Here is a 72,089-nt window from a genome sequence, read left to right as displayed (position 1 = left end):
CTCGTCGGGGATCGTTGCCGTCCTCGTCATTTCTCGCATCTGCTCACGGTATCCGAGCCTCTGCAGGAGCGCTCTTCCAGTCGTTGTCTGCAACAGCCTGAGTTTTTGCGACTCAAGCTGCGCCTCTCGTAGCTCCTCAAAGGTGTTATGTAATCCCAGGGCCATTAGTTTTTCGGTTGACGTGTTGCGCGGAAGTCGGAGCGCTGTCTTATACGCTTTGCGTAGCAGGGCATCCGCTTGTTGTATTTCGTTTTTGTTGAGGCACTGGTAGGGTAGGCTGTACGTGATTCTACTAACTACAAGGCTTCTGACTAGTTTGAGTGTGTCCTCTTCACGCATGCCATGTCGCCTGTTGGTGATGCGGGTGATCATGCGTGAGACTTGTAGTGTTGTTGCTTTGAGCATGGCGGCGACGGTGTTCTATGCAGTCACGTTATCTTGACTCTCTAGCGGCGTCAGCGGCATCCAGCGGTATCAGTCGGTCGTTATCAGTCGGTCGCTGCTAGCGCTGGGGGGATGAAAGGGGGGCGGAGCTGGTTACGAGGCCGACGCCGACGACGACGCGAAACCCAGGAACGGACGCCAAAGAGCTGCGCTCTAAAATTAGGAGTCACTTTGGCGACTAAAGTGGTGCAAGGCGAAAGCCTTAGTACAGCATTCTGTCACGAATGTGGTTGTGAATGATGAATCAAGTGCTGCCAGCGAATGACGCGTCCATTGGCTGTCTGCGTGTGTTACTGATGTGTGGTTAACATGTTAAGCTTCGCCTGTAAGAGTGGAACGCGACAGCGTCTTGCAACGCTGCCAGGGAGTCCACAGAACGCCATCGCCAATTCGGCTGTACGCCTTGCTGGACGGTAAATTTATTTTTTGAGGAAAGGAAATGTATCTCTCTCGCATATCTGGGTGGACACCTGCACCTCGCCGTAAGGGAAAGGGGGAAGATGGGAGTGAACGAAGACGCCGTATTAGCTAGACGCGCCTTTGTTCATTCCAAACCATTCAGCTGGCATTACGGAGTGGCTAGCGTGCTCGTATCGCACTCCGGAGACCCTGGTTCGATTCCCCAACTCGACCAATTTCGTTCTCGGTTTTATTGATTTATGCGGTCTAACTAGAAAGGTTAATTAGGCTTTTCATATTTAAATTATTGCATTTCTATCCATCGTGTTCTGTCATTAACCTGTCAATTGTTGGAACTGTCTAGGATGTTCGACACAACGTATATGAAACGAGCAACGTCTTACTGAGTGGGGAAGTGCGTGGTGGTGGAGGGAACGCGGCTTCGTACTTATCTGTTTTTTTTCAGCGGCGTCTCCTTCTGCGGACGCTGCTGCGGCGCGCGTCTTTGTTTTCTTTTCTTCTGACCTCTTCATTCTTCTCTATATTAATTAGGCTAATTGATTAATTAAGTAATTAACTAAACTCAGTCCAACTTAGTTGCAGCATCACTATACGATCCCTTTGATTGGTTGCATGGTTACTAGCCAAAGTACAATTGGCCCCATTTGAAATTCGCGCACTGTGAGGTCACGAGCATTTCGACCAATTGAAAAGCGTGACATTGGGGGCGGAGCTGGTTACGAGGCCGACGACGACGCGAAACCCAGGAACGGACGCCAAAGAGCTGCGCTCTAAAACAAGAGCTTCTTCAGCGAGCAGCAGACACGGTCAACGCATACGCCCGACACTGTGGACTTGCATGCTCCCCTGAAAAATCCGAGGTGCTCAGAGTCTACAGAAAAGGGCATGATCTGCAAAACTCCATAGATATCTACATAGGGGAAACGAAGGCTCCGGAAGTATCGAAAGTTAGGATCCTCGGCATGTGGATCCAATGCAGCCGTCGTATTGATCACACGATCAGAGAGCTAGCAAATACCACAGCACAGATCACCAGGATGACTGCAAGAATTTCCAACAGAAGAAGAGGTATGAAGGAAGAGGAGAGAGAGAGAGAGAGAGAGAGAGAGAGAGAAAAAAAACTTATTTACAGAGGAATTCGGGGCACGCCCCAGGGTCCCCGCACGACCCCACTGCACTCAAGTGTTTATGTTCCTGAGGTCCATAACACTGGCAGCACGGCTGGGTCCTCCGAGCGCAGCAGGGTCTCCCAGTCCTCCCAGGTCTTGAGGTTCTTTAGGTCCCGCGGGGGAGGGTCCGCCGGACAGAGGGAAAGGATGTGGAGGGAAGAAGCGAAGGGTTCTGGGCTTAGGGCACATGCGGGAGTGGGAGGGGATGGATGATAGTGGGCTGGGTTAAGGGGTGAGGGGAGAGAGTGTGTCTGTAGTCTGCGCCAGAGTGTTGCGTGTTTGTTATGTAGGGAGGGGTGGGGCGGGGGGTAGAGCTGGCGTGAGGCTCTGTATGCCTGGGTCAGCTCACTGAATGTGTGCATGCGCTCCTGAATGTGTGCATGCGCACCAGGCCATGAGGCTGTCAAAGGGAACCAATGTGCGGACGCCAACGCCCGAGCATACGCCAACCGGGAGGCGCGCACAGAATGGGAACTGGACGCAGTCACTAGACGGTATGGAGCCATCTTAGAACACCAACGAGCCCTCCGGAGGACATCCCCTCCTCCCCACAAAGACCTTAGTAGAGAGCAGTCGGTTGCCTGGAGACAACTGCAGACTAATACATACCCCAATCTCAGTTAACACAGCAAAATCTATCCTACCCCATATGACAACAAATGCCCGCTATGCGGTGAACACCCAACGCTTTACCACGTTACATGGCCATGTCAGAAAATGCAGGCAGCGCCGATAAACAACACACCAACACCGGAGCAGTGGGAGGCTGCGCTGTCCAGCTCGAAGCCTGAAGAGGTGGTGGTGAAAAACATTTATAGTGCAATAAATTTTTACAGAGAGGTGATTGGGGTAGGCGCCCTATTGGCCCTTTCCCCTAACAATACTAGGTGCAGCCCCTATTCCGGGGCCCCACTGGCAAGCAACGCCGCCCGCGTCCGGTGAACCAACGCCTTTTGGGTCTTTAGGTCCTGACAACCGAGCAGGGCCGCCTCCCAGTCCTCTCTGGTGGCGTTGGGATTGGGGGGGGGGGGGGATAGATGGGTTTGATTGACACGCCCAAACCATGTGGAAGGTGTCAGCCACCTCCCCACAGAACTGGCACGTGCCATCAAAGGATGCGTTGAAATGTTTAAGTACCGCCGGGCACAGTACAGTGTTTGTAAGAATTTTGATGAGGAGGCGCTCGTCAGCGCGAGCAGCTCAAGCTGGTCGACAGGGCTCACAAGACTGCAAAGGCCGCTGGGGCCCTGGACTGTGGCAATATACGCGACTCTCGCAGACGGCATCCGGGCGCCGCCTGCTAGAGCGCTTGCACATCCAACACGAGTGCACTCCAGAGGAGACGTGTCGGATTCCGGAGCTATGGCGTCACAAGCTCTGGGTCCCTCCACTCCCGCGTAACATGGACACACATACACACGAAGGCAGACGAGAGGCGCGCGCTCGGGCCCTCGAACACCAACTCGGATCCAAACAGGGTGTATACTACGTTGACGTGGCAGGGCCGTCGCCCAATGGATTCTACACGGCCGCAGTAGTTCACCAGGATCAATGCGTTAACGGGCTCTCCTTTCGAGCTCAAAATTCAGCACAGGCCGAGGAAGTAGCTATTGCGCTTGCCGCCTCGGACTTGAATTCGAAGGTAATCGTGACAGATTCGCGTCGAGCCTGTCAACACTACCTGGCTGGCGAGATTTCACCTTTAGCCTACAGTGTATTAAAGCGCGCAGTGAGGGAATCGGACCCTTCGCCCAAACGCATAGTTTGGACTCCAGGCCATCAGGGCGTTAGAGGTAATGAGGCTGCGGACGCGGCTGCCCGAGCGCTTACCTACCGGGCACCTCATCCAAGCTCTTCCGGCTCGGAGATTGTGCAACCGCTTCTGCGGTTCAAAGAAATTCTGGACTACTATTGCGAACGCCATCGGCTTTTCCCGGTCCCGGCTAAGGGCCTAAGTAAAGCTGATGAGCGAACTCTGAGGCGCTTGCAGACCAACACTCTGTTGTGTCCTGCAATAGTGAAACATTTCGACCCCAAAATTGATGGGCGCTGCCCTCACTGTGGGGAAGTATCCGATACCTTCCACATGGTTTGGGCCTGTCAAAAGAATCCTTCCCTTCTCCCCAATCCTTCCCCTTCCCGAGAGGCATGGGAGGCAGTCCTGCTGAATTGCTCGGGGCTGGAGTCTCAAAGGGCTCTAGTCCAACGGGCGCGAGTAGTGGCTTTGTCCAGCGGGGTCCCGGACTAAGGACTCCACCTATGTAAAGGGCCATTTTTGGTCGGCAAAGTCTCCTTTTGCTTATTAAAAAGTTTTCGCCACCACCACCAGGGCTCCACCTAGGCTTCGAGAAAGAACCCTTGTAGTACAATAAGGTTTTTCATTCATTCATTCATTCTCGTTTAATCTGGTACGGTGCCCGGATGTTCTCGTTTCAGTGCCCGGATGAGTGGAATTCAGTGCGCGGATGTTGGCTCTGGGTCTCGGCGTGACGTTACCACACTGCAAACAACGGAAGCTAAAAGCATTTGATGCTTAAAATTTGGCAGTGGCTTAGCTCGGTTAAGCCTGGATATCAGAAGCGAAAAGGCAACACCCAATGCATAGTTGTTTCGTCGTCTTCACTCATTTGGCTGCTGGCACTGGCCGTGGACGCGGCCAAAAGCCGCTTTTCGGCTTCTTTTCGACGTCGATCAGCGAAGCGTTCTTCCCGCTTTTGGGGCGTTTCGGCCGCTCTTTTAGCTTTGAGTTTTTCACATCTTCGCTGCTTTTCAGCACACTCTCGAACTCCCAGCTTTTCTGCGTCGTCTAGCAGCAGCCTCACTCTCTTCTCCTTCCATAGTGAATGCGCACGCCTATTGGTTGGTTGCGACTGAGAGAAGGATGAAAAGGAAAAGTGCATGGGCCTGCCGACTGGCTCAAGCCGAGCCACCACCGCTGCCACGTGCAGATAGAAGAGAGTTAAAAGATAAGAGGAAAGAGAAAAAGAGAGTAAAGACACGTGTCGCAACAACCGCGGCCGCCGGAGCGGACGCTAGCTGAAAAAGATGGTTGGTTGGTTTATGGGGTTTAACGTCCCAAAGCGACTAAGGCTATGAGAGACGCCGTAGTGGAGGGCTCCGGAAATTTCGACCACCTGGGGTTCTTTAACGTGCACTGACATCGCACAGTACACGGGTCTCGAATTTCTCCTCCAAAGAAATTCAACCGCCGCGGCCGGTATCGAACCCGCGTCTTTCGGGCCAGCAGCCGAGCACCATAGCCACTGAGCCACCACGGCTTTTTTTTTTTTCTTTATAAACTGAGCCACCACGGCGGCTGAAAAAGATAAACGGCCGTAGCCCCCCGGCATTCTGGCAAGCGCATTATACAGCCGTCCTCGCGCATGCGTAGTAACCGTGGTAAACCAACACCACCTAGACGAAGTTTGTCTAGGTGGTGTTGGGTAAACACGCGGCTGCAAGAATGAACAAAGGCGCGTCTAGTGATACGGTGCTGTCTTGGGTGCTTCAGAGACATGTACTGTGGTGTCCATTTCTTTCGAGTGTACTATACAAGATATGAGAGACAGGCATTTGCTTTTCTTAAAAACAATTTTCATTTCACTTCATTTTCCTTAAGGGGGCCCTTACGGCGCGGTTCGGGTGTCCAGCGATATCTGAGAGAGACAGGCTTCGTTTCCCTTCCTTAAAGCCAATTTTCTTTTCATTTTCCTTCCCTTACGGTGTGGTTCGGGTGTCCACTAAGACATGAGAGATCGTCGTTTCATTAAAATCAATTTTATTTCATTTTTCTTCCCTTACGGCGCGGTTCGGGTGTCCACCGAGATATGAGAGACAGGCGTCGTTTCCTTTCCCTGACGTCACTCGGTCGTGGCATACGGCATACTTGAAGCTCGGCTCCGACCCTCGTAGTGAAGCTTTTCGCTTCAAAAGCTTTCGCCTCTACGCACTTTAGACAGTCAAAGTGCCCCCTGAGATGCCGCCGCCGCTGTGATTACCGTGCCGTTGGTTTCGAAATCCTACTCGGCATGGCCGTTGGTCAAACCACAACCAATTTTTTGGGCATCACTTGTAATTGTGGGGCAGCTGCGAAATGTTGTAGAAGTTACTTTTATTAACATATTGATGGCAATGGTCTACCGTTCCGATGCGTAGCAACATCTTCCTTTTAAAGTTACTCCTTACTCCTGGGCTCGCACGAGCAGTTGCCAAGGGCACCAATGGTGTGCGTTTTTTTTTTCAATAGCAGCGGATCCTCCTGAGGGAGGATCAGCGGTTAAATAGATTATCATGCCTTCTCGTAATGTTCGAAAAAAAACTGGGTTCATAAACAAATACCCTTCGAAAAAAATATGCTGTTGTCTATAAGATATATTGTCACGTTGTAGTGACGGCAGTCCAGCGATAAGGAAGACACCAGAAAGACTTGCAAACGAAGCTCTTTATTTGGGCTGACAAGAACTGAATCACTCGGTGGCGGCGTAGGCAACAAGCGTGCTCGTCAATAGTCGAACTACGAATACCCGCTGCTAGCGGCATCGTTCAATTTAAAGCCGGCAAGGAAACTTCGAGATAACAGGTCGAGATCATCTAGAGTAATCTGGAAACACGTAGATGCAGCTGTACATGGCTGTGAACAATCGAGATTAGACCGGTCGCTTCTCGCGTCACGAACAAAAATGATAACACCCCTTTTCTGCGGCTTTGCGCGAACTAACGGACGCTACAATGATAAGCGGCAATATATATATATATATATATAAAGAGGGGAAGATAGAACGCAGTTGGAACACCGCTGGTGTCCCTAGCGCGTGCTTCACTTTGCAGGCGGCATCGAACTCGTCCCGATGAGCCCGGGCTGAGGTTCTTCGCACCGGCGCAGCTTGATGTGCAGGAGACATCGTCACGTTGTGATGACATAGTGTCGTCTGACACCAAACGGTACCGGTAGATCCCGGGGCTGCTTGTAGGCGACTCCTCGCCGTACGAAAACTGCGAGGGCGTCTGCCCGCCTTCGGAAAGTGGTTCCAGTAAGCCGTTAAACTCAAGCTTAGTACGACGTTCAGTTCCTACGGCACAGTCGGGCGACGGCATTTGTATTAGCGTTTGCGGCTTCGTGTCAGCCCGCGGAAGCGCAGCGCCGCGCTTGCCCTCGTCTAGTCGTCCTGTTGGCGATGGGGTGGCTTCGATGTGCCCAGTCGGGACGGGCACACCACGGAACTTGGGATTGCGTTCACGGCACAGCGCTCCACTTATGGGGCGGCATTCCGGTAGGGAGGCCTGGTGCTGGTACGGGAGGGCGGCACTAGGGAGGACGTGGGAGCCAAGTCGGGATCACGGTGGGTGCTGGAGACATAGCGCTTCATGTCGGAGACATGTTCGGGAAAAATGTGGTGCACACCGCGTGGTCGAAGCTCGGGGAGGTCTTCTAGGCGGTACGTAACGGGGCCGAGCCGTGCAACGACACGGTAAGGGCCGCGGTATCGGGGCAAGAGCTTCGCGGCACGGCCAGTCGCGCGGATGGTGCGGTGAACGAGGACCAAGTCACCGGACCGGAATGAGGGAAGTGGTGGTGCTGCAGCATTGGCCACTTGCGCACGCGCATGGGCCGTGAGAAGGTTGCGCTGAGCGTCGAGGCGGGCGGAACGAAGTCGTTGGGCGTAGCCAGTCGGTGACGCAGTAGGATGGCGAAGGCCCAACTGCGCGTCGAGAGGGATGGAGGGCGTTCTGCCATAGACGACTGAGAACGGTGTGACATGCGTTGTTTCTTGAGCCGCAGTGTTGAGTGCAAAAGCTGCAGTATAAACAAAACGATCCCAGTTTGTGTGGGACGGAGCGACGTAGGAGGCCAGTATATCCGTAAGGGTGCGGTTGACACGCTCCACGAGGCCATTGCACTGGGGATGACTGACGGATGTAGTGGAATGCGCAATGCCGAAGGAGCGGAGGGCACGCTCAAATTCTTGGGACATAAAGCAACTCCCGCGGTCCGTGATGAGGCGTTGTGGCACACCATGCCGAAGAACAAGATGTTGTTCCAGAAACAAGATGGCATGAGCGGACGACGTGTCGGGAACGGGCAGTGCTTCGACCCACTTGGAGAAGTAGTCAACCGCAACCAGAATATACCGGTTGCCGGCGCGCGTCTTCGGGAACGGGCCCAAATGATCCAGTCCAACCAGTTCGAAAGGTGAACTCGGCGGCGAAAACGCCTGCGGGGGTGGCTTGGTTACTCGTGTGGATGACTTCCTGAACTGGCACGTCTGGCAGGACGCCACGTGTTCCTTGACGTCTCTGGACATATTAGGCCACCAAAAGCGCTCCGACACTGGTGCGTAGGTTTTGCTGCGACCAAGGTGGCCAGCCGTGGGAGCGTCGTGTAGACCGCGCAAGATTTGCGACCGCAGTGCTGCCGGCACCACAGGCAACCACACGGGTGGTCGAACACGGAACCACTTCACATGACACAAGAGGTTATCCTTCATTTGATATACCCGGCGCAGTTTGCGGAGGCTCGCGCCGACGGCGGTGCCTAGGGAGTGGATTATGGGAGCAACGTCGGGATCTTGCGCTTGCGCAGTCCTGAGGTCCGTCAAAGCCGTCACGGGACAAGGGTGGCGAGAAAGGAAATCGGCATCCTGATGTGCAGAGCCGCGCCGATGCACTATGGTGAAATCATACTCTTGAAGTTGCAGGGACCAGCGTGCAATCTTGGCATTTAAGTGTTTGGCAGACTGCAGCCACGTGAGAGCACTATTGTCCGTTACGATGGTAAAGTGACGGCCGTACAAGTATGGACGGAACTTCTCGACGGCCCAGACAACGGCGAGGCACTCGAGTTCTGAAGAGTGGCGGCGGCGCTCAACGTCGGAAAGCTGGCGGATGTCATAAGCTAGGACTTTATGGTCACCAGACTCGTCTTCCTGCAGAAGGACAGCGCCGAGCCCATCTTGGCTGGCATCCGTGTGGAGGATGATGGGGGCCGATGCGTTGTAATGGGCCAACGTAGGAGGCTCGAGGAGGGCGTGCTTGACGTCAAGGAACGCGAGCTGTTGGGCCGGTGTCCAACTCCACGCTGCATTCTTCTTCAGTAGGGCGGTCAACGGAGCGCTTCGCTTGGCAAAGTCAGGTATAAAACGACGGAAGTACGAAGCGAATCCGAGGAAACTTTTAAGCTCCTTGGCAGTGGTGGGAGCTTCGTAAGCCGTAAGCGCTTTTAGCTTCTCCGGGTCGGGACGGATGCCATGCCGGCTGACAACGTGACCCAAGTACGTGACCTCTGCGAAACCGAAGAAACATTTCTTTGGTTTTAAGCGAAGCCCAGCAGAGGTGAGGGCTTCGAGGACGAGTTTGAATCGCCTTTGGTGTTCATCAAACGTGGCCGCATAGACAATGACGTCGTCCAGGTAGACCAGCGCCATAGTCCACTTCATATGGCCTAAGACGCGGTCCAGGAGGCGCTGAAAGGTGGCTGGAGCACTTGAGAGACCGAAGGGCATACGGTTGAATTGGTAGAGGCCGTCGGGAGTCACGAATGCTGTCTTTTCCACATCCTCGGGGTGAACGGGCACCTGCCAGTAGCCCGAGAGGAGATCTAAGGTGGAAAAATAACGGGCCCCCTTCAGGCGGTCAAGTGCATCGTCGAGGCGGGCAGCGGGTACACGTCGAGACGAGTGATAGCGTTCAACTTGCGGTAATCAACGCAGAAGCGGAGTGTTCCATCCTTCTTGCGCACAAGGACGACAGGGGAGGACCAAGGGCTACAAGAAGGGGCGATGATTCCCTGGTCAAGCATGTCGCATACGTGCTGCTGGATGACTCTCCGTTCAGCTGGCGCTACACGGCGAGGTTGGTGATGAATAGGCCCACGGTTTTCGGTGTTGATCCGGTGTTGGGCCCAGGAAGTGCACCCGAGTTCACCGGCGCTTAGAGCAAGGCAACTGCGATGCTCGAGCAGCAAGGCCTTCAGAGAGGCGAGCTCCGGGCAGGTCAGGGTGGGCCCAAAGTTAAATGCGTCCTATGATAGGACCGCTGGCGCTGGAGTGTGGTGAGATGGTTTTTCATGCTGCAAAGACGCAACCGGTGATTCCAAGTCCAAGACTGACGCTGCACCCAATAGCGTGCCGGGAGTCAGAACGAGCGGTGCGCGGCTGATATTAAGCATTAACACGTGGGCCTCTCCATTGAGCACAGACAGAAGGCTTCGAGGGGAGGTCATCTCTCGGGCTGGAGCCGAACGCCGGGTAGGTTCGAAAATCACATCCGCTGTGATCGGATTGTCAGACTTGGCATGCACCCAAGTTGCCGCACCTGGTGGCAGAGTCACGGCGGTCGCCACAGTCACGGTAGTGACGTCGACTGGCTTGACTCGACGTGGCCACTTCGTTCCGAGGTAGCGCACAGATCCTCAAGCACGCTTGGTCGCCGACACCAGGGACTGCCACAGGGTGACACCGAGGCTGGAAATTCAGCTAAGCCAACCCGGCCCACACAGAGTTTGGCTCGCACGTGGTTCTGTGGTGGTAAAATTGAGAACGACTCCGGCTTGCTGGCACCACCCGCACCCGAGGACCACTGGCCAAATAGGGCTGTCCGCGACAACAAACTCGGTGGAGATGGTCTTTCCGAGTGCTGTAAGGTTGACGGTAACACGTCCGACTTGCTCCACCGGGGCGCCGTTAAAAGCTACGAGCCGGGTTTTGGCGGCTGGAAGAAGCAGGTGGGGCGCGTTGACAACAAGCGATTTGTCGAGCACATTGACAGCCGCTCCGGTGTCGACCAAGGCCGCTACGTGCCGATCAAGCAGGGCGACGTCAACGAGCACGTAGGGAGCTTCAGTTGTCATCGAAGCCGACGAAAGAAGGGGACGCGGCGAACTAAGGAGTGCGGGGACGGACTTTATCCGGGGGCACCGTTCCACCGAATCATTTTCCGACGTCGGAGGGCCAGCACAGTCCCTCGCGTAGTGTCCCCTCAGGCCGCAGCGGAAGCAGGTCGTGCGGGTGTCATTACGCCTGCGTCGAGTAGAGGCCGCTGTGGGGACTGAGAACCGAGGAGCCTGCACCGGGACGCGTGTTCGCCAAATGCAGCCGGTACAGCCAGCGATGACAGCGCCGCCCACCGGCAGGTAGCAGCCGCATTAAGGCTGGTTATAAATATTCATTCAGAACGACGGCTTGACATCGCTGCTATGGCGCAGTGGATTAGAGGCTCGTGTTGAGTATGGAAGGTCGGCCGTTCGACTCCGCTCTCTGTACTGTAGTTTTATTGCTTTTTTTTAATTTCATTTTTTCCCATTTTTTCCCTTTTAGGTCGCAAATCGTGATGCTTAGTGGCATATAACGCCGTTTAAGAGGATTTATTACACCTTTTAGGTAAGGCGTAGTGACAATCTTCAGTCACCGTGATCAATTCACCGTGGTTTCAAGACTTGTGGCTGTACAGGCTGCAGTTGGCGAATACGCCACCGGGACGCTGTGCTCGGAAGACGGTGGCGACCCCCGCGTAGCCAGCAGTCAATTCCGCCTCGACGGCGAGCGCCATGGTGGCGCGGACGGACTCAGGACGCCCTGTGCGGACCAAGCGCTGCACCTCAGGGAGTCGGATGGCGTCGACGAATGCCTCGGTGCCGACCAGGGCCACGGCGTTCTGAGGCGCCCCCGGCAACGACTCCAGAGCCAGGCGCTCAATGGCGGCGGCGAGGTCCTGGTATGTCTCCCCGAGCTCTTGACGGCGGGTTCGCAGGCGACGGTACTGCCCACGGGGGTGACCTGAGGCACTGTAGTGGTCGGCGAGGGGGCCCGCCAGGACAGTATAAGAGCCCAGCTGGTCGGGCGGCACGTTCTGCAGCAGCTCAGTCGCGCGGCCTCTCAGTTTGGCGACGAGCATCCGTGCCTTCATCTGCTCGTCCCAGCCTCTCGCCGCCGCAATACTGTCCAGCTGGACGCGGTAAGCATCCCACGAAATGGTGCCGTCGAACGTGGGCAACTCCACGACGTCCAATGATGCGCCCGCGCCGAGCACGCTATTGGCGGCTACGACCGCAGGTACAGCGACGGCAGAGCCAGGTACAGCGGTGGCGGGGACGTCCAGAGGCACCGGACCCGTGTTCGGCTCGACTGGCAGAAGGCGACGGAAGTCGTGCCGGATCGCCTCCATCTCCCCAGCCTGGGCAGTCAGACGGGCCTCCCATGCATCCATCCGCTGAGTAACAATATCGAGGAGGCGCTCAATACCGGCGTCCAGCCGCTGCGGGGAACCGTGCCCCTCCGAGCGCCCAGGTCTAGCGGTGCCGGCCGCTGCGTCGTCGGCGCCGTCGGCTGGTGGCGGAGTCCTGTCGACTGGCACGTCGGGTACTTGATTCTGGGAGCGGGAGAGCGGCATGATCCCACCGCTGCACCGGCGCTACCCGGCCCCTTGTAAGGGTCTGGATCGCGCTGACGAGCGCCTCCTAATCAAAATTCTTACTAACACTGTACTGTGCCCGGCTGTGCTTAAACATTTCAATACATCCTTTGATGGCGCGTGCCAGTTCTGTGGGAGGTGGCTGACACCTTCCACATGGTTTGGGCGTGTCAGTCAAACCCATCTATCCCCCCCAACCCTAACCCCACCAGAGAGGACTGGGAGGCGGCCCTGCTCGGCTGTCAGGACCTAAAGACCCAAAAGGCCTTGGTTCACCGGACGCGGGCGGCGTTGCTTGCCAATGGGACCCCGGAATAGGGGCTCCACCTAGTATTGTTAGGGGAAAGGGCCAATAGGGCCTACCCCAATCACCTCTCTGTAAATATTTATTGCATTATAAATGTTTTTCACCACCACCACCACCAAATGTTACGGGACGGCGGTCCCGCGCAGGGAAAGGCACAGAGAGACGCAGGAGACCCAGACACAACCGGCCGCGGCGGTTCTCTTTCGTTCTCTACCTCTCGCGCTAGCGCCGCGCCTCTTCTTTATTTGTATAGCGCAGTGCGCTCTTGGTTAGCGTAGGTCGTATGCCGTTACAATATATATATCTGTGTGTGGGGGGGGAGATTCTATTCACAAACCTATTGGCATAGGCAGGTCAACCCCAGTCTGGCGCGTCACCGGCAGGATACTGAACTTCCTCCTCTTTTTCTGCGTGCGCCCTTCGTTGTTCCTTCAGGGCCCATGCATAGCGCGTGAGACTTCCCCGTTCGCAGACGAAGCCCTCTGGGCCAGTCAGTCAATCTGGGTCTCGAGAGTGGAAGAGGTTAAGCCGTACTACATGCACGACTTGGGTTTTCCTTGAGCGGCGTCCTTGCGTAGATTGAGGATATACCACATAGTTCAGGTGATTGAGGCGAGCTAGAACGATGAACGGGCCTGTGTAGTGGGACCGCAACTTTTGGGATAAACCGTGCTTGTGGAGAGGCGTCCATAACCATACAACGTCACCGGGCAGGTAGCAGACACGCTTGCTCCGGCGGTCGTAACGCTGCTTAGAGCGGTCCTGTGATGCCAAGGTGCGTATTTGGGCAAGCCTACGAGCTTCTTCAGCGCGGCATAGAGTGCTTGCAATAGAAGGCGTCTCGGTGTCGAGAGAAGAAGGCAATATGCTGTCGAGGGAGCTTCGAGGTGGACGGGCGTAAAGAACGAAGAACGGGCTATAAGCAGTTGTTTCATTCCTCGACGTATTGTAGGCGTATGTAATGAAGGGAAGAACGTCGTCCCAGTTCTTATGGCGGGAGTCGACAGGCATGGCAAGCATGTTCGTAAGTGTGGGATTGGTACGTTCAACGAGTTCATTCGTTGAACGGTCACTGATAACGACTCGAGGAGGTCCAAGCGGGAGGATGACAGCATGAAGAAGAAAGAGAGAGACTTCAGCAGCGATGGCGGAGGTAGAGCGGCGGTTTCACAAACGGGTGAAGTGATCAACGCACACGATGACCCAGCGGTTACCGTTGGACGAGCGGGGAAACGGGCCGAGCAGATCGAGACCCACTTCTTCATATGCTGTACTTAGAGGTGCCACAGGATGCAGGCGTCCCAGCGGAGAAGTCGTGGGAAGCTTGAACCGCTGACACTGCACGCACGTGGCCAAGTAGTGCTGAACCTTGCGACGCATTTTTGGCCAGTAAAACGTTCTTTGGTACCCCAAGTGCCCAGCCATGACGCCATCGTGCAATGCCTGTAGAATAGAGGAATACAGAGTAGCCGGAACGACGAGGATAAAGCGCACACGTCCAGAGAGTAATTCGTTCTATAGAGTAAACCGTCGCGAATTCAGAAAGGGCTTGAGGACGTCCGGTCACGGGATTCGGCAAAAAGCGGCGCCAAGTGCTGATCCTTGTGTTGTTCGGTCTGGAAAGTTCCAAGATCCGGAAACTCTGGGGAAACGGCAGTGAGATAGTTGTCAAAGTTGTCATCATCGGAAGTAGCAGCCGTAAGCGGCAGCCGCGAGAGGCCGTATGCGTCGGCGTGTTGGCAGCAACTTTTGTAAGACACTTTGAAGTTGAACTCTTGCAGGCGTAATGCACAGCGGGCCAACCGACCGCAGGGGTCACGCAGATTCATAAGCCAGCACAGGGAATGATGGTCCGTGACGCTTGTAAAAACAAGCACGTCCATAAAGGTACGAACGAAATCGTTGTACGCCGAAAACAACGGCGAGACACTCTTGCTCTGTTACAGTGCAATTGCGTTCCAACTTTCTGAGGGTGCGACTTGCATAAGCGACAGCGTGCTGATTGCCCTGATGGCATTGGCTGAGCACAGCACCCACGCCGATGCCGCTGGCGTCACTGTGGAGTTCAGTGGGTGCTTTCGGGCGAGAATGGCGCAGTATTGGCCGCGAGGTAAGGAGAAACTTGAGCTGGCGAAACGCGGAGTCGCATTCGGGAGTCCGGTGGAAAGGAGTATCTTTCTGCAAGAGACTTATAAGCGGACAGGCTACGCGAGAAAACTTGCGAACGAAAGGACGAAAATAGAGCAATATCTTATGAAACTCCTGAGCTATTTCATTGATTTGGACTCTGACAGTGCTTGCTGCTTCAACCTTCTGCGGGTCGGGCCTGACGCCATCCTTGTCAACCAGATGACCAAGCACAGTAATTTGGCGTTCACCGAAGCGACACTTCTTGGAGTTCAGCACGAGGCCCGCTCTTTCTATGCAGTATAGGAGAACAGCTAAGCCGCTGTTATGTTCGGCGAAGGTCCTTCCAAACATGACAACATAGTCCAGATAACACATGTAAACTTGCCACTTCAGGCCACGTAAAAGCGCATCCATAAATTGTTCAAAAGTGGCAGGAGTCTTGCAAAGGCCGAATGGCATAACATTAAATTCATAAAACCCGTCAGGGGTCACGAACGTCGTTTTCTCTTTTTGTCTTTAGGGTGCATCTGGATTTGCCAGTATCCGGACCGTAAATCCACGGAGGAAAAGTAGGAGGCTGAGTGGAGACAGTCGATGGCATCATCAACCCGTGGGAGCGGGTGAACATCCTTCTTTGTGATAGCGTTAAGCCGGTGCTAGTCGACATAAAGTCACGATATGTAATCTTTCATTTTGAAGAGGATCACTGGAGCGGCCCGCGGGCTTAGATTCCTCAGTAATGCCACGGTGCAATGTGTCACAGTCTTGTTCATCGATTATATGACGTTCGGAACGAGGGACGTGGTATGGCTTCTATCGAATCGGTTGCGCAGATCCAGTATTGATCATGTGATGGGTACGGGAAGCTGGAATCGGCGGTTGTTGGTCGCGACCGAAGCCAAACACGTTCGCATGCCTCATAAGAACGGCCACTAGTACCCGGCTGTTGCTGGTGGGTAGTAATTTGTTGACCATGGCTAGGAACTGAGAGTCGGTCAGGTCGAGGCGTTTAGTTGGGTGGGAAACGTTGTCAGTGAGCACGGCAACTGGTACAGAAAGACGATCTTCAAAGCCTGCAAGTTTTAAAGCACATGACAATACGGCTGGCTCGTTGGAATAATTCACAGACCAAAGAGTGGCATGCCCCTTGGTCAGACGGGCGAGGCTACGGTGTACCAGCACACTTTTTTTTGCGTAGTTAAGGGAACCAGGTGCGACCACAGCACCGAAGGCATCAGAAACAGCACTCGAGGACACAACGGGAACGAATATGGCAGACATCGCAGGAACGACGGTATCTGCGGTGGCAGAAAACACTTGTGCACCCACTGGCGAGTCTTCTAAGAGAGCTGACCGAAGGCCAGGACTTAATGATATGCCGCCATTGCGGAAGTGGAGAGTAGCGCGCACTGCTGTAAAAAGTCATTACCTAGGATGATGTGACGCGTGGAACCAGGGAGCACCGTGAATTCAGTTCGGAACACGTGGGCAGTGATCACTACATTTACAAAGCAAATACCAATCGGAACCAATGATTCGCCTCCTACACCACGGAATATGACAGCTGTCACAGAATTCGGCGAAGTTTTAAAACAAAGCAACAAAAACAGCGCCGCGCGGACGCATCTCGCCAGCGCGCGTCGTAAACCGGGGGAGAAGGAAACCCCGGAGCTGCTACTAGCCTTGTGTGTGTGGCTGCCCCCTCCACCACCGCTCGCAGGAGGGAATCAGTCAGCCATGACGTCGATCTTTCTAGAATGTCGGAGATGCTTCTACTCCTAACCGGCGGAGAGGGCGTATCCTTGCGTGTGCTAAGACATGTCCCCCTCCTCTTCACTCGCACGTCGGCGGCGGCGCCGCGCCAGAAATTTGGAGATGCTCCTCGAAGTGACTCTCGGCTTTAGATCAGTGAGGACACGCGGCCGGCGCGAGAAGGAAAGGGAGACTGCATGGCCGATACTGTGTGTATGTACGTGCCTACATTGGTGCGTAGAACAAATAGAAGTGGATCAAGCCTATATAGGAAGGGCTTTGGCCGCTACGGAAGGGAAGCATGCATGGTGGTTCGAATCCCATCGTGCACAAAGATTTTTTTTTTCTGGTCTGACTAGAAAAGCGAGACACCTCTGCTGACAACCTTCCGTCGACAAGTCGACAGCGGTGAGGCGTTAAAGGTTTTCGCCTTAATAACGTTCGGTCAGAATCTCCATAGAATTTATTTCATACAGATGGGCACTTCGATTCCTCACAGGTCGGCACTTGGGACCTGTGAAGCATGGAAATTAAATAAGGAGCTGCAAAGTAGTGACATTTGGGAGGCTACAGTCAGTGGACCAGAAAATTGGCATCGCACTCACGTGAACAGACCTAATTGGATTTCCAGCACCTCTGAGCCGCCGGAGCCACTTTAATCTCGCCCAATGATTGCGGCGCCAGATCGCACGGATCGACAGGAGGATCCCGAGAGCGTACGTGAGGGCAAAGGTGGTTCGTTAAGCATTTCAAGCTCTCGTTTCCAGACTCCAAGTGGGAACTAGAGGCTGGTATCGGTCTTTCATCCCGAATTCTGAGTTAGCGTACGTGAGAGCGCTTAGAGTTTCCGCGCAAGTTATGCGTCCACTGTCCGATGTCTGCGCAAGTTGAGGGAGTGCAGACGTCTGGGACGCCGCAATGACAGAAGCATTTTTTTTTTGTTTCCTACCTGTGAATAGGCTTATAACAGGAGTGCAGACGTCTGGGACGCCGCAATGACAGAAGCATTTTTTTTTTGTTTCCTACCTGTGAATAGGCTTATACCACGCTTGGAAGCCATTTCTCAGTGATGTAAGACAGGGTTTCCAAAGCCCAAACAAGTTTCCGTGCTTCGTATGAGTGGTAGTTACAAGTTCTTTTCTGCCAGTTCGTGAAAGCAAATTATCAATTCCCAACCGCCTTTATTAACGAGATTTACGCGATCACTGCGCTCTTTAACAGTTTTGTTCACAGGGACTTCATAGGTCAAGGTTAATGGTTGAAGACACTTCCAAAAATTTTATTTGATTTCTGTACTACGGCCTCTCCTTTTGTGCTGTTCATGTCTGTTGAGCCTACGAGCCAAGGGGAAACACACTTTTGCAACCAAAGGCTTCCTTCTTCACTTCCGTGACAATTAGAATGACATCCACGGGTGCCGGGAAGTGAGCTCTGCAGAAAGCTCACCTCTCACACCGGACGCCTGCGCATTTAGAGATTTTCATGGCCTACGAACGGCGCTTTCATTGGTCCAATTTGACGGTGCTTCGAAAGAATGCTGCAGGATTAAGTCTAGCTAGAATGGCACTTTAACAGTTAGAACTCGAATTAACGAAGTGAAGAGCCGCATCAAAATATTTCGCTAAGTCGGGAAATTCGTAAAATCGAGAAAGGCATTTTTGCCCCTTCTAAATCTAAAGCCATTAACGAAGCGGCGCCCAAAAGCTACCGCAGAGTCATGTTTGCCGCTAGTTCTCGCGTGCGCATACGAAAAGACCGCGAAGGCGGCCCGAATCACTTGTGCTTCAAGCGCCATCCGGTGTATTGGATTCGAATCGAAGATGGGAAGTGCCGCCAACTGCCGAGTCCATTCGAATCATTCAGGCAACAAAAGTAAATAAGCTGCACCGCGCACCCGCATCCCTTTTGCTTTAGGCCTAGTACAAGGCACTGCCGCAGCGTGGCGTCGATGTCGTTAAAATCGTCACTATGGTTAGTGTTACCAATTGACCTTCCACAAAATACGACTCAAAATTAATCACTGACAGCTTTTGTTCAAACAGAATATTTTCGCACCTCCAGCTACCCTCGCTTCAAGAACATCGCAGGAATTCTGCCTTGAAGTTTAGGTGTCGTGGTAATAGCGGCTATCATGGTACCAAATCGAATCCCGTGACCTACAAAAATTGTTGTTGCCAGACTTGTACGCTCTGTATGTGGTCCCCAGAGTAACGGCTGGCTACCGGGAGGATTTACCATAATAACTACCACTATGATTAGCAAGAAAGTGGAGAGGTTGTGCAGGACAGTGTGGCAACCCCTCTATGTCTAGACTCCTCTTAAACATCGCTATCATTTTTAGGCATTATTTGCAAATGCACGTCTTGCGTAACCACTGTATAAATTAAAGTTTTCCGAAGAAAACTTAGTTAAATTTAGAGTGTCACAACGATAAGAACCAGGTCCAAAATTTGCATGCTGATATTGACCAAATTACTTCCATAAATGTTCACTACTTGGTCGCATAAATTGCTCTACAACGTATACATACAACGTAGATCATAAAACAACTTTAATGGCGCGACATTTGATGGGCTTAATAAATTCAAGCTCTTACTTTCTAATTGCATTTCACGCATCACGAAAGAAAAAGAAGTCCTAAATATATTTTATTGCGCTTCAAAGTGGGTCAGTGCAAGTGCGCACGCTTGCGGTATTCAGTACAGACAGAGGCCGTAGAACAAATGACGCTGGTATAGATCCACAACAGTTTATTTTGAGAAAGGGCATTCACTCGATCCATCCTAAGCAGAGACCTTCCGGGTAAGCTTTATGGACGCTCATTCATTACAGAATTACCTGGTTCCTTTCCCGCCTGCTCTTTCTGTTAACGCGGGTTCCGCCCAGGAAACTCATTCTGCTAACTGAAATATTAACGCCGCGAGGCTTTTCATAGCCTATCTTATTGCTACTTTCTTCCCCTTCCCAATTTTTACCAAGCTACTTCGTTACACGTGGCTTAAAGATGCATTTTCTCCAAGAGCCAACCGAGATTAAGAGATTAGTTCGCACCGGAACTTGGAAAGTCTCCCATACAACTTTAAAAAAAAAGTAAAATAACCTAAATGAGCTTTTCTACCTCTTAAAATATGCGGGATAAATATATAGCGCACACGAACTCATCATACTGCACAAACCGAAGTTAACTGCGTGGGCGATAAGTTTTGCATCTTTTTGCTGCATTTAGTAAATGTGTCCTTCTTTTCCACATAAGCTGCATATAATACACTTGGGAACTTCAATAATCAAAACTAACTAGATAAAGATAGCAAATTTATGAGAAGTAAATGCTGGCCTGCCATCTTTTGACATATCCTGGGAAGTTCGACTGGGCATCATTTACCCATAAATTATTGCTTGCTTCATAAAATTTCATGCCATTTGTATTGGGGGCCGTCTTTGTGTCTCCCCTTATTAGATTGTGCACAAGTTCAAGTTGCCGCGCGCAGAATGTAATGCCGCTTTTTGTTTATTGAAAACCTTTTTGCAGGACGTCTGGTTCGTGGGGAAAATCACGTAGAAATGTGCTGCCGTTCCCATAACCTCCGTGCTTTTTACAAAGGATGGCTACACTGGCGGACGATATCTTTATCAATAACACGAGGTTAGACTATTTGTATTTTTTTATATCCCAACACTGCTTTCAGAACGGAAGCCTCTTTGATCTGTCAACCCGTATTTACTTCGCATGAGAATCTATAGAACGCAAAATAATTTTTGCTACAGCTGATGAAAGAGAAAATAGCTTGCTAGTACAAGATAGAGTATTTCACCCCAGATAACAGAAACCGCAACGACGGAGCGATGATGAGGACGAACGTTGATGGAAAATTAAACATAAACAGAGAAACAATTAGGAAAACTTCGCTAGTAAGTTGCATCGCGAAAGAAATAGGGCAGGTGGTACTAACCGGGTTAATCACCCGCCCCCCCCCCCCCCTCCATTTTTGGAATAACTTCTTGATAACTCACAGCTTGCCGACACCAGAAACAAAAATCCACAGAAACTGAAAGTACAGTCGGAGACTAAATATTGTAAGCACGTGAATTCGGGCGCGGGGGGGGGGGGGGGGGGGGGATGAAAACTTTTCAATAGCCGTGCCGAAGCGCCTGATTATACTACTTCTATAAACGTATGCGCTTTCAGTGTCTCATAGACTACCACGTTTTCATGTCACCGGAGATATTTTCGTTAAAAACGGAAATTTCATAAGCCACTGAAAGGTGACAAACTGACATCAACTTACGCCACCACACACCGCCTTCCCGGAATGAAATGCTGTGACGTCCGTGCGTATTTGGGTGCTTATTTTAGCCTACACACCCCGCTAACATTCTCTTTCTAACACAGGCAACGCAGTTAATTCACGATGCTGAGTCTAATGGCGAGAAAAAGCGACGCATCTTATAAATCTGCTTTTATCGGCAATAAATACGTGTTCTGCTGCTGAACAAAGATCACCAGAGTCTCATAAAGCCGCACAACCAACTTTTACTAAGAACAACAGATGGAGCCAGTCGTCCTTGGAGTTCCTTGATTAACCTGCAACATGTCTCCTCTTTCACAGTTAGGCGCAGGATGCAAGCCTTGTGGTCACCTATTCCAGGAGCACTTTCAAAATCACTTCCTCGGCGAACAATTACTGTCGAGGAGCAAGTGTTCCTGATGGCCGTTTCCTCCACAGCTCACTGCCAGATACCAGGCGGCATGGACGTAATAAGCACGTCCTCGCTTCTGTCCACGTCACCTCTTATACACTCCTTGAGGCCTTACCAATTCCTCAGAATACCATTAGTTCATGCACTGCTGTGAGGCAGGCAGCAAGTGGACAAGCGTCAAGAACAGGCGTGCCATTCCCACTTCTTCTCTCTTCTTGTTGTGTTTATGCACTCTGAGGACTTCTTTAGGGCATAGATGGAAATAGCTATATCATATCGAGCATGTTTCCCCCAGCAGAACACCTAGTCCTGTCATCCCCAGATTGCCCGGGGTGTCTGGAATACAGAGGGTTTGGCTACTTATTGCCGCGATTCGGGAAGTGTGTTTACTCTAGACGAAGAAACGAATTGCAGGAAGGGAATGAATGCCGCAGGCTAGGGAATGGCGCGCTGGTATCGAATTCTTTCTTTTATCTCAACAGCTACCACTTTTGTGCGGACGAACGCTGGTTCGTTGCGCTTTTTTTTGCGCACTCAATTTTACTCAGTCCCGTGCTTAAATGCGTAAGTTCTGGAACATGGAAGCGTGAGCGGTTATACACGCGTTTGTGACAGAATGTGTGCGCATCTTTTCCTTGTTTAGCAACGTGCACGTGACAGCTTCCCGTATGCTGAAGATTTGTCTTGCTTCCCATTAAAATTATTAAACTTATTTAACTATTTTTTTAATATTTAAAAGACTACAGTGGCTTAAAGTGCGGCTTTTATGACAATCTAAAAGAAATATCCGTTGAAGTAAACAGTTACGCAAGACTTAAAGTTGCCTTCAGAAGCAAGTTTTCTCGGCAAAAATAAGGTGACTGAGTTAATCAGAAGGTCGCAAAAAATGGTTCTATGATTTTCCGTCCAGGAGGTCCCGTCCACAGTCTCTGATTTGGGACCTCATTCTGCATTCCAGTGTCTTTTTATTCTTGTGCGATAAATGTGCTATAAACGAACCTTGAACCTTAAACCATCCACTTAATACTCCTGGTTAACGTATTTGGGTTTGAGAGTTTTTAGATGCCTAACCACCCACCTAAAAGTAGAAAAAAAACTGTAACGGAACCGTTTTACTTTCTTACCTTCTGCTTAGGTGTCCCTTTATCACACTATTTATTAACCGATGGCGGCACTATTCTGTTTTAAGGAATCCCATTTTACGGTTTGCGATGCCATAAAACTCTCTTCCCGAGACAAGGTGCCATGGCCGTTCGAAGGAAAGCGTGAACGGTCGTTGTGAACCTGTATTTGGGTTGCGCTCCTGAAGGTGCCCTGCTTGGCTGTTTCACGCAGCCTGACTGAGTCGTATCCTTGTATTTGAAAATCATTCGACGCGCTGTTTTGCTATTTCACCGGCACTTCCATCCAAACAGTGCTTTAAAGCGTATACAGTTCGATGGGCTGTTCTCAGTCATAATGAAAAGTGTGACGCGCAATCAGGCAAGGCACGAAAGAAGAAACGATGACCACACAAAAAAGAAAGAGTGTTGTCTGCTGTCTTCCTTTATTCCACCATGCGTCGCCTGTTTGCAGTTTACACGCCTCAGTAAATAGTTACAATGTACTATGTGGGGTTCAACGCGCACTCTCAAAATTACTCTTGCACGGGAAACCAATAGGCCATCCGCTTTCGTTAAGACACGTAATTTTCTGACTTCTTCAGGGTGGCTTTGCGCTAATAAATGGCTAATCTCTCAAACATGCTGGACATTAGTGCACCTTTGGGACAAAGCCTTCTGGCAGGAAAACTAACACAGAGAGGCCTGAAGGACTCTTAGAATAATGTACTATTTTTTTGCCCTTGTGGACATTGCGGATATTTTCTTTTTGTTCACATTTTCCTGCTTGTCGCACTCGCTTCTGTTCTAATAACAAGCTCGCAGAGACATGACACAGGCGCTAGCGTTCCGTGCCTGTCTCCTTATCTGACGCTGATTTTGGTTCTTGAAGTCAAGCTCCAGCAAAACCTGAAGCTCAGACTTCAGGCAATCTCGCTTTTGTGTACATCGGTGCTCCGCGCCTCTCTTAGAAAAAGAAAGGCATTTCCACCGGCCTAAATTATCCGGTAAGCTCCTTAGCAATGGCGGCATGTTCTATCCAAAAACAGCGGTTGTTTTTGGTGTCCATCTGTTCTTTATGTTTGTGGTCTTTACCTTACAGAATAAAGGTTCTTGTTTATAACGCCCTCTTTTTTTCTATGCTATATTATTGTCTGTTCTTTTGGGGGGCCACATCACGTACGAATCTATAGAAGGTACATATATTGCAGAAAAAAATTGTTCCGGAACTATTTCACTTGCCTTACGATGCACACACATCAGACTTATTTATGAAGACAAATATCATACTCGTGTTTAACCTTTATAATTGCAAGTTGAGTCAAGTTTTCAAGCGGGAGGTACAAGAAAAGTTAGTTTTTTCATGAATTATCTAATCTTACCACGGATACGCATTCTTACGCCACAAAATACACGGAACAGTGGAAGGTGGTCTCGCTGCGAGTCTATTATGCATAAAAAATATCATGCACACTACCATAACTTTTAAATACTTTTCGAAAATCAGGTCTTCATTTTTACGGATCTCATGTACGAGGATTACATGAACTTTTTGTCAGTCATTCTTTCTTGAATAATTAAAGAACATTTTTTATGTAACTGACATTTTCTCTTTATTTTTGTTCATGTTTCAAATGAGGTCATTTGCTATGTATGTCTATTTCCTGCCGAATTGTTGATTGCCTTGTAAAGAAGGCTGCGGGCTCTAGTCAGGTATCTTACCTTTAAACCTATTTTTACCCGCAGTCTCTTCCATCACTGATGGAAATAAAGAAATTATTATACTTATTACCATAAAACAGAACACATAAAACCGAAGTGCCAAGCACAGTTCTTGAACAAACACTGGCAAACCAAACAAGGAACCGACCATCGATAAGAAAGTTGTGTTAGTTGAGTTACGTTTTTTTTTTCCTTTTGTACAAGTCAAGGCGTTCTAGCAGATTGCCTAATCCATGTTTCCTCCTCCTTTTAGGCGAATTGGTTTTCTTTCCATCCATGCAACACTGAAGCGAATAGCCCGTACACATTCGTGATTTTGGGCCAAATCTCTGAAGGCGATCAATATCGGCAGCTTAAGCATGTCAGAAGGATCATGACCTCTACGCTAGCAGACCTATGCAGGGGCTACAAAGAAAAACAAATCGTCCAGTTCTGAAAGGTATCATAACGCTCACACTCGCCTCCACAGGTGAGATCGCAGCCAAGTTTGCCTGTTTGGTGAGACCTATTCTGTGAGATAACACATCAAACTGGCGCCCTCAAGCAGCCGGAAAATTCCTGGCTCCCCTTTGCGATCTACTGTACGTAATTGCTTGCAGACTTGTGTTTTAGAGCGAGAGCGTAGGTACCAAGAGAGGATAAAACGTAATCAATGAAGTACCGTGAGTATGTAGAGTTACAAAGTTTGGAAGTCCGATGAAATGGCTTCCTGCTCTGTGCCAGTGGCTGCAGACAATGGCAAAGAACAGGAAGCCATCTTATACCATTGAGAGAAGGCTTTGTGTGGCAGGCTACATGACAAGAATAACAATGACGATGATGACAATGGTGGTTAGTGGTGTATGTAATGCAATATACTGTTATTTACTCATTACCGCCTCCTTCGTGCAATGTTCGCATGCGCGTTCATTGAGGTAATAAGAGTAAAAATGAAGCCTTCATGCAGCGCAAGCCAATTGATATGAGGACAGGCGTGCAATGTTCTCCCTGAGGTCCACAGACTTCAAACCTCGCGAAGGAATTTCCTCTCCTTCAAGTTCAGGCAGCAGGTAAGAACACAGTGGATGTGTTTGAACACTCTATCGCGAAATGCATAGCTCTGGAAGGAAAACTTACGCTTGAGGCGACTTTTCGTTCTTATGCGCCATGATCAAGCTCAATTATTGGAGAGAGACAGAGGAAGGGTAGGAAAAACGGCAGGGAGGTTCCGGTTGGCTAGCCCAGTTCGGGCACCCAACCAACCAAGATTTCCAATAACTACGTGCTCTCACTTTGTTAATACTCTCAAATAATTCTTGATTGCTCAAGAAGAACAGCTCGAAAAGACAAGGACTACAGGAAGATACACAAAGACAAGCGCTGACTTTCAACTAAAGATTTATTACTCGGAACGTGGAAATAAATACATCAGGCTCCAAGCAAAAAAAAAAAGAACACATAGGGGTGATGCACAGTTGTCCATGCACACAAAAAATGCCAAACAGATACAGCAGCATTACTTCCTTGCAGATAGAAATTCTAATTCTTTCGTTGACAAAGATAAGGAGGGACTACTGATACATGCGTCATTTAGCCGGGCGATTTCAGCGGTTTCAATGATTTCTCGGGTCAGCGTATTGGGGTGTCTACTCAACACTTTTGTTTGTTGGAAGAATGGTTGGCACGTTTTGCTTTCGCAATCTCGGCAGTGGATGCCGAGGTGCCCTTTAACAGTATTATAAACAGTATTGGTTGCGCCATGCGCAAGAATACGTGTGTTTGGTCAGCCGTATGCGTCTTAACCACCCAAAATTACCCGTCCGCACAGCCTTATCCTCGTCTGCAACGAAGGGCTTCCCACATGCGACTAGCTTGTGCTTGAGCCGCTGGTCTCCAGCATAGCGCTCGTTATCCAACAGACGCTTCTCGTGAGGCCGTCTTCTCTTGTACGTTCCGTACAACAGCGAGCTAAAACAGCCTCCTCTGCTTGCAACCCTAGCTGCAGTCCGTAATCCCAATAACCCGAGTGAGGTAGGCTACAGGCAACCCTGTAGCTATGCCCCCTGATGAGCGCATTCATCCTCGCGTCCCAACTCGTTTGTCACGACGAACGCACTCGAAAGGGAGCGGGCGTCCGTATAAGGGTCATTACGGCGCCAACCGCGATATTGCGGTGCCACTTTAAAAGCGAAGAACTTCCTTCTGAGAAAGTAGAGAAAGAGGAATCAGTACTGCCGTCTTCGTGGGCAACACAAGATACGGCCTTAGCATGAGTGCAATAGCGAGAAAGCAAAGATGCGGTAGTCGGCAGGAAGGTAACAAACGCAAGCTCGTAGGACTCTCCTGGGATTCTCTAAGCGGTGTTACTCGAAATAAGCCCGAGCGGTGCGGATGCGCCAGGCTTGGAAATGGCACGCCTTACGTGCCTCCATGTCACGAGGTGCCGCTTGCGGTTGGCATGAGTTGTGGTGCCCGCGGTCACCGCGAACAGGCTACTTTCTAAAAGTTCTTTGATGTAAAATTGTACTTTTGAGCGGCTGCTTGACGCTTACAAAAGCTTTTATGAGCCGCAGTTCTTCATAGAGCCTTACAAAGGGATTAAAAAAATAGGACTTACGTTTGGTTGTTTATTTTCTTTTTGTGGCGTAAATAGTATCTGCGCCTAAAGGATCTGCAATACTGCTTCTTGCTGTAAATTGCAGGTCTAATGTTTCTTAAACAAATGACAGCAACACATGATAAATGAGCAGAGCCTTACAGACAAAGCAAGGACAGAGCATGCTTCGCTCTCTGGGAACTTGCTATAGATTTGTATGCAATCTAACTGCGCTAACAAATGGAGGCGCGGCACGAAACGGAATCAGGATTCGTGCCTCATGAATTCAAGCGGCAGCCATTGGCCGACATGTATCGGAGTTCATTTAAGAAGCTCGGTGCATTTCCAGTCACGTCTGAAGGGCCGAGAACTATTCGCTTCAGGGATGAAACACGGGGCGAATGCAAATAAGGGCATCCCTTTAAAATTCTTCAGAGAGTTGCTGCAATGTGGCCTCAGCGAGTATATGGTACTTGATTACTGCAGTCAAAAATTTTAGTCCGGTTGGGATGAGACGTACCTGCTGATGGGCCTTGCAGAATTTCTTGGTAGCAATTCAAAAGAGTGATAATATCAGTTTCACTTCATAGAAGTACCAAAAGTGATAAATAAACTGAATATATTTATTTAAAATACATCTTACATCTTGATCCTGCAAGGGATCCTCCAGAGCAATAGTGCAAGGCCTCGCACTCAAAATAAACTTTTTAAACTTGACTAACGCGTGAAGAAATTCAGCAGGGTATTTGGTATTCTGTACAACTAAACTCACAACTGCATCACTTCCAAAGCTATCCTCTATTTTCAGGGCACTTTTTCAAAGTGCAGTCATATGGAGAATGATCTAATGCTCGCATCGGAAGAGCTACCTTTCTGTTTCGCCTATATTATTGCGCGTGTCATGGATAGGACAGCAAGTCTCGTTTCACACCTTATATAATTGTACAAGGACGCCACCTCAGTATATGGATTATACGATACTAAATACATTGAATTTTAGCAAGTAACACAACTGCTTGGGAACGCGTTTGGTAAACATCAATGCTCCTCTCAGTGATCCAGCTTAAATCGTCGCATGCGGCCCTGGTACTCTGCATCGAGAGATCTTCCCCAAGGCCAAATCAGAAAGGTTTTGTAAGGCTGGCTTTTTTTTCCATCGTGAAAAGTGGACAAACATATAGAGGTAGCGGCAGAGAAGGAATTTCTTGTACGTATGCCATTACGTGAAAAGATATATACAGCGACGTCTGGATTATCATTGCCGCTCTTCGCACTCTTCCTTCTCTGCAGCACAGCGCAGATCTGTGAAATATGAACGGCGCTTTAGAGCATCGAAGAAACTTACGATATGCCTCGAGGGTTCGGCAGAGTGCCAGGGCAAGAGAAAAAAATGCGAACGATATTAGGGCCAGTGTGCCCATCTCTGTACTAGGTGGAGAGAAACTTCGCTTCTCTTCCTTCGGGAGAAGAGAACTGAAGAAAGCAAAAAGAGAACTCCGAACTTGTGTCTACTGCCATCAACCGAGGCTATTCTTTCTTGAAATTTTATTTTTAAGGGTTTATTTTATTCGCTCAAACTTCAATTTCAGCTCGTACGCCAGGAGAGCTCGAGATTGGTTCGGATGGAAGAGCGCAAAAACTTCTAGTCAGAAATGTGAGAAATCTGATTTTAATTTCGACGTGAAAGTCGCAGTTCTCAAACAAACCAAAAATAAAAATAAAGTTAGCGTGACGATGCCCAGGTCACGCTAATGATGAACGGGATTTGTAAATGTACCAAGTAGGAAATGCGCGATAATGACGTGAAGCTGCCTTCGGATAGCGATAAGAAGTTAATAACTAATGGCTGTTATATCTGCTGTTGTGCAGAGATAGCCCTTAAAGGACCTTGCTGTGTTGTGGCGAATGAAAATATCGCCCAATTTTCCGAGGTACTTTATCAGGAATCATAACAGAGCAAAAGAATAATTTCTTTATCTAGTGCACGTACAATCACTCTAGCCTGCCGTAAGATGGTTGAGGCAAGGTCCTATTATTAATGGCGTTTACGCGTCAGGACCTTTGTTAAGCCGGCTCCGCGACCATCGGAACATTACCTGTTTTCCACGCAAAGGACGTACTAATAGTTCGCCCAAAAAAAGTTTCCGGGTTGAAGAAAATATATATTGTATAAAGAAATAGATGTCTGAGAAAATATATCCCATGTCCTGCATCAGTTTCTCTTAGCATGCAAGAAACACCAAATTAACAAATGTGTTCCTAAAACAAGGCTGCTTGAAATCGAAAATACATTTTCATGTGCTTATGCTCAAATAAGGGTTCATATGGAGTGTTTAAAAAAAATATCACAATGTCAAGTGTTGCAAAATTGGCACAGGGAACAGCAGAACCCCTAGAACGCCTCTTTCCCTGCCGGAGATTGAGAACTTTTCCGCGCAGTTCTTTCAACGACCCATCTGTGATCTTATCGCATCTTCGGAGGCGCTGGAAAATTTTTTTACCGCATTCAGCACATCAGCTATATGCCCCTTAAGTGATACAAAATGTAGCATTGGGCGGAGAAGCATTATAACCGAGGCGGAGACGACTCAAAAGAAAGAACGACCTCTTTAAGCAGAAGAAAGTTTTAGGCGCACCTGTCTACAAGGCGTTGTTCGACGACAGTGCACGTTAAAGAACCCCAGGTGGTCGAAATTTCCGGAGCCCTTCACTACGGCGTCTCTCATAGCCTCAGTCGCTTTGGGACGTTAAACCCCAATAAAGCAATAAACCAACCAATAAATTCATTTTGTCGGTGTGCCGCCGCGGTGGCTCAGCGGTTATGGTGCTCGGTTGCTGGCCCGAAAGACGCGGGTTCGATCCCGGCCGCGGCGGCTAGAATTTCTTTGGAGGAGAAATTCTAGAGGCCCGTGTACTGTGCGATGTCAGAGCACGTTAAAGAACCCCAGGTGGTCGAAATTTCCGGAGCCCTTCACTACGGCGTCTCTCATAGCCTTAGTCGCTTTGGGACGTTAAACCCCATAAACCAAACCAAACCATTTTGTCGCTGTGTCACAGTATAAAACAGTGCGCGCCGGGTCTCCGTACTTTTTCCTTTGCGCTAAGTTGAACAAAAAAAAAATGAGAAAGCGAAGAGAACAGAAAGGGAAAAAGAAACAGGCTCTTTAGATGTGCGCAGTTTGTTAAACCCGTAAGAAAAAAAAAAGACAGCCGTGAGAATAAGGCAGTTATATTTTTGTATGTACTGAATGCCCTAGTTTCGAAGGGAAAAGGGGTTTGCAGATAAAATTACCAAAGGAACGGTTCGTGCATGTGAGCAGAAATTTCAGCAAGCGGGGCCTTGTACTCTTCATAAAAAAAAAACAGCTGCCCTGCCCTGCCCTGCCCGGTCCTGCCCTGTTTGTAACTTCGTTATTGTGTTCACTTGTTGAGTTGTAAACGTAAACTGTGCCCGATGTCTTCCTAACCTTTGCGTAGTTTGCTCCGCACCTCGTTTGTGGGCTGTTTAGGATAAATTAACTTACGTGCAAGAAAAAGAAATAATAAAGGACTACTAATGTAAACCTTCACCTTGCCATCTCAAACGCAGAAGTTTTGTACGTAGTTTGAACCAGGATTTTGGGTAGAGCTAGTTGGTTCTACGCGACAGATCAAGGACACGAGAGCACGCACAACATAGGACGGGCGCTGTTCTATGTTGTGTTTTCTCCCATCCTTGTTCCGTACCGCTGGATTAATCTTTTTTTAAAAAGCTTAACCAAGTAGTCCACAGTGCGGACGCTCAGTAAAGAGGAACAAAAGAAATTTCAGTATAAAAAAAAGAGCCGCTGCCATAATTAGCTATAAGGCGAGAAATCATTGTCGAGTATGCCAAGTCTCATGATAGAACAAGACCGATCTGCGACGTGTGTATGATGTGGTGGTACTGCTGTAGGCGACTGAAGGTAAAATCTGAGGTTACGCCCTTAGAAGGGCTTGTAAACAAAATATTTCAAACCAGTGCACCTCTTCTTGCAGTCTCTTCATGAAGAAAGGCCCCGACAATCCAAGAACAGATTGTTAAAGTTCAAAGGCGAAGCATTTTTGAAATACCGCGACATATGCGATTTGTACTCGCTCCACATTGAGTGCAGGGCAGGAGCCGGATCCATGCGAATGCACGAAAATAAAATGGACAACTCGAAAATTTCGGATTTTTCGCGTTATGCTTCCGGAGGCAGCTCTTCGTTCACCGTTTGCGAGAGCTTTGAAGAAAAGCTGTCAAAGTATGCTGCGTCATTTCGACGCTGTCTTGTTAAAACCTCACAACAAATTGCTGTTGTTGAAGACTGGTTTAAAAACTTTATGAAAACATTATTTTTATAACAGCGTTTTTCCCAGTGTGCAATATTTTCTTTGCCGTTTCATATGCACACCTCTCTACTTGCTTGCCTTTCAATTGCAATGTTTTGAGTATTATTTACGCTGGACTATATTTTTGTGATGAAAAATAATATGCAATGTCTATTACACTCGTTTCTATTTTGATGAGCTGTGTATACAGGGTGTCCCAGCTAAAAGTAACCAAGCTTTTAAAAAAGACGAAGTGTCCTAGCCCCGTGAGACCAACTGAGGGTTGTTGCCTGTCGCGTGTCCTAGTCTGCGGTATTTTTTTTATTGTGCAAACGTAATTAATTAGCAGAGACTGATTAGCTAACTTTTTAATTATTGCCTTTAGGAAGAAAGTGTCAATGCAGGAATTGTAGATCCCATAGAAAAATAACCGGTTGCGGTGTTTCCAACCAAGTACCACTGATACAGCTTCTTTTATTTGCCTTAAAAGAAAGCCCGCGAAATACAAAAAGAACCACGTGATAAGGAAGCAGTTTCAGCGCTCCCAAACGACCGGTCAAGCAACGACATCTGCTTATGTTTGCAACGCTGCCCCAAACAGGGTTCAGCGTTTTGAGGTGGTGGCGAGATATGCGTCATGAAAAGTAAGCGGGCGCTACTTTTCAATTAAGTGAAGCGCGGCTCGCATGGAGCGCTTTTTCACGCGACACCTCGCCTCGAGTGATAGGCATGTGGCCGTGCCGCCGAACTTGCACCGTCACGCGCTGAAGGAGCGGTCGCCCTAGCGCCCATGCGAGAGTTGCTGGCGTATATCTCGCAACCATCGCAAAACGCCGAACCACGTTCGGGACAGCGTTGCAAAGATAAGCGAATGTCGTTGTTTGATCGGTCGTCTGGGAGCGCTGAAACTGCTTCCCTATCACGTGGTTCTTTTTGTATTTCGCGGGCTTTCTTTTAAGGCAAATAAAAGAAGGTCTATCAGTGGTACTCGGTTGGAAACTCCGCAACCGGTTATTTTTCTGTGGGATCTACAATTCCTGCATTGACACTTTCTTCCTAAAGGCAATAATTAAAAAGTTAGCTAATCAGTCTCTGCTAATTAATTACGTTTGTACAATAAAAAAAAATACCGCAGACTAGGACACGCGACTGGCAACAACCCTCAGTTGGTCTCCCGGGGCTAGGACACTTCGTCTTTTTTAAAAGCTTGGTTACTTTTAGCTGGGACACCCTGTATATACCCCGCAATGTTTTCTCCAAATTGTGAATTCTGAAGGTGCTTTGTAGGAAGCTAAACAGCTCAGTGTTATCTGCGCCGCCGATGCCGTTCTGGAGAAGGGAGCAGTGAGGAGCTGCTATATTGCGTATTATTTCCCTTCTCATCAGCAGTGTGATGCACATTCATGAAATAAACTTGGCTTAACTGACTTGACTTGAGTTCTAAGCCGGACATACCCACTAGAGCCGCTCTGTCAGTAAGCTGTTTCTCTGAATAGAACAAGCTTTTCGTGGAGTTCGACATGTTGCCGCGTGTGCTACATTGGCAAATATGGTCGTTCAAACTAGGCAGTCTAGACGGCTCACATCGAAGACACTTCTAAAACGCCATGACAACCGAACAGCGCACCGTAGCAGACGAAGGTGCCGATGATACTTTCAGCCAGCACTGATGTCCGCAAGCGCCCCTATGCTTGTGGTAAAGACGGTGGTGGTCTATACCGAAAAGTCAACCTAGGAAATATCAAGAGATATGTCGAGAATAACAAACACCGAAATGACGTGGATTGACGGTTAAATTCAACTGGTATGTCTGCTAACTGGGTCTCGTTTTGTGAGAGAAGAAGCTTTTGATATTTCGCCGTGATGGGTCAATGTAAATTAGCGCTTTACTTGACTTTCTATGGAGTCTTAATAGGTTATAGAGGTTAAAGATCACAGAAGTTACGAGGGGCGAAACAAGGCATATTGAATTATTCTTTTCCGACTTAGATATTGGAGAGGCATAGCTCCCAGAACGAAACGTTCTTACGCCTTTGCGGCTCAGAAGAGTCACCTTTTCGCAACGCTAACTTATTATGCAGAAAAAGATGTCTACCTTGTTTGTGACTAATTCAAGTGAAATAATAATGTGGAGTGCGAGTGCAATTTAAAAAAAATTCTTGATCAGGATCGCCGGCACGCAGGTATCGTTAACATCGTCCCTTGCGCCGCAAAAAGCTCGAAGGAAACTCGTCGTGTTGTGCCATTTCAACTGGAATGAATTTTGCATTGCGCTCAGAGAAAGACAAGAAATTTCGTAAATTGCATAGCCCTTCGACACTCACTCTTTCACAAGATATTTTATCGCCCTTCCCTTCACGACGAACTGATCTCCCCTCCAAAATACATTTCAAGGCTAGACCACAATAACAAATTCGGAAGTCCATTCTGTAAAACCAATTCCATGCTTCGTCGTTCCTTCCGCCCACAGCTGTTGTGTGGAATCGTCTTGCCGCATCAACCGCTCCGATTGTTGACAACCAATATTTTAAGACCGCATTACATATCATTATATAAGTAGGAGCAGCTATTTCTTTCTTTTTTTGTGCTGTCAATTTTTTCACTCTACTACTGCACTGCATGTACTGCATTATATTCTATTCACCAGCACATCAAGAACCTCTTAGATAATATTGCATTACTAGGAGCCATCATTTCTGTACTGCCCATTACTTTGCTACCCTGTACGTTAATTTTTAAAATTCATGTAATCACTCCTCTCTATAATGCCTCTCGCATTGAGGGTACACGAAATAAATATAATAAATAAATGAAAATCTTTCTATTAACTACATCCACCATCCACAATGGCTGCTCACTTCCTTCTGCCTGCTGCCAATCTAACCTCGGCCTTCATTCGCAGGGAAACCCCCAGTAGTGCCCACAATGCACCGGCTGTAAACTAAGCGAGCTACTGAGATGTATTGACCTCTTGGTCAGTTTTTTCTGAACGAACAACAAAAGTTTACTTTTTCGGGTGACAGTTTGCCCTATGAGAGATTGTGGGACAAGATTTTGCGCTGTTTTCTAGACTTACTGTGAGAGCCATTTTAAAGAACCCTCCCTGAACTGAGCATCAGCGTAATCCGTCGACACAGTTGGCGCAACGCCGTAGCCATCGAGTGGCATAAGATAGAACTTGAAGAAGATAGTGCGAGTCAGAGCCATCGCACAGCCTGAGTTGTAGCTACTAAGAGCTGGTGTTTACAACACGTGCAGCATCATTTTTGCAGCATCGGCTGGAAAACGGCGCCAAGCGCGGGCTAGCACTAATTGGTGGGCTATGGCCACAAAAGAAGCTCTCGGTACTCTCGCCTGCCGCCACCCTCAACACGTGAAAGTCGTCGCCGCAGGTACAGAGGACTATGCAGTGCGCGATGCCGAGAGCGCCGGAACAATACTTAGCATCGGCATCATGAACACCGCCTAAAGGTGCACAGGACCACGCGCAATAAAATGGACCGTGACGAAAAGTTTTTCTGGACATTTATTGAATGCAGAAGTCAATCAATAAACCATAAAAAAAAGCTTAACAAGAAGGTTAAAGTTCATATAATAGGCGAGATAGATATCAAGTCTAGATGTACACATATGAAATCTGTGTTGCCAAATATCGTATTCCAGAGACGAGACACCACGTAGGACTAGTTGGCACTGACGGATCGGGATTAACTCTAAAGCGTGCGCGTATCTGTGATCAAAATCCTTCCAAAATCATCGGGGATTGTGCCTCCTTCAGCAGAAAGGCGTTGCAATGCACAAGGCTCATACGAAGTGGCTTTAACGTGCACAAGAATTTCATCCACGACATAATCGTTGTCCCGTTTCGTTTCTTTTTCAATTGTCACCTGGATTGCACTGACTGCTTGCTTCAGCGACAAACGAAAGTACTCGACTCCGGTTTCATTATCTGAAAACATGGGGCCACTTCTCAATTTTCTTAATAAATTTAGTCTCTTGAGAGATGCATTTACCTGAGAAAAAAAAACATTTCCCTATTTACCACAATACTTAAAAAGGAACGTTAGTGTAACAGTACGTTTCATGGAGCGGGCAAATGGAAGTCGTTGATGACAACTCCCGTGCGCACCTTTTCCGATGAAGTCGGTCCCCATTGTGTAAACGTTACTTAGCGCCCGTCTCCCTTAACCTCGATAAGAATCCTCGTTCATCGCGCTCCGATCACAACACGTGGGTGACCCAGAAACGTCCGAATCGTCTCTGCGGAAGCAGATGCACTACATGACCCTAATGGCTCCATCTTGCCCTCGATTACCTGGAGCCGTTGCGTTTCTCCCAAAAGAGGGCGTTTAGTGAAGAAGTGGCCTGGAACAGTTAAGCCACTACGCAGCGCAAGCAGCGAGCTGCGGCGCGTCGGAGACGATGGGAGCAGCGCCATGCTCGCCTTTTATCGTAATGAAGATACAAAGGGCCCTCAACCGCGGCATCCCTTTTAAGCACACGCCGTGTTGAGCATTGGGAAACCATCAGAATCGTTTTTCGTGCCTTCTGATTTTTCCTTTCTTTTACGTAGATGCAATTTAGGAAGCCGATTGTTCAGCACTTCTCGCTCTCTCTCTCTTTCTTCTGTTCTCTTTCGTTTCACTCACAAAACGTCCTAGACGACGCATTATTTGAGAGCAGCCTGGAAGTTTTCCCACTACTTTGTGGAAGGCTTGGCAACGCTCACACGCGTATGCATACACTGCCCTTCGGTCAACTGTATTGCCACTTCCTGTTTTCCCTTTCCTCACATACTTCCTCCTTTCGCGCCAGAGAGCAGCTAGGCAAAGCGCACTGTCTCAGGACCTGCTTTCCCATTATCCTTTTGCGGCGATTGCTACACACTGTTTCTACGGAGCAAAACCCATGTAGTAAAGGAAGACTGAGGTGTTTTCGTGCTGGAAAATGAGCGTTATTCGGGTGTACCCATGAGGGGCAAGCTCTTTGGAATAAGGCATTCGTAATTTATATAATGATTTATAACTCAACACAAAGAAAATATTTATATTCATGCGAACGTGAATTTTATGACTCTAATAGTGAAGATTTTAAGCATTATAAAGAAGTAACTAAACGATTATTGACCCCAGCGGCACCTTCCACCACCCCTTACATCAATTCATTCATACTTTGAGGGAGTGTGGGGCATTAGGCTTAGCCACATGTGCCATAATTTTACCGCTCTTATTAAGTGGACACACGTTGCTGGCCGAAAGTTAGCTATTCTTTGAAAAAGAATAAGTCGAAAAAAACTCTTGGAGTTAATTCTGTTCGCTTTCTCTCCTTTCTAAAGTTTTTTTATTCAGTTTAAGCATCAGATCACCGCTATGTTGCCCTCAATCTACGGCGTGACCAACTCTTGAATGTTTTTCGGCTTAATCAGCCATTTCAAAATATTATGTCGCACCAATGAGCCCATCACACAGTTCTATTCAAGTTATTTTTTTTCCGGCCTTACGCTTTACTTAGAAGCTTCGAAGTTTTTGCCTTCAGATAAACATAGCTGGCTGACAGACGTATAATGTGTCCATCGTGTTCAGATTCTTTTGGTTGTCTAAACAAACCAAAGCTGTTACTTTATTGACCTTGCTCTGAACGTTGTTGTTAACACATTGCTTTGAATCTATGGCATTGGGCATGGCACGAGTGTGAGTAAAGTCCAACTTGCTTCTCCGAAATTGTGCAACATCTGCTTCCCCGGTAATAATTGGACCGAGCGGCAAAGCCTTCAAAAACGCAAAAATTTAGTGGTTAAGATGAGAGAAATGAACATAGTGGTGCAGACTAGCATTGCAAGAAAAATTGTAAGCGGCCTCGATTTCTTGCTTTTCTCTTAGTAATAAAATGTAAGTTTGTTTGCAAGCCCATGAGAATTGTTTTCCGTAAGGATTTTTATCTTTTTTAAAAATCGGTCATCGCTACCCACTAGAGCACTTGCGGTTTAAAATTTCTCCATCGATACTTAAAACATCATTAAATAGTTTCAGACAATCCACCATAACGTTAATTTAATCAGTCGAAAGAAGATGTCAATCGAAGCAGAAAACATTGAAACTCCGACTGCACGGAACGAGCGGAAAATTTAAATCATTTACTTTCAACAGAAAAGGTATTTAATGCTCAGACAATCACGGCCAAGTGTGGGCCCAATAGCGAAAATGAACAAAGTAAAGACTTGTTCGAACTTTCCGTCAATCTTTCTTAACATTTCCAAATGTCTGCCCCCTTTCAACTTTTCCTTCGTTAAGTGCGATCGATTCCAATGCATACAAATGAAGCCATGATTCCATACCAATTGGCCCAATTAGCCGTTCTAGCACGTTTCTAAAGACTTTTTCGCAACCCCAAACCATTTTTTTTCGAAAAATTATAGTTTTTCTTTTTTATTTTGATCTCGTTCTGGGCTCATTCGCGCACAAACATCATCATCTTTATGACTTAAGTCCATTTGTCTTTTTCATTCAGAAAAGAGAAAAGCCAAATATTTCCTGAAAACTTTTCATTATGTGATTCCGTCTTAATAAGTGTTACTCTTTGATTCGTTATTCTTCGTAACATTAAAAAAGACAGAAATAATAAAAGTAATATCTTCTTACTGACGGCTTTCTTCCATAGAAAATTTCTTGAAGGTTACCAATTTAGATAAAACTTTCTTTGCTGAAGATTATAGGATTGGCAAGCATAAAATATGTGATAATGACAATTTTCGCCAGAAGTTACAATACAATTTCAAAGCCCGCTTATGCAGCGGAAATAACTGAAACACAAGTAAACGGTTCGTGCGGAGACAGATGGTAGCCACAGCAAGAAACAGCGAAGGCTCATCCATAGTGGCCGAGGATCTCTGGGAGAATTTGAAATACCGAAAACGGAGGCAGTAAAGCAAGAGGAATGAACGATGAGGAAAGAAATGAATCAGGAATCACATGAAGATTTGTTTCTTCCAAAAGAAAAGAAGAGGACGCAGAGGATTATGCTTGTTAATGTTTCGTGCGCGCCCATCGACGAGTAAGCTTAGTTGAACGCAGTATCTGACCGGTGACTGATGCAACCATGTTCTGTATTAGATGCTTTAGAGACTTAGAAGCCTTCTAAACTACATTCTTAAAGAAGAAAATGTGACAGTGTTTAGGGCGCCTGCTATGGCGCCTGCTATGGCGTCTACAGTTAGCGTCTGTCTTCATTCAATTTTCCTGCCAAAACTGAACCAGTTATTTGCCCTTATATGGCATATTACATTAGTCATCACCTTCTCAAATGTTTGAGTACATTTCATTGGATTATCATATGGGTCCTTTGGAGTTTTAGGGCCCGAGTCAACCTCTGAATTTTTATTGTCCTTAAATCTTCAAATGTGGCGGTGCCTTATGATTGGTCCACTGGTGGTCACGTCTTGTTGATGACGTCACGACCTTCACAATCGCATTCATAGATCGTCCGGAGTCCTGATACCTTGCCCACTGGTGTAGAGGTTAATCGGTACGCCACTCAGCGGCAGGTGGCTATATCATACACAGCCACCGGTGGAGCATGTGCGACCCAGGTTGCTCTTTGCGGGCTCCCGTGAGGCTTATGCGCCGAGTCACAGTGGATGGGTAGCACCTGCATTGAATTTGGCCACACTGGGCCTGGTTTACTCAGTTTCGTGTGGCAGCTTTCCACTTGTAATGATGGGCCGGTTGTAATGCCATCGCAAAGTCACGTGACCTCATTCGAGCTATGAGGGAATTTCGTGGAAGAGAATTACGCCGGAAATTTTTTGTAAGACGACAACTTAAATGCTCTCGCATTGAAGAAAAAAAAGCCTGAAGGGGTCAATTTTTCCTCTTCGCTCTCCCTTGGTGCACTCTAAGGCGCGGCTGTCCAGAAGAGACCACGCATTTTGAAGGACGTGTCTGCAAGAATGCGCCTGGCTCAATAGTGTAAGCACTATTGTTGATGGCAAGCGGCACTCATCGAAAAGGTGTATCTTCTCGCTTTATCCGTCTCATTCTGCACGACACGGCACTTCTGTTTCTCCTTATCCTTCCTCACAAGCCGCGCCGCAAAAGAACCTGGAAGGCTGATACTCTCAAAAAGCACCACCGGAAAGTGCCACTCAACGTGTTTTCGGGCTTACGCAATAAAGCTGTAAGACTTTCTTTCGCGGCGCCACCTACTTGAAAGACTTGCTCCGGGCTAACCGGCATCGATGTTAGCATTGCTGTTGTTGTTGTTGTTGTTGTTTTGTTTTTGTTGTTGTTGTTGTTGTTATCTTCGTGCAATGGTATCGGCACTCTTTATGCAGCAGAAAATCTCATCTTCCTTGCCGTTCCCTGCATAGCTAGAAAGAAGTGCCACGCGTGGCACCAAATGTGTAGCGGGAACAGTGGCAGCGACACAATAACTTATATATTCATAACTCTCCAAATGAGCTACAAAGTCGCTTACACGAATGATTTTCTCAGTTTCCAGCATTTTTCAATCATTTTAAGAGACACCCACTCAATATGAGCGTCATCATCATGATTATTTATTAGCTCTTAAAGAACCCTGCGAGGGGTATTCCATAAGAGGAGGGGGGGGAGGACATTGGCGGCTTTTGAGGCTTTTGCAACATATTTAGGGCTTTTGAATGATCCATAGTGTATAGTACGAAGAAATTCGGTCCGTCAGCATCTGAAGTTGTTACGCTGGAAGTGTTGGTCTTCGAAATGAATCACAGAAGGTTATGGTCGTTGCTGCGATATTTCAGTTCTCTTTCACTTTCCTGCTATTTGTGCCCTGGGAAATATTTGAACACGTTCTCGAAGGCCTTAAACATGACGATCGCCACGTATTTTAAAAACTTGCCGACAATAAGAACCGAAAGACAGGAAGCACACCATATTCATTCCCATTCTGTTCTGTAAGGCAGTAAGGGAGCCCGAGAGAAGCTAAAGGATGTAAAAAAGGAATGCTTCCTTAAAGCCGTTGTGCAATTTTTTCTTTTGCAGAATCGCGCTAAGAACTGTACATCAATGAATGAGAAAAATTTATGAGCAGCAAAAAAAACGACAAAATATGTTTTTGCCGAGTTTATCGCTTCTTCTTTGGACACTATGACTCTTTTGATTTTGAGACGCCACGAGAGCCCTCCACTCCCCCCCCCCCCCCCCTTTAGGCAAACATTTTTTAAACCTTTGCCTCGTTCTTCTATCACTGCGGCTTATCCTGCTCTGCATGCACATTCTGACGGATTAGAAATGCGCATATTTCATATATGCGCTAGCCTGAGTGGGTGCAAGTTTGACGAAAGCACGTGGATTCTTTTAAGTCCACCGGTGCAGATTTTCTTTCCTCCTTCACATTTCTCCTGTCTGGAACCACACTCGCCCCCCCCCCCACCCCAAACCCCTCCTCCTTCATCTCTCGAACACACACATCGTTTATTCGCTATTCGAAAATTATTATTTTCTAAAACTGTCTCATGTTTTTTTTTTTTTTGTTTGCTGTCTAGCTGCGTCACTTCAGTGAGAGCTGGTCTTCGGCGCTGCTTGGAGTTTACTTGGCTTTGCCGCTGTGATCGGGAATGCCGCATCGTATCAGCGATTTCTTATCTTGCTCAGATTCGCTTCTTGAACATCGAATGCTCTTCATGTGCTCGTCCTGCATCATGGCCTTGTATTCGTTATGCCTTTTTTTCTTTCTTTCCTTCGCGTGTGGGCCTTTGCGTGCTCATTTTGCTGACGTTCCCTTCGTTGTTTGACTGCCCTCATTCTTCTAGAGTCTGCGTGCGTTCTGTAAGACCATTTACAAAGCTGTCACCTCTTTTCTAGAGCAGGCGCTGCGTACACGTTTATTTTCACCATTTTTTATGCCTGCTAGGCGATGGCGAAGAAAGCGGAAAAAGTCGCCGTCTTCTTGAATATAAATTATCCAGAACTGAGCGAAAAGAATTATGGAAGGACGCGCCGACCTCAGGAACGATGGAGATTTCCCGCCCACGCTGCTCCACCAGTACCTGATTTGGGTGCCCGCACTTAAAGGGGCCCAGAAACACAATCTTAGTTAACTGTTTTGCCTGTTGATTGCATACAGTGAGTTATAATGGTGCTATTAGCGTCGGTAACACCGCGTATATTCCGTTTTTTAATATTTTAATGTCCCCCCAAAAACAACTTCATGGCTCTGATGGTGTCGCCACACAGTGGCGGGTTTTTAGCAGCGGATATGACATCACCTTGCGCGAGCTTGATTACCGGACAAACAGTAAATATACTGCAAATTGTGTGAATTAATAGAGAAACATTTTGTCACCTGTCTGCGTTTTATATTATATCAACAAAGACAATTTGTTTGTCTTAGATAAAAGCCCTGCAAGGCAAGTAAAATAAAAAATACACCACCAGGGGCGCTCTGGCATGGAAACAACGCTGCCAGTCTCACAGGGAGCAGGCAACCATGGAGTACAAACTTCCGCGACGTGCTCTGGCTGGCTGTTTTGATTGGTTGCGCCACGTGCCGTCATTGGGAGAGCGAAATAGGAGTGGGAAGCCCCGCCAAAATCGAGTTGAGGGCAGCGTTTTGTTTGCTTGTATTTTGAAATTTCTTCACTGAATAACTCCCGTTCCTGTGCATCGATTCCTGTAATTCTTTTTAAGTCAGCATCTGTGTGACATAAAGAACCCACCTGAAGTATAGCCGGTATTCCCCCAGGCAGTGTTTCGCAGCCCCTTTAATACCGATCTGCTTTTACTTTACTCTTGAGGCTCCTTGCAAATCAACAGACCTTTCGCATTGACTCATTTACATGATTACAATGAGTTTTTAATGACTCAAGGGCATCTGTCGCCAAACAGTGCCATGGCACAAGGTTTTTGTTTTGCTCAAAGTGGTGTCAAAGACCCATTTCTTAATCATTTCACACTAAATAAGCCCAGCACTCAGTGCACCACTGGTGAGTACCCGATGGCACTGGGGTTCCAACCCCACACCTCCTGCATGAGAGGTGGATGCTCAAACGAATAAGCCACCGCTGCGGTCGTGACTCATTTACAGGAGGCCTAAGAGCTTTAGAGGATTTTGCGCCTCAACGATGCTCATGAAATGCCTAATCGCTTCTTAGCTGCTCTACCTTTAAGCGCCCTGTTGGCCTCTTTTAGACAATAACCGCATGTATGTGCACCGCATTGCCTTCAGTATCTCAACATCGATGGTCAACATGTAGAAAAAAAAAATGGAAACCAAGGGGCTGTTTCTGAGCAAACACCAAAGAAAGATTTAAGAAAACTAGCTTATACAGCTTAATTGCGCATGAATGAGAAGTCTAGAGAACTGCGAGGAAGGCGAAATAAAATAGACAGTGCAATCTTCATTGAGGTATAAACTAACCGTCAGAGATGTCAGTCATAAAATAGATGCATGAATTGGGAAGTACGTGAGCGGAGACAAGTCTTCGATGTCTCCAGAAGCTATAAAACCATATTATCTATCTCCCTCATGTTCTCTGTGTTCCTTACAACTGGTTTTTGCTTTTATTGACAAAACTAGAGAATCAAATAAGAATTCTTCCTGGTGTTCGCCGTGTTCCTTGAGTCGTTCATTTTGCAGTAGTCTTTCAAGCTTTATATTGTTGCAGCCATTCGCATACATTCTAATGTATGCGATTCACGTAGTGAAAATCGTCATGTCAGCTTACTAAAGTGTCTTCGCAGGAGCGCCAACCCATTATTCGCTGACCTCAAACAAGGCAGAGGTTGTTTTTCTTCTCTCTTGTACGTTTTTACAAGGTGCGTTTCTCTTTACTCTGTCCACTGAATCTTTTGTCTATAATCGCCTCGTTCCATGTAATGGTGCCGGTACGCTATGAAACCCTATGCCGCTGCGACGCTAAGGTATCGACACGGCATTGCGAACACAGGGCGCAACTCCTGACCTTTATTATGTTCCCATTCCGTTTGTGAAATTTTTTCGCTTACTTTATTGACAGCAGCGGTAGGCTTATTTACAGTCGGTGAAGATGCATCATGATTCCTTTACCGTAATCTCTAACAGACACGAAGGCTTAGTGAACGATTGTTCAAAGGGGTTCATTTCAACTCATACTTTAGCCCATATTTTAACACTTAATATAATGCGGAAAATAGAGCAATTTCTTTGGCAACGATTCAGATATCACTGACAAAGCTACCATTAATTATTAAACAATTAACGTTTATTCGATTTATTTCTAACCGTTTACAAACAGACTAGTCACGAACAGCGCGGACCCAGGAAATCTTTTGAGAACCTGAGGCGAAAGCACCGACGCTCTGTATGCTATTGCCAAACGTGAAAGGTTTGACTTCCATTCAAGCAGTTCTTCTGCGAATGCTGCTTCCTCACGTATGCCGACTCTACACGGTGCTCTTTAAAGCAGTAGTGCTGATTGCCTATTTGTCATGCTAAATCTCCTCGTGATGCAGCAGCGCTCACTGTAAGCCCATTTCAATATTCCAGATTACCCTAGGCGTTGAGGCTCGACAAAATTTGTCTTTGTCGGCTAGTTACATGCACTGGAGGGATTGCTTTGCCTGCATACTTTCGCAAGCGCTTGTAACATCGCACGATGCAGCCAAATTTTGTCGTGCCAGACCGGCGACGATAAGCACGTTTTCTAAATTCTAAAGACTATTAAGGCTATTGCTGACAACGGGTTAAAAATCTCTAAAATTGCAACTAGGTGCCTAACTCTACTACTTCGTAAATCAATTATTAAAAATCAGTTAACCAGCTTACTACTTAAGACGATTCACCGGTTTTCTGTTGTTCACCAACACTGTCAACATTAAGAGCCGCAAGATCCATATTTTCACCTCTGAAAAGGTATTTTGAAAATTTTTTAGAGTGTTCGATGAAACACCCAGCTTATTCACCTCGTCACGAGTCGATGGCCTGATCCAGGGGATTTTAGTCTATTAACTTCACGTGTAATTCATTTTGTTTGCTTTTTTTATACCTCCTTCACCTTGGTGAGGAGGCATTATAGAGCCACATTTCCACACGGAACTCGAACACGTGTACAAAGAGCTCGGTCGCATCAATGGCTCGCGTTGGTAAACAGCTCTTTTTGTGGAACCAATGTGTATATTTAAAAACTGGCGGCTGCGTCGCTGTCTTTGACCAACTGAGCCCGGTAATTTTAATTATCGCTCATCATCATCAGCCTGACTAGGCCCACTGCAGAGCAAAGGTCTCTCCCTTGTATCTCCAATTAACCCTGTACTTTGTCAGTTGCGGCCACCGTATCCCCGTAAACTTCTTAATCTCATCCGCCCAGCTAACTTTCTGCCACCCTCTGCTACACTTGCTTTCTCTTGGAATCCAATCCTTTACCCTTAAGGACCATCGGTTATCTTGCCTTCGCATTACAAGCGCTGCCCAAACCCATTTCTTCCTCTTGATTTCTTCTTGGATGTCGTTAACTCGCGTTTGTTTCCTCACCCACTCTGCCCGCTTCCGGACTGTCATAATTTTTTTCCCATGGCTCGCAGTGTCGCCCTTAACTTAAGCTGGACCCCTTTCGTTAACCTCCACGTTTCTGCCCCATAGGTGAGTACAGGTAATTATTGCTGAACCAGAGTGCACAACTCACCGAATGGCGACGAGAGTGAGAAAGAGGGGAAGGGAATAGAAGGAAGGGAATTTTTGCCGGAGGAAAGAGGCTTGCTACCTAGCACTACGGCAAAGGATAATGGGGATACAAACAGGAGACAATGAAGGTAAGTCAGCTGACATTTTTCGCCACTGGAGAACGAGATGTGAAATGGTGATTGCATACTCAGTAGTCCAGACTGAAGGAGGCGTTGACTTTAGCGCCCTCTCACTAGCCTCAAAAGTTTGCCTGCCATCTTTCAACTTTTTGCTTATATTACCTGAGGCGTACCTTCGACAAGTTCACAGATCGAAACGATCGACATAGGAGCAGATTACAGTGATGGACCAGAGTAAATAAATTCACCGTTAGCAGACAGTGAGCTTACATTCAGATCAAGGTCCTGACTAGTTTCAACGATGGGAAAGTAGAGGTGTCTATCAAAGCGAACAGCTCAGCATAAGAAATTAATCGCCTTTGTTGCGCGCTTTATTTCATAATTTTTACTGTCCTCTTCTATTCGCAGAACTTGGTATTAGAAGAAAGCGTGCCTAAGAGCGCACTTGGGTGTAACTATGAAGAAATGTTCAAAGGCACCCGCAGTCTGCAGAAGTCGCTGTTAAAACAAAAAAAAAAAAAAGGAAAGGTGAGAACAACTAAGGAAGCTGGAGGCCACGCTGTCAGAAAAACGCGAGTTGTCATTCTGTTAATGAAACGGTCCCGCTAATGCGGCTTTCTGTAGAGCTTCCGCTTCAGCACGGAAACTGCCTCGGACAGTAGCGGTAGCCACACGAGGGACTGAACCGAAATTAACGTCAAAGGAGGTTCCTTCTGCCCCTTCTCATTTTCGTGGTAATAACGAACACGGACCGGCACCTATCGTCCGGTCAACATGGTTCCCTTCCTGTCACGTATGCACGCTGTAAGAATCGTTATACCGAGCTTTCGCCACGTAAAAAATGAAGGTAGGAACAACAGAAAGGCGATTCCGACGTCCGAACTTATTTGTACAGTGATGGGCTTGTGTTCTCAGGGCTCCTGATTCCTTCTCTTTCCTCCTTCCTCCTTTCCTTCTCTTTTTTCTTTGTTCTCTCACCATGTGCGGGAACACTCCTCTTGAGAGGCAATTTTCTTCGCCCCGAAGTACGTTACCGCGGCTGTCTGCGCTTTTGCCCAACAACGTTGCACGTCACGATTTAGAGCGCAAAATGCGGTTTCCGCTTGATTTCCTCCAGGAACGTGATTGGTAGGCAGTCAATGCCTTCTTTAGAAAAGCAGGTTGTCATATTCTACGCATTTTTTTCCCGTTTTCTTTTCGCTTCCTTTTCCTCAACAAGCATGCTCTCCTGCTGTGAAATTTTAGCTTCGTTGCTGTTTCTAGCCCTCGAAGAGCTAAGTGCGTTTCGCGCATATTTCCTTTCCCTTTCTCTATGTAAAAAAAATCAAATTTTTTCAGAATGTCTGCTGGTGCATACTATAATGACATTGTAATAAAAACGATGTACCTTAGGAAAAAAAAATTGTTTTCGAAGCGCGTGTCAGCTGCCAGCATGAGTCATCTATTAGGGTATTTATTGCTCTACAGGGCTTAGCAAAACCAGCACTACATGGTGAAGCTGGAAGATTCAAAATCAATTGATGTGAAGGATGGACGCCGCCATCGTGGAGTTGGCCTGAAGCGCCAAGTGAACATGGGCTTCAAGGAGGCGAAAAAAGTGTTAAGGCACTTCTTCATCTCACATTGCTGCGGAAATTAACATAAAACCAACGGCTGGCTTTAGACTGAGCTATAAATTTAAATTCTTAATAAACACCTATATAACAACCAATTTTAACTACTAAATATGAAGCGATTTCTTAGTTTCATGGTCAAGGGTGGGCAAAAGTGTTAAAATCTTTTTTGGTGAACAGTGTTTCCAACCAAGAACCTTGTGTGAAGCCATGTAGCAACTCGGGTAAGCTACAGGGTTAATTCGGAGGAGCGTCACGCAAACTAAAACCAATGGCAGAAAGCTCGTGCAAGTGCGGAGGAGCGTCGCCAAACAGAGGGCAACATTGAGAGTGACCTTGGCACACTCAATGTCCGTTGCTTTCTCACCTTTCAAGCGAGGGGTGCTTTCGCACGACTATTCGCTGACACGATGTCTGCGCGATTGAAGAATGTCGTGTGCCGTCCACCCCTTTCCTGCCGTTTAATGCGACGAGTCCAATCATGAAGGAATGACGCGATGCTGTTCCACCCAGGCTTCTAACTTGAGCCGCGGCGAACAAGGGAGCGATGCTATTTGCGACGTCGTCTCTCCGGTCAGAACTTGTGACACTGTTTGCCTCCGGGGAACCCTTCTTGCTGTATAATAAATCGGCGCTGAAGCAGCAGCGCGCAATAGGACTGCCCTGGAAGATTAACTGGCTTCTTGAGTAACAGCTTCGCCTTATCAGGCCTGCGAGGCATTCGCCGTTCTGTCTCCGACGCTCTTTGTTATGTCGGGGTTGCCAGGATAATAAGGCGCTAGAGCCAATCGTACCATGCGGACAGTGCTGCAAATGCTTCCAGTCCGCCAGATATGGTCGCGTCCTGGCTCTTGATAGAAGGAGCTTTAACGAGAGTTCAAGTGAGCTGCCCCATGTCTGCGTAGGAGGAAAATGAGATATCCGAACACAAATTTCACAGTGATGGCTTTATGAACTACTTTGCTCGAGATAGACGGCGCCAATGTTGGTAGTTTGAATCACCAAAAAATACCGCTGTCTGGAATTTTATTCCATCTAGTTATCAAGTTATTTTATCCTGTTATCTTGGAATGTACTCCAGACTGCTTCTTCGGCCACCCAAAATTCGTATGCAGGTAGGCCTGGGCGAAAAAGAAAATTAGCGCGCTCAGTGTAGTGTGTCGTTAATGGTTATGTAATACAGTGCGGCACAGCGTTACGGAGGGGATCGCCGACGGGAAGAAGGCCAGGGCAGGGTTCAGCGTTCGCATCTACTGCTTCTTTGTTGTTAAGGGAGTTGTGGAGAACGTTTTGGCTTTATGTTCACACTAGCTTTGAACGTTTTCAAGGAAATGTCTACGATTTCAATGCGACAGCATCAGGAAGGCCATGATGGTGAAAACCTTCCGCCGTCGGCGTCTGTGTGAAGCCTCCGCATGCCAACCGTAGCAGGCGGCTGGTGGTTTTTAAGCGAATTTCACTCTCCCCATATGGGAGAGAGGAGAGAGACCGGACTAAGAATGACTCGGCAGGAACCATACTAAGAATGACTCAGCAAGAAATAATCAAAGAAGCGATTATGAATAAAAATGGAATAAGAGCTAAATCTCAAATGGAATGGAACAGATTTGAATAGAATTGTAATTAGTATGAAAAGAGATGGAATAGATTGTTGAGTGAAAGACAATGCAATCATAATTGGAAAATAATCAGAATTCGAATAGAATAATAACTGAAATAGATTGCCGTATGTAGAATAAATGCTGTAGCATTTCCTTTGTGTCAATTCAATTCGTTGTCCCTGAGTTATAAATGATGAGTAGCATTTTACGCTATCGTATTACATTAAATGTCAGCGCAGGAGTTTACCTTTTTTCAGGCTTCCTTACTTGACTAAGTATTTATCGGAGGCAACCAGTAGGCAGCGACGCGGTATGAGCACTGAAAGAGAGGCAAGCGCCGAAGAATTCCACCTAAGCTAGTTGTCAACCTTTGTAATGTATTTATGAACCCGGATATTTCCACTGGAAGCACCAGCGACCTCAACAGGCTCACTGGGCACCTATCAACTGCCAGTTTGCGCGGCCTCTCTCACTAAAGGCCTGAAAATTGTCCGGTCCATCACGCAGATGTTTGGCACGGAAGTGAAAGAATAGCATCCGTCACCAGAGGTTAAGCCACGCCATGTGATTCATAACTTTTCAGCCCGAACAGTTTCCACGTTAAACCGCAGTCACAGAGTAAGCCAAGGACCGCATGACCGACTACAGCGAAATCACGAAGGCCTACCGCCTGGCTCGCAGGACTCTCCCACCCCCGCACCCGAGGCTGAGTCGAGCGGAGGCGGTACTACTGAGACAGCTCCAGACCGGATCGCTACCGAGCCCGAGACTGATGCATCGCATGTACCCCGAGACCTACCCGACCGATACGTGTAGAGTCTGCCGGAGGGAGCCGGCAGATCACACGCACATCCTGTGGGACTGCATCAAAAATCCAAAGGAAGCAAGATCAGGAACAATCCCGCCGCGGCTGGAGGCAGCCGCGAAGAGCAACGACCATGACCAACAGCTATGGGCCGTCCAGCAGGTCCTCGGGGCGCTCGAAAGGCAGGGATCCAGCGAGCCGGCAACGGCGAGCGGAGACCCGCGCCGAGTAACGGCAGCCTCGTAGACGACGTAGGCCCTCGTCGGGGCGCGCGAGCGTCCAACTGCAGGCACAAATAAAGTTTACTCCAATCCAATCCAATCTCAAAGGAACATAACTTGCCCCCCAACAAATCTGTCCCAAAGTCCAATTAGACGGAGGCTCAGAATTCAGAGGGTATGCAAGAACTTTCAAGCCTGCAAGGAAACCGGGATCTTGAATAAACCAAGCTACGCAGCTTGGTCGAAAGCGGTACACGCTTCCTGAGTATTTCACGCAGCGTGCCTTCATTTCGTTCTAAATGCATCCGGGACAGGACAGTGCGAGGGAGGAAAGTTGGAGGCCGAGGCTACGGAAAGTGAATTAAATATGAACGAAGTAGCGGATGAGGAGAAGACTTGAGAAGTCTCTTAGGCATCTGGAGAATCAAGCACGTGCGGGGCGCGCTGGGAGACGCGGTCCTAAGCACGTCGCGAGTTTGACGCTGCAGCCGCTGGCACGCTACAGTCCGTGCTACCGGGGCAGCAGCTTAGATACTCGCGTGGACGCTGTGAGGTCGTGCGCGGTTCCAGGCAAGGAGAACCTTGCCTGACGCACACGCCTCTCTCACACCCTCCTCCTATTGTTATACAGGGTCTGCACGACGCTAACGAGACCCGAGAAATTTGCGTGGCCTAGTTTATGCTCCGTCATTCGCCCCGAACGCTCCGTCCTTGCACGCCTGTTTTTTATTAACCTATCTACCCCATACCTGCCTGTGAGGCTTCCATGCAGGTGCCTTGGAATAATTGATTCACATGGTTGAAACTCCCGCGCAGTTGTCGGCGTTTTTCTCCTCATTTGGTGTTTCGTTATTCCGCCCTTCATGTCCATTCTGGCTCCCACACTGTTTTCTGCTTTGGCGGAAACTGTGGCCCATAGAACCTAGCCAGAACACGCGATAAAAGAATAGCGCCTGTGCGGGAACAAGCAGATCTGTATCCCGTCGTTCTTCATTAGATGTCAGCGCAGCCGCACCTGAGCTCAACTTTGGCAGGCAAAGTTCATTATACAGGGCAGCGATGGTTGGCTTTTCCCGGCTCTCGCCTCACTACTGACACGCCGTCGTCCGGGCTGCTCTTAGAGAAATCAATAACAATAAACGCTGCTGTATTGTGCCGTCTGTCTCTCTCTTTTTTTCACGGTAACAAATAAATTCCTGGTAAATTTGATTTAGAACATTTACTCCACAAAAGTATAAATCTATCGAACATAATTGGTGCATAACACTCTGTGTCGATGCCAAACGAACCACCCCTCCCCAGCAACAGTAAAGAGAGAAAAAAAAAGGAAGCCGTAGCTGAAACGACCGCGAGTAAATCGTGATCGACGATGAGGAACGCAGAGCCATTGAGACGGGGGATAACGGAAAAAGAGATATCTTCTTTCTTCGTGTGCAGTCACGATACGTATTCAGGTCTCCATTGCCGAGCTCTCTTCATGAAAGACAGCGCGCACAAGGGGGCGGTTATGTGTTCCCCACTGCTCCGTGGGGATCCCTTTACATTCTTCTTGTTTTTCCTCACAGCGTCTTTGTAAATGGCCGCGTACGGCTATGCGCAGAAAGAAGAGCGCTGCAGAGTAGCACAATGCGAGAGAGCATGCGATAGATCGATGTGCCAGCATTGTTCTTTATACCTTTTTTTACAGTGCTTCCTCTTGTTTTCCAGAGAAAAGAAGTTATGTCGAATACATTGATGCTCCCTAAAAGCGCGAAGCATTTAAAAGATACCTTTTTATTTCTAAAGGCTGTCGCATCGGCTGGCAGATACTTTCCCCCAGAAGAACCAAAACAGTAGTAAGGGCACAGCGTAGCTTTAGCCACAGGCGAACGGAGAAAAGAATAAAAATAAAATGGAATTGAAATAGAATCTTTTCATTATACCACCCTCAATTTCAGCAGCCAGGGCTATCAGCGCGTAGCAACAGGCAGCGATTGCCTTCTGTTGACATGCACCTCAGCCTTCATAGTTTTATACTCATAATAGAAACAATCGAATTAGTCCACTCGCAGTGCGTGCCGCCAAAAGGAGTGGGGCTGGTTTGTTAGATGATTAATACTCCGTATCTGTGCATATAATTTAAATGGCAGCCGTATTGTGTTTTCCGTTTATGGATGTCTTGTAGCCTCCATATTGTTGCATGCATTTTGTGAGAAATGGTGCCGGTTCCGCTGGTTTTTCATCTTATATTGGTCTTTTTTTGTTCTTTGAGGGCAAGATTATATACGAATGAGTGAGAGTCTGTGCGGCAGCGATCGAGGGAGAGTGCAAGTCGTGCATAAGTGAGCCAATCAGTGACTACTGAGTGATAGAGCGTGCGGAGGAGTGAGCGAGAGAGTGGTTACCAAAGAAAGATGGACAAGATGGTAGAGCTCTGTGGTAGACCCACGGTTTACACACATAGACACGAAGGGAAAAATAAGACATCGCGATTGCTGACAGAAATAATAGCAAGCACTCGGTGGCTACCACGTTTTCAATGAGCGCTTGCGAGATGTTGAGTGAGTGGGTGAATTTTGAGGACTTGCTGTGTTCGTGACATAATAATCACTCCGCACGAAGCAAATAGTCTGGCACTTTGATCAAGTGCCTCTGTATGCACCCTCGTTTCACTGTACCCTTAGACAGAGACTTTATTCGCCGGAGTTTTAGGCCACAGGCACCTCGGTTCTTAATCATTGTCCAACGAAGCGCTGTTAAGAGCATAAGCATTGCTATTTTCGCAACTATATCTTCAGAATATTTGCATATTACCAGAATGTCTCAGCTTGCGTAGAGCGTCACGCTCACTCCAGCCTGCTGTTTTGCACTTACTTGTGTACAGAACGAACAGCGCTTGTTATACTGAGCTTATTAACTGCACTTAGAAAGCAAGGTTCCAGTACAGGTACACTGCAAATATACTTAGTCAAATAATCTGTGATCTAACCAAAACGTTGTTTCAATCCGGATATCATGTCCGCTTGTTGCGAAAGCTGGTCAGATTAGCGCCGGGTCGAGCGCAACGGGACGTCCGCCTTCCCTGGCTCGATGAAGCCAAATGTATCCAGAGAGCGTTACACAGAAGGCTCAGGTATGCAAATGCACCTTTCTTGAACGAGCATCAGGAGAAGAGTGCCCAGGGGAAAAAGCCAAGCAATCGTTACAAAAGAGCTTCCTCCAAGTCACTTTTTCTTGACCTGGACATCTTTCTCCCCTTTGTTTATTTACACAACTCTTTCGGCGAACGCTTCCTCGACCGCTAACGCTCCCGAAATTATTAACGCTTGCAGAGGATGAACAGGCGACGGGCCTGGGTCGCGAGCAGCGCCTAAATGGGCGAGAGCTTTTTTTCTGTTTCTGGCCTGACTGCGTCGTCTCCTAACATAGCACCTCGCACAGACGCATGCCAAGGCCTATGTTCGCTGCACACCACACCAGGAAAGTAGGCGAACTATTCGCCGACTAATTAACGCCCTGTCACCAATTTAGCTCTCAATCTCGGGATCCCTGCGTTCGATATGCACCGAAGTCACGCTCACTAGACGAGCGTGTGGTGGAGAGATAGGAGCAGCTCAATAAGTGAGCATTCATTAACCCGCGCACGCGAGGTTTGGTTTCTTGCGGCTTGCCGAGAAGGAGATACGGAGCTGCTCAGGAGCGCTGATAACGTTTCCATCAGGTGAAACGGTTGTGGGAGTCCTGTAAGAGTGACGCTAGGGGTCCTGAGCAGAGCGTGTCGTTGACCTGGGGTTTGTGCCTGCGTTCGATATCTCTGCCGGCCTGCAGCCACCGAGTGCTACTTTTCTCGAGCTTGAAAGTGAACCTGAACGTTACCAAAGTTTAGTGGAAAAATCTGGAAGAGTAAAGGACCTATATTCCAGCGGTTATCGCGGGGCAGGATACCCTTTTTGTGGTAGGCCTGAACATTCCGTGAGCAGTTCCGCTTAATATTGTCATAGTTCGCCTTTACGCGTGTCACAAAATTCGGCGCATTTTAGAAACAAACAAAGAAAAACCGCCGCGCGCACGGCGTCTAGCCGGCGCGAGCCCAACGGGAGAGAGAGAAAGCCCCGCCGAGCCGCCGAGCGCGTGCCTCTCTCTCCACCGCCATGGCGTGCGCCGAAGGAATGAGTCATCCACGCCGAATTCTCTGGAACAGACGAGTCGGTTCTACGGCTGACGGGGGGAAAGGGCGTAGCCTTGCGTGCACTAAGACACGTCCCCCCTCGCCCGTCGGCGTCGGCGCCACTCAAGAATACGCTCGAAACTTCGAGATGCGACCGCCGTACTCTGACCAATGGGGACGCGCGGCCAGTGAGAAGAGAGAAGGGAGACAGCACTGCAAATGCTGCGTGTATGTGCGCGCCTACTCTGGCGCGTTGAACAAACAGACGTGGAAGCGAGCCTATAAAAGAAGGCGTTGACAGCTATCAGTCAGTCCGGACCGCCGTTTAAGCTTCGGAGAAGCGCGCCCGTTCGACTCCCGGGGAAAACACCACTCGGCCAGCCACGGACCAACGAGGCAACGTTCGCCAGTCTGCGGGACGGCATCGTCGTGGAACTCTGGTCGTCGGACTGCCGCAGTGCCCGGTGAACAAATTGTGTTTTGTTTATCTCTCTCGCTTGTTTTAGTGCACTTTAGGTGTAATATTTCCGTTGAATTGTATTCTCTCTCGAGTTTAACTTTGCACGTGTTGCATTGTTCAATTAATCACTGTGTATGTGTCTGTACTAGTGATTGTGTAATCATCTGTATCGTCTCGTTGCTATATAAACTTTGTTTTGTTTTGTGAACCTTTGGCTCCGACCCATTCTCTGGCTTGCGACCAGCGAAAGCTGGGCACCGAACGCCCAAAAACCTCTTGTCACTTGGTAGCTGGTCTCCGCTGAGCTTGCCACGCTGAGTCGAGGGCAGCTCCTTCGAGTCCGAGACCGCTACCCCCACACGCTCTAAGGGTGTCTGGGAGCTTCCCACGTAAAAGTGCGCCAAGTCTGGGTGACAACGCGGCGGTTAGGCCTGCACCTAGCGTTAGGCCCGTAGGAAATATACTACATAATTCGAAGTGAAGCCAACTGTGTTGATGCTGCTGTTGATTAATTAAAAGTTCCACCTACAAACATCACTGCAAATATACGTAAGAAAATATAAATATAAGAAAAGATTTTTGTGTCCGTGAATGTCCTGGTGATTAAAAAAATTCCTGAAGTCACTCCAAAGCCGCCGCGGTGGCTCAGTGGTTATGGTGCTCGGCTGCTGACCCGAAAGACGCGGGTTGGATCCCGGCCGCGGCGGTTGAATTTCTTTGGAGGAGAAATTCTAGAGGCCCGTGTACTGTGCGATGTCAGTGGATGTTAAAGAACCCCAGGTGGTTGAAATTTCCGGAGCCCTCCACTACGGCGTCTCTCATAGCCTTAGTTGCTTTGGGACGTTAACCCCATAAACCAACCAACCAACCAAATCACTCCAGCGCGTCAGCATGAGGACAAACTGATAATTATAACCGTAGAATCTTAGAGATACTACGACGTTTCATGAAAGGCGTCTGATACAGTACAGCACGATATACTGCTCAACTAACTATAGATAGGCGGAATACGACGAGTGGCAGGAAGGTTGATTACAATGTACATTTTTAACCATCTCTATGCGTATCTATCAGCCACATACTACCTAGCAGAATGACAGTGCCACATCATGTCTCCCAACGCTTTATCTTACGAGCGAGCACTTCCATTTTTGTTGCGCATTTATAATATCAAGAATATACCTTTTTCTCCTGAATCAGTAATATACGCAGACTAAAATAATGCTTTCTTTACAGAAAGCATTATTCTGGCTTTAAAGCGATGACTTTAAAGCCAAGACAAATGTTTCTGGAAAAAGCACTCCAAGTCTTTCTTTTGGGCCTGTCCCAATGGTTGCGAATTAATGGTTAAGGACTGAACACTTGCAAACTGAATACATAATTTCAAGCCAGCCAAAGAAATTAAATTCTCGGGAATTCTCAACATTAGTTGTGTGCGGCAACTGAAAAGCTTTACCAAGTGACGAAGCCACGCGTGAAAGAAACACAGAGAACAAGAAATGCAAACAGATAACATAACCATATTTTAACCGTTTTTGATAACTGCGTCCTCCCTTGCTTCTACCAAAAGTTTTATCGACTGGTACGCAGCCGTCCTGACGCTGTCCTTGTTTCCTGATGGATGCCCTGAGCTCTCGTTGTGCGTATATTTCTTTGACCTGCTGCGGAAACAACACACCAACAGATTTCTTTGCGTCATCATCTATATAATCCTCGCTACGGTCCTCAGATTTCAACTGCGCTTTTAAGTGTGTGTGGGGTACTTTAGAAAACAACTTGAGAACTTCTCCTGAGTCATTCAAAAACGCCTCTCATTCAAAAACGCGCTCTACTCCTCTCCAGCATCAACCTAAACGCTACCTGGAACCGCTACAGCGATCCCTTCTTTCGTGATCGGGGCCTAGACTGCTCTCCATCACCTGCTGAATTGTAAAGTAGGCTTGTCCTTGGAAGAAAAAAAATAACACAAGTACGAGATATCTCTTCTAAACCGGTCAAGAGGGAAGTTCACGATGATAGCATCGGAAAAGATGCAATACAATACATCTTTATTTTCCAGAAGACAACTGGATGGTCTCTTGGGCTAAAAGCTACACAAAAGCTTGACGAGGCCCAAGAGACCAATACAAGGCAGCAGCGTAAGGAATAGAAACATAATAGATGAATAGTACATAGGAAGACAGTAATAGGGTAATAATAAAACAGTTACTGTGACAAGTAATAATGATGTCAATCACATAAAGCAACCAGTAATGAACTGAAACCAAAATAAAACAACTGAAAAGCACATACGCGGAAACAACAAACAAAAATTAATGGATCACAACTGCACAAAATAGGAATGTAATTGTTTTTTGTTCAAGCCCACTGTGTGTCTGTATTTGTTTAGTATTGTAGGGAGGTTATGGGTAAGTGACTGATATTTATAAAAGTACGAAAATGAGGAACTGCCCACGCATCAACATTTCTTGTTTGCACGCTAATATTTCGTCGCTCTAAGGACGCCAAGGACGTTAGAAGGTTAGTAACTTCAGGGGAGGAAAAGTAGATTGAATGTAATAGGCGAAATTCATACTTGTCTACACTTATGATATTGAATGATTCAAATGCACTCTTTGTAGTTTCCATGGGCTCAATATTTGCTATGTAACGGATGATTTTTTTCTGTAAAACCAGGAGTTTATTTCAATTGGTTTTGGTGGTTGTGCACCAAACTAGACTGCAGTATCTTAAATGAGAGTTAAACAAAGCATGATATACTTGAAGTTTTATCTTGGGTGGAAGTACTGTACGACAGCGCGATATAACTCCTGTAATCGAGGAAAGTTTTTTACGAAGGTGATCAATGTGAGCATCCCAGGTTAGATGCGAGGAAAAATGTACACCTAATATTTTATGGTTGTCAACGATTTCAATTTCTATTCACTGTTCTTTCCTGAAAGCGCTTCTGTATCTGGGAAGTCTCTACACTCGAAAACGAGGCGCTCACCCCCTTTTATAACCTTCATGCGCTGAATTTTCGTTTTATCCCGGTGAAAGATGACAGCTGACATAGCTGACTGCCGGCGATCCTCAAATCAGAGACAATCGTCGACGGCTTCGCGGTCGGCAGTGCGCAAGGTAGGATTTTGCCTGCGGCGACAATCTTTCCACACTGTTGATCCCGGCGATGGTTGAGAGCTTCTTCATGCTGTTCTGAATCGTCCATAGCATTGCTGCTGTAGCAGTGCAGCATGCTGCGCGCTCTGTGGTCGCTCCGCGCTTGGGTCTGACTTCATGTCACGTACTGCGCGCTTGGGACCTGCTGCTCCTCGGTACCGATATAATACGCGCTTGGCTCATGTTGCATCACGTTGGTATTCACCGCACTCTGTCTACTACGCAACCCCAAGAGTTGTTACCGCATTGGTACATACTATCTGAGGCGATGCCTTGCGGGTGGTAATCATGGTAACCACTCTCGTTGCTGGTCCACGCTGAAGTACCGTTCGGGGAGAGTTTTTATGACACAGCTGCCACTCTAACACAAACTCCTATTGCCTACACGCATTTAGATTGGTTCGTGAATGCTCTAGAGGAAATGTGCATTGCGGTTAGTCCCACGGAACCTTGGTTTTGCCGTGACTCATTTTTCGCTTCCCCATTTTCCGGTTACGCATTCCTCTATTCTGGCTAATGTCTCCTCCGCCGCAGTAACCACCGTCTGGATGGTGTCCTCTGGGTGGTTCATATGGCAACCAACCCCCGATCGCACATTCCTCTGCTCTCACATTACCCCCCTCCACTCACGGTAGCCCTCCCCCGATTAGCAACCACCCTCCGGTTACAAACTGTGACTGTTACAACTACAACGACGTTAAAACCAGGGAACGGGCCTTTAACAGTTGTCGCTGTAAAACCTTCCTTTACAGCAAAGCCGATTCAAGCTCCTGACGTCCTTACCGATGAAGGCGGGTTGTCACCGGTTTGAAGCGAGTCGAGGTGTAGCATGGCCTTTGGGTGCCGCCTCCAAAAATTGGCGTCGACTCATGTATTTTGCTAGTGAAATGACCGGCTGATGACGACACTTTTAGTTCGTTATTTTTTTTTATTGCGAAAGCCATACTACTTGCATTTTCCACGGTGACCACCATCGTGCCGCGACGGTGACCACCATTTACCTTCATTTGACCTTGATTGCATTACTTGGATTAGATTGGATTACATTTGATTTGATTGGACTGGACTGGATTGGATTAGATTAGATTAGATTAATTACATTAGATTAGATTAGATTAGATTAGATTAGATTGGATTGGATTGGAGTAGAATGGATTGGATTGGAATGGATTGGATTGGATGGCATTGGATTGAATTGGGTTGTATAACCGATGCATCACCACAAGTATAACCACAAGCACCACCACCAGCTACACTACCAGCTGTACCATGGCGTAGGTACGGATATTGCTTTCGCAATTACCGGGCTTAACCAAGCTAAGCCACAGCGAATTTTTTTTGTTGAGAGTAGCCTCATTATGATCAGAACGTTGTACCCTTTTGATGCACAGCAATTTCCACTTTACCTCACTGTCCCTTTAGAGGGGCCCTGCAACACGATTCATTACAGGTCTAGTACGCCTGGGAAGTTAAAAGACGCCGCTTCCCGTATGTCCTCCAGCAAATCTTTTTTGAATCCCTTTTGTAACAGCTGCATTACCGAGAGTCAGAAGTGGAATTTTAGAGGAATAGTGCCTTGTGGCTTCCTCTTCCTTTTTTCAGTTTTTGTATGCTGTAAGGCCGGCGTTCCTCCACGGGCCTCCCCCCCTCGGCCGCCATCGCCGGGCTACCGACGCCTGCGTGAATTACCCAGTGGTCAGAGACCGCTGCCACACCGGCGCGGCGATGCTGACAGGACGGTGCCACAGCAGCGACGTGACGTCTGAAAGAATCTAATTCCGCTGTCTTTTAACCCACATACACAGACATGTTGCACGGAGGAGCCTGGGACCAAGTTTTAAGAAGTCGCTGGGAAGGACTGGCCAAACTACGAGCGATTGAGGGTTCGCTGTTCCAAACAGGAGTCTATTATTTGGCTCAGATGTTCATGACAAGACATTTTGGTATTGAGAGAGTTTATTTATATGCTCGAAAGGTGTTCACAATTGATGACGAAAGGTTTAAGGCAGTTGTCATTCGGACGGCAACAAAGTGGGATATATACGCCTATGAACCGTTGTTCCCACGTCCGCTTTCGGTTCTGCTTTCGCTTTCGGCAAGCACCGGGTATTACCTCTTTATTCAAACTGATGTTTCCCCATGGGTTAGATTTATCGCGGACACGTGTGCATTTCTTCAGAATTTATTCTGCGTGGCGATCGTAAACAAGACTGCAGGTGGTCGGTACTTCTCCTCCAATACAAACCATCTTTCGAAAAGCCGCAGTTTGTCTTTGGTTTCTCACCTCCCTCGCCTTGCATGCCACGCGTGCGTGCTTAGATTCAGGCAGCGGCAACTTTTAGGAACCCGCATTTACATCCAATATTTCTTAAGTCAAAAGCAGATCTCTGCTATTCTTGCATCCCAAGTGCGTAGAAAGTTGAATATTCAAATGTCTGATTCAAAGTACTTCTGCGAAAATGAATCGCAGTTTTCATAGAGGCCACCGCTTTGAAGGTATTCTGAGCATTCGATTCACTCTGGAGGCTTGAGCTATATTCAGGCACGACATGTGCACGGAATTGCATCGTGATACGCCCTAGACTTTCAGTTTAGACCTTCGGGAATGAAGCCAGGTGTTTGCTTTCTTTTCGCGCACATAGGTTAATTTTCTTGCCCACTCACATACGAAAAAAACTTTTGAAGTTGGCCCTCTAAGGCATCTACTTAGACTATCTGCTACATTTTCGTTACCTTAGATAAAACAAAGATGCACTTAAAAAGAGGACCGCCAGCCACCTATCCTAATTGTTCTGTTTATCTCATCCTCTGTCCCTTATGTAAAGAGAAAATTGGCTGTGGTTTTACCAATAGCCATCCCGAGTAGAATTGCGCAAGCAACGGCGCGGCAATCGCAGAGACGGCGGCACTTCTGAGTCACCCGCATAGCGGAGGCGTAGGCGGTGGCCCCAGCACCGCAGCTGTGCGCCATGTGACGTCACTCCTCCTGGAGAATGCACTGCTGGCGCAGCGGCGACTGCACCCCTGAGTCACCCGCGCAGCGGAGGAGTCGGCGATGGCTCCGCGCTGCTCTGACGTCACTCGCTCCTCGCGCATGCGCAGTTGGGGCTCTACGGGGCTCCGCGAAATCGCTCACACCTAGCGTAGTGTTGCTTCCGCAACACTATCACCATCCACGTCTCAATGCAGGTTTCTGCAAATTATGGCTCTGTAAATTATTTCACGCGTTTGTAAAGATATCCGTGCCCTGTCTGGGTAGCGGATACGGACACAGAAACGAGCTCGCATTTTCTGCGAGAGCGCAAGAATTTAGAGCTAGCTGAGCGTCTCGTGTTGTGTTTTGTTTTGCCGGGGACACTGCCTGCTTTTATCCCCGTCCGTGTAAAGGTCTGTCAAAGGCGGAGGAGCGGCTTCTGCTCCGCCTGTATACTAATACTTTGCTGTGCCCGGCAGCTCTGAAACACTTCGACCCTTCTTTCTCGGGCAGCTGTCCGCACTGTGCGGAGAAGTCTTCGGACATCTACCACATGGTGTGGGCCTGCCCCTCCAACCCTGCTATCCCCCCTCACCCCAACCCAACCCGGGAGGACTGGGAGGCGACCCTGCTCGGCTGCTCTGACCAGGCCCAACGGGCCTTGGTCGCGCGAGCCTGGGCGGCGGCCGATGCCACTGGGGTCCCGAACTAGGGACCTCCACCTAGTATTTGTAAGGGCTGGCCCCCTCTGGGTCAGCTCATGCATAACCTCCTGTATTATACCTGTACATAAATGTTTTCCACCACCACCACCTGCTTTTACAGCGCAGCTCTTAGGCGCCCGTTCCTGCGTTCCGCGTCGTCGGCGTTGTCGGCGTAGTCGGCGTGACCGGTTTTCCAAGTAGCAGAGCTACCTGGAAGTTGGCTGACACGATAAGATCCTGGAGGGTGGCTCTCGTAAAACGCCACCTGCAAGCCGTGAAGAGCTGCGTTCAAATCTCGCATTACCGACTATCGCAATCGTCTGCCAATTTTATGCGAAGCATATTACTAGAGCTACACTACAGCCCGTCGAGCGCGGCGGTGGAGCTACCATTGACCTTTAGCGTGACCACGTGACACCACGTGACAACATGACGTCACAGAAGAGGAGAGATGGGCTGCCGGCTCGCGCGGTCGGCCGCGGCGGTGGAGGCTCCACATCAGAGGCGCGGCGGCTGACCACGTGACAACATGACGTCACAGCAGAGGAGAGGTGGGCTGCCGGCTCGCGCGGTCGGCCGCGGCGGTGGAGGCTCCACATCAGAGGCGCTGCCTGCTGCTGCTGGGGGTACATCAATACAGTCTATAGGGAATGGTGGCGGTGGTGGAATAACTAATGGTGTTTCCAATGTACTTTCAATGGGTGCCAAGAATGCTGTTGTAGCCGGTGCTGGGGCAGCGGTTGTACACTCTGCATTGAATTCACCGATGATACCGTATATAGCTGCCACGGAAATCCTTGCTACACTTCTAGTGGTTGTATGAAAATGACCAAGTATTCAACCAAGGAAAGCCATGTATTACCAAGCCTAGCCATCAATATGCTTCGCATCTGACAAGGCTTAACCTTAGCTAAGCCTCAGCCATTTTTTTTTACGAACGCTGCCGTTAGTCGCAGAGAACAGGATTGCAAAATTTGAGTGAAATAAATAAAAACACTTTGCAGAAGCAGATCATACGCGTGTCTAAACTATATAAACATGAAGTTCGTTCAGTTCATTTTAAAATGGGGCTCGCGTCACCATTGCCGGTGTTTCCAATTCTCGTTGCACGCCGGCCGCGTGCTTTTGTACACGGACGCGTCCCTTGCCCATAGCCGCTCTGTGGCGGACGCGTTTTTTCTTCTCTCGAGCTAGAGGGAAGGCTACAACCTTCAACGTGCATCATTGAGCCTGCTACAGATCAACGTGCTTACACTCCTTTTTTCTTTTCTTCATCTTCAAACTCCTTCTTCGAGCTTTCTTTTTCTCCTTACCTTTCGCGGGTACCACAACTTATGCTACTTTTCCCTGCCCACTGGCAGTGCTGGTCATTCGCTGCTCCGAACAGCACGCATGCAGAGCCTCGGGTATTTGTTTCCCTCTTGGCATCAGCTCCTCCTGCCCTGCGTCGAAGCTCTCAGCTCAAATGACAAACGCAGGTCTCCGAGTATTCATCACCTCTATTCAGACGGCAGCGTCTTTTTCGTCTTGGCGCGCTGCTTTTTTAACTAATGGCTGCTTCTTTTCTAACGATGTTATTCTCTTTATCTGTGGTTTCCAGCTTGCTTTCTGGGACGCAGCAAGCGAAAGGTTTGAAAAATTGGCCGCCTGACAGGAGAAATCGTCGCCGGTGGGTGCGTCCAGCTAGGACAAGGAGACTCGATTTTTCATTGCCATCTAGTTCTCCCAAGCTTCTTTCTGCAGAACGGTCGCTGAGGTTGCTTTTTTACGTCTGGTGAGCTTAATGCTCTAACTGGTGCGCGCGCTTTCCTCTCTTTACTGTATGCTAGATGTAGGATCCTTCAAGATGACTAAACTGTATTGTTTCTTTCCCAGTTTTATATGAGTTTAGAAATATATAAGTTTAGAAATATGAAATATGTGTTTAGACAACTTCTCCTGTGGACCCTGATAGTTTTTCTGCGGAAAGCAAATAATCAGTTTTTTTTCTATGCTTTTAGTTTCCGGGCAGTGCTTAATGTGAGCCATAACAGACGTGTGGTTGCAAAGGCCTTACTTATATATCTCTACCGACAATTTATTTGCTCACACCATTTCTTTGGAACGATATGAGACAAAGCAAGAAGTACCTCCGGCGCTCGACAAGGCCTGCATTCATTCCTGGGAAGACTTTCAGAACCTTTCTCTTGATAATGATGTGGGGTATTCACGGTACCGTTCATACGGCGATGCTTAATTAATTTTCGTGAAGCTTAGCACACTGTATTTTGTGTTTTTCTTTCATAACACAAAATTTATCAAACCTCATTCGCTATTTAGCAGCAATCTCAGTCTACAGCTTATGCTTCGTGACGACCAGGGGACACTACACTTTATTATTCACTGAAAGCTCAACTCCTGCCGTCTCAGATATTTCTTGCCGCCGCGGTGGCTCAGTGGTTATGGTGCTCGGCTGCTGACCCAAAAGACGAGGGTTCGATCCCGGCCGCGGCGGTTGAATTTCTTTGGAGGAGAAATTCTAGAGGCCCGTGTACTGTGCGATGTCAGTGCACGTTAAGGAACCCCAGGTGGTCGAAATTTACGGAGCCCTCCACTACGGCGTCTCTCATAGCCTTAGTCGCTTTGGGACGTTAAACCCCATAAACCAACCAACCAGATATTTCTTTCCAACATACCTGTCACTTGCCTACCCTTATTTGCATTGTATCATGTAAGAAAGTCTTCAGGCACACGTAAAGTGTTCAACTCACTAATTACATCGGCTAGTGCTCATAAGAATTCTCTTCGATGAGCCTATTTTTGTCTACCGCTACCTTTATATCGTGTTTTGTTCTGGTACATTCAGGACAACGCATAGTATAAAATTCTAAAGCTTGTCCTGCACTTGAGAATTTTTCGAACAATTATTGTTTTGGGGCAGTAAGGAGACTTCGCCTGCCTAGTAATAACAAGAGAACGTTAATGATGTCTGCTGAAGTTTATGATTCGTCGGTAAATGTGGTTACACGGCTCCGAAAAGGACATCGAACAAACTATGCAGAAGGTGTTTTCTTATGTCTTTCACCCAAACAATAACATAAAAAGGCCGTGCAAAATCCTATTTTTGTAGTTTTTAAGTGATTTTTGGAGGAATGGCGGAATGTCTTTATGTATGATTTGCAAATTCATTAGCGAAGTCATTCGTGCTTGTTTTATTCAGCCAGACTGAAAAATCTCCCATTATTAGCTTTAGCGCATCAACACCATAGAAGGAAAAGTCTTTCAACAAAGTATCTTAAATTTCAAGCTCAACAAACGCCTTTCTTTCCAAATTAAGGCGAAAGAGTCAATCCAAGCTTTACCGAAAGGCAACGAAAAGTGACGGCAGTCTTTTACTTCGTTATAAAGCCGTTCAAAGGCAATATTTTTTTTTAGAAAATGGTAAAAAAATCGTCATTTAGAACCCTTGCTCTCATCTCTCGGAGTACGCAAAAGTTGTTTTGTATGAGGCCTACTCACCTGAAGCCGGGCACAGAGTGCTGGAAAACACAGGACGTGCTGGGCTCGTCTTGACACAGAAATTCCAGTTGCCTTATGACGAGCCTTGCTCGCCCAAGTCCGCGAGGGGGTCAAATGCACCATGTTTATTTATTTATTTATTTATTTATTTATTTATTTATTTATTTATTTATTTATTTATTTATTTATTATTATTATTAGTATCTCAAATGCCCCTTGGTGTGGGGTATTACATGAGGGATGGGCATAATGTTCAAGTGAAGAGTGGTTCGATGGGACTGTCCGACAGATCCCCCCACCAATATCGCTTCAGAGGCTCGCGCACCCGGGCCCGTGGGAGACCTTGCTGCAGAGTTCCGACCTGGAAACACAAGTACAGGTCATGACAAGAGCCCAAGAGGTCACCGCCAGTCTCTACTGACGGCCACCTTACAGGATCAATTAATCCACTTGTTACTCAAGCCGATCATAAGTTTTCCAATCTAAATCGCCACCATGAAATCATTTGGCGGTGCTCATTGGCGCATTGTGAAGGGCCTTCCCACTACGGCGTAACGTTATTTAAAATCGCTATAACGTCTAACGAGAACATTTATCGAGGGCTGACACAAACGCCACGCCTTTCGACGGGAAATGCAGCTAACCAAGTGAAAAGCCACTCAGCCGACATTCTACGCAATTTCTGTGGCACCGCCACTGTACTTGTAAATAAAACCTCTTTAATGTTGGCATAAAGTGGAAATTTCCTTAACATCGTGCAATTCGTGGCCTAACTAAACGCCCCGTGGTCGCTGAAGCGTACAGAGAGAAATTCTTGCAACACAGAGATGCAATACCTTTGCTTTGTAGCCATCCACGGGTCCCATAAATGCTTTCTGATCATTTCCGACACCATATGTCAAGAGCCTGTTGCGTGCTGTACGTGTTTGTCAGAAAAGTTTCAATGAATTTGCTGCCTACTCAAGGCATACCAAAATGGCAATCTACGAGCGCTTATAGGAATTCGAGGACATTAAGGAGTGCTGCGGGTGGTGAATCATTAATGACAATTAACGCAAGTCAGACGACGAAACGAAATATTTCGAGCCTTGAGACTGTTTCACACTTTTGAAAATGGCGCATGAAAAAGGATTTGAAAAGCGCTAAAAGACAGAAACGGTAAAAAAAAAGTTACTCTGGCTCAACTCAGCTGAGCAGGATACACAGAGCGAAAGGTCTGTCAGCAAGCGCTGCAAATAAGCGAGAGCATATCACGTGGTGCATCACATGCCTCAAGTGCAAGAGCGAACGTCTAGAGCGGCGGTCGACGCAGCGGCGGGCGTGGCTGCCATGCGCAAATACAAATCACGTGACACATCACATGCCACAAGTGGAGAGGAGGAGTGGCCAAGCAGCAGCCAGCACAGCGGCCGACGTGACTGCCATGCGCGCAGCTGTGGCTTCGGCGAGTCGCATGGCTAGACATCATACCCACATGCGGTGAGCCTCCCATTAGAGGTCAAATCTAAGAGCCAGTTGACGGTCAGGCTCAGCACGGGAGGTGTAGAGCTTTTCGCTCTAAAAAGGAAGAAGGCCACCCTAACCTAGTCGTGGCACCCAAATTTGTGACGTCACCCATGAGATCCCGGGTGGAATTACGCTGCCAGAAAAAACAAATTGGCGGGTTCAGTTGTGAGTTGTCTTGTTATAAATTAAAAATAGCTTTATTGGCCCAGCGATAAAGCGAAACACTGCGAGGGAGGAGATGTTTGACTTCACAAGAAACAAAATTAGGCGCTCAGCACTGAAAATTATTCCTTTATGGTCTGCGGCAAATGTGTGTTCATAACCAAACATGTTTTGGCGCGACCTGTAAACTCAAAAGTGGTTCACAAATCCCAACAGTCAATACAAGCGGAATTGATCATTGCAAGAAAGGTGAGGCTCAGGACACGTTCAAAACCACATGCAGGACTTTCACGGAGGATAATAAAAAGAAAACAAAACACAGGCTGAGGTTCATTACAGTTGGCATCTTGTTTTCGTATGATGGTACCTAATGTAAATAAAAACAAACGCTCTGCTTCACATCGCAGCTAGAAACTTGATTGCAAGGAATGGCGTTTGTTTATCCTTCAGATTGGACCCCAGCTCGGCGGTAGCTTCATTTGGAAATGAAGTCAGCCCTAAACAAGAAAAGAGACGTTACCGTGTAAACCAACCTCACTGTATAACTGAGTTTCGCACCGAAAAAAAATGCTGCTACTTCCGGTAACTCATTGTCGGCGATCCATCCGGTGTTCCTTTGTACCCTTATCTACTACTGCGTTTTTTTTTTCTCCAGCGAAATTCGCAGTTGGACTGAGCTTTATTGCAGGAGCAAAAAGGGACAGGCACAAAAGAAGTTCATACCCTATTAAAATGGAAGAAAACGGCAGGGGGAAAGATTGTCGTGCTCCATACAAACAGCTCACCAATGCCGCGTCTCGAAATCACTGTGTGCACTCCTGTGTTTCGTTCTGGTGTTGATACACTATTCCTAGGAATGTGTGCTACGATTGCAATCCAAGTGCTTCGCAGAGCGAGCCAAGCGCAGAGCCAACCAAGCTAACGGGGTTTCATTGCTGCGGACTGTGTTTTATTAGCTTCATGTCAAAAGGAATGCATTCCAAATAAAAAAAATTATCGGGGAAAACTGTGATGAAAACTGATAGAAAGCACCCAGCAAAGCGACAAGCAAAGCGCCTAGACCAGGCTTTTGTTGTTTTAATGCGAAAACATAATGTTGTTGGCAGCGAGACATGAGCATGTGTTTTATGCAGTTGCCCTTAGCATGGGTACAAGCAACACCAGTGCCTGGAAGCTAAGCGAGATGGCTGCATCAGAGATCTTTAAAAACCAAAGCCGCCTATTTATTATGCCATCCTTACGCTCACATGATAAAGAAACACAAGCATAATTTGCTTGCGTGCTTAAACATGAAGTGTGTTTGTATTAGGTACAACGTACAGTCAGGGACAAAAGTCTCCGGACCACGTGTTCCTCTAACAAAGACGATAGCTTTGCTATTAGTCGGCGGCTGGAGACCGCACTTGTGGAGCTGAATGTTAAATTTTTGTTCTTTCATCTCCACAAGTGCAGTCTCCAGCCGCCGTCTGATAGTAGAGCTATAAGCTTCGTTTGAGGAACACGTGGTCCTGACACTTTTGTCCCCGACTGTACAACACCCTGATGAATACAAGAGGGGTTTTTTCACATTCAAGAAACGCCGAAAACATTAGAAATTGTAATTTTGGGCGGAGGGCAAAACAAAACAATGATATGACACACCTTCAGAGCCTGACGGATAATCAGTGGTTTTATGTGGGAGGTGAGACGTCACGGAAGTCATCACGATGTTTTTATTCGAAGTTTCCTGCATTCGTGCCGTTGTACACTGTACTACATATGGCGACGCCCGCATGCTGTGCGACATCAATTCAGTAAAGGTTAAGTGAGGGCTATCTTGCCGCTTTGCAGACTTGGAGTTCGAAATAAGGCCGCCAGAAAACGATAATGCGACCGACATTTGATGTTTTGTTCTAAAGTTTCGACAGTTTTGTGAACACCTTAAAAAATACAGCAAGAACAGTTCAAAGAGAAAGAGACAATAAATGCAAGGCGGCATTTGTCGTTTTTTGTCTTTATGTGGCCGTAATCCACCTCCTGTGCTACGACGTCGTACTCATAAGATGGACCTCCGGTTTTTCATATCGCTACTCAGAAATTGCTTCACGCAGTTCCCGTAAACAAAACAAAATGCCAAAAGAAAGACAGACTATCAATGCGATTCATGCCGCAGAGTAGCCGTCGGTATTCGTGTTCCGACGTGACGGTAGTGGGTGGCGTGTTCCAGGTCCAGTCTATGAATCAATGTGTGATACGTCATACCTTAGTTAAAAGACTAGCGCATAAAACAAGGACGAAGACATAGAAGGAGACAGGACGAGCACTAAACATCAACTGAAGACGTAGAAGACCCTTTTCGAGTGAGCAACTCAAAAGATGTGATAGAATTTTTGGCTGCGCAAGGTGGTGCTTCAGAAGCCAATTTTGCGTTCTCAGTTTATATTGAGGAGCTATCCTATTCCATACCACCAAAAGAGTTCTTAGATGCAGTGTGAGAGCGGATTGAAAGCTGGGGGGCTGTCAAGTTTCAAAATAGTAGCGGGGTTTCGGTAAATGACTTTGTAGCCTTAGCTAAGTGTTACCTCTCATCCACTTACATTTGTTTTGACCTCCAGTTGTTCGTGCAAAAGGATGGTATTTACATGGGGTCTTGCATAGCCTCGATTCTTAGTGAAATCGTTTCAGGACAGCTTGACAAGCGCGTTTCAGCGTGCATGGAGAGGATAAGCGTGTTGTGAAGTGTTTTAGGTACCTGGATGACTTTATAGTGTTTATGCATGTTGATAACGAGAGCGGCAAACCCCAGTTTGTACAAAGTGTTCTAGAGATTTTCGGTGATTATTCTGGCAAGCTGAGGTTCACGCATGAAGTTCCAATGAACGGGTGCCTCCAGTTCCTCGAGCTATGTCTATGTCTATGTCGAGTATGCCACGCACAAGAAAGGAACTTTTAGCGTATAATTCGGCCCATTCTAGAATATTCAAACAGGGGATTGCAAAAAGTTACCTGCGCGGTGCTCTCGAGAGGTCCTGCCAGCATAAGACTGAGGACAGTTTGCAAACGCAAGTACACCGGTTGAAGAAGGTCGGTTTCCCTAAGGACACGGTGATGGCTGTGGCGGAATGCCTTTTGAAAGAAGTCAGTGCAGGTGGCCGCCCTGGCGTGGCAGCCGGAGAAAGTTGCAAAATGCTCAGGCGTACGGCCATACCGTACGTGCACCAGTTATCGCACTGGCTGAGGAAAGTTGGAGGGAAGTGCGGCGTGGACGTCAGGTTCACTGCCCCCGAAAAACTGGTGCGCATGTGCAAACTCGTCAATGAGAAGAAGAAACCGGTCTGCACCATAAACCACGAGTGCAAGTTCGTTCCTTGCACTGCTGGCGTTGTATACCGCATACCCCTCTCCTGCGGTAGATGCTACGTGGGGCAGTCTCGAGGCTGCCTAAATGAGCGGCTACAAGAGTACCGCACGCTGATCGATTCATTGGCGGGCGGAGGACATTTGGCCACCTATTGTAAGCGGTGCGGGTGCGTGCCGGCGTTTGATGCCACGTGTCAGCTTGCTAGGGGAGGCACAAGGCTAGGCCGTGAGATTTCTGAGGCTTATCACATTAACAGGGAAAGTGATAGCTGTGTCAGCACGACATCACTTGCCCTAAATAGAAAAGAAAAAATGTATCTCAGAAGCAGTTTGCCACATTTTTATTAGTTTGTGCTCGTTTTAACCCAGTGTGCACACGTGCCACCGAAGTGTTTTTAAGTACTTGTTTGTCGTAGTAAATCTTCAGTTGATGTTTAGCACTCGTCCTGGCTCCTTCTATGTCTTTGTCCTAGTTTTATGCGCTAGTCTTATAATTAACGATGACACACCAACTAGCCCAGCTTTCCGCCTTGATTGCCATACCCTCTCCACTCTCCCGTTCCCTCGGCTCTGATTGGTGATCGCGGTTTTCTGCTCACCACCCACCCCTTCCCACCCTCTCTACCTCTTCCTCTTACACTTTTCCCACTCCCCCCCAGTTCTCTTCATAAATTGGAAAGGGGGATTATCCTCTCTTCACTTTGCCTCTCCACAGAGGCTTCACACGCTAGCGCCGGATATATTTTGCGACAATTACCGTTTTGATGCTAATGCAGTGAAAATCACAAGTCAGAGGCCCCAACAGCACTATCGCGAAGCGTGCGTAGGTAGAGATCGAGCATTGGAAAACATTGAGAATCACGTTAAGACTGATGCTTGGGCGAGTTGGTATGCCATGTTCAAGAAAAACAGCGCGAAAAGACAAGGACCACAGGAAGATACACAAAGACAAGCGCTGACTTTCAACTAAAGATTTATTGCTCGGAACGTGGAAATAAATACATCAGGCTCCAAGCAACAAAAAGAACACATAGGGGTGATACACACATGTCCATGCACGCAAAAAATACCGAACAGATACAGCAGCATTACTTCCTTGCAGATAGAAATTCTAATTCTTTCGTTGACAAAGATAAGGATGGACTACTGATACATGCGTCATTTAGCCGGGCGATTTCAGCGGCTTCAATGATTTCTCGAGTCAGCGTATTCGGGTGTCTACTCAACACTTTTGTTTGTTGGAAGAATGGTTGGCACGTTTTGCTTTCGCAAGCTCGGCAGTGGATGCCGAGGTGCCCTTTAACAGTATTATAAACAGTGATATTATGTTCTCTCAGGCGCTCGTTCAGGCATCTGCCCGTCTGGCCAACATACTGTTTCCCGCACGAAAGGGGAATAGAGTAAATGACGCCTTCCTGGCATGCAACAAACTGATTTTCATGCTTTACGGAAGACTTTTTTGGCGTGAATTCGTCATTTACTTGTTTACACAGTTTCCCAAGTTTTTTATGAGCCGAAAAAACAACTCTTTCTTGAGCTCGGTTGCCTATCTTCTTTGGTTTATGGGAAAATTTATGAATGTAAGGAACAACTGTTGTCTTTTCTTTTACCTTGGCAGACTCTGTCAGATCATTCTTTTTGTTTTTGCTTAAACTTGCGAGCATCGATTAAGAAACGGACACGAGCAGTTGCTTGGGATATCCTGCTTTCACAAGGCGATCAGTTTGCTGGTTGAAACTGTCTTGTTGAGAGTGAATGCAAGATTTATTTAGAGCGTTATAATAGCATGACTTAGCCATGGCGCGTTTAACTAGCTTGGAATGCGACGATGCGAGTGGAAGTCGGCGATTGTTGCTTCGCGGTTCAAACGACCAGCAGGTATGATTCGGCGTAAAGCTGAGTCTAAGATCAAGAAATCTAATCGTGTTATTTTCAGGAACTTCGGAAGTCAACGTGAGTGGATGAAGGCACTGGACAAAAATATCTTGAATCTCTTGCTTGACTGGTTCAAAATTGTCGACATCAGTGTCTAACAGAACAAAGAAATCGTCAACAAACCGAAAACAAGGCAAAGCTTTTGACCCTTCTAATTGTCGTTGGAGCCTTCTGTCCTTTTGTGCGAGCAACAGATCACTAAGCACAGGCGCTATGCATGAGCCGATGCAGACTCCTTTTTTCTGCAGGTAAAGAACACCATCCCAGATAGCAAATGTCGAATTTAAATACACTTCAAGCAGTTCTAAGAACCCTGAGACTGAGATGCCTGCCTCATTTTGGAAGGCAACAACGTCGTGTTTTTCGATGCACTCTTCGATACATATAAACAGCTCATCATGCGGCAGTGAATAATAAAGGTCTTTTACATCAAATGAGCAAGCCATGAGGCCTTTGTTCTTATGGGTTTCTAAAACCTGAATTACGTCCTGTGATTTTTTCACCAGAAAGGAATCGTCTAAGGTCAACGAATTTAAAATCTTCTTAAGAAACACTGCTACTGATTTTTGCCACGTGCCTTCTCAGAGACGATTACATGGAAAGGACATTCCGGTTTGTGCGTCTTGGCATTAAAGTAAAGCTGCAAACTGAGTCATTTACATTTGTCAATTGAATTTGCAAAGACATCAAAGTTATGTTTTTTACATGTTTTCTTGGCATTTGCCTTGATCTTAGCCAGGGAAACCTTCTTTGCTATATTAAAGGACGAAAGAATGGCTTCTCGACCCTTAGTTACATATAGATGCGACGGTAGCACAAGGAAGCCTCTTTCCTTATCTGCGGGAAGTAAACGCAGCGAATGTTCCTTCATATAAGACACAGTTCTCTTAACTGGACCGGAATTCTCTGGTCCATTACAACGTAGCAACGCATCAACTCCTTCGGACACACACCTGTCTGATTCGGCGACGGGTGCTAGCATGGATACTTGTCTCACCATGCCCAGAAGTTCTGGTCATGACCTCTTGGGTTCTGTGGCGTACTTCGGTCCTTGGGAAAGAACGCGACGCACTTCAGTGGGCAGTGAAACGTTCTCTGCTGTGTGGATGACGTTCTCCGCCATGCGTTTCTTCTCAGGCTGTGAGGCACGGAGCTGAA

Source organism: Amblyomma mixtum, chromosome 2 (genome assembly GCF_055824585.1).
Source record: "Amblyomma mixtum isolate Tamu chromosome 2, ASM5582458v1, whole genome shotgun sequence".
Taxonomy (NCBI): domain Eukaryota; kingdom Metazoa; phylum Arthropoda; class Arachnida; order Ixodida; family Ixodidae; genus Amblyomma; species Amblyomma mixtum.
Note: the sequence above shows the minus strand (reverse complement) of the source record.